Source organism: Antennarius striatus, chromosome 6 (assembly GCF_040054535.1).
Source record: "Antennarius striatus isolate MH-2024 chromosome 6, ASM4005453v1, whole genome shotgun sequence".
Lineage (NCBI taxonomy): Eukaryota > Metazoa > Chordata > Actinopteri > Lophiiformes > Antennariidae > Antennarius > Antennarius striatus.
The window spans coordinates 11,941,463-11,995,992 of NC_090781.1; the positions used below are offsets into that span (position 1 = coordinate 11,941,463).

The 54,530-nt window shown below is 41.6% G+C and overlaps 5 protein-coding genes across 12 annotated transcripts; all 5 read right to left on the reverse strand.

Annotated features, from left to right (window-relative positions):
• Positions 1 to 212: 212 nt before the first annotated feature.
• Positions 213 to 6,334, reverse strand: camkk1b (calcium/calmodulin-dependent protein kinase kinase 1, alpha b). 3 transcript variants are annotated; one of them, XM_068317624.1, is made up of 17 exons: positions 6,235 to 6,334; positions 5,268 to 5,596; positions 5,121 to 5,168; positions 4,985 to 5,038; positions 4,854 to 4,905; positions 4,622 to 4,755; positions 4,256 to 4,292; positions 4,141 to 4,162; positions 3,937 to 4,025; positions 3,486 to 3,685; positions 3,275 to 3,328; positions 3,119 to 3,192; positions 2,669 to 2,756; positions 2,445 to 2,573; positions 2,068 to 2,171; positions 934 to 984; positions 213 to 598 (listed from the first exon to the last, which is right to left on the reverse strand). In XM_068317624.1, the coding sequence occupies exons 2-17, from the start codon at positions 5,520 to 5,522 to the stop codon at positions 526 to 528; spliced, it is 1,464 nt and encodes a 487-aa protein (XP_068173725.1). In that variant the 5' UTR covers positions 5,523 to 5,596; positions 6,235 to 6,334; the 3' UTR covers positions 213 to 525. The 3 variants fall into 3 exon arrangements, with proteins under 3 accessions (XP_068173725.1, XP_068173726.1, XP_068173727.1); XM_068317625.1 differs by having other exon boundaries at positions 6,221 to 6,314; XM_068317626.1 differs by lacking the exon at positions 934 to 984.
• A 1,033-nt stretch (positions 6,335 to 7,367) lies between these two features.
• LOC137596700 (dicarboxylate carrier UCP2-like) lies at positions 7,368 to 11,816 on the reverse strand. Its single transcript, XM_068317409.1, has 6 exons — positions 11,339 to 11,816; positions 10,487 to 10,685; positions 9,525 to 9,728; positions 7,958 to 8,059; positions 7,707 to 7,887; positions 7,368 to 7,635 (listed from the first exon to the last, which is right to left on the reverse strand). The coding sequence occupies exons 1-6, from the start codon at positions 11,462 to 11,464 to the stop codon at positions 7,539 to 7,541; spliced, it is 909 nt and encodes a 302-aa protein (XP_068173510.1). The 5' UTR covers positions 11,465 to 11,816; the 3' UTR covers positions 7,368 to 7,538.
• Positions 11,817 to 12,206: 390 nt separating this feature from the next.
• On the reverse strand, positions 12,207 to 30,907 carry c2cd3 (C2 domain containing 3 centriole elongation regulator). Of its 3 annotated transcripts, none has more exons than XM_068317534.1 (33): positions 30,518 to 30,907; positions 28,435 to 28,704; positions 28,208 to 28,365; positions 27,879 to 28,042; positions 27,152 to 27,297; positions 26,939 to 27,071; positions 26,707 to 26,856; positions 26,475 to 26,619; positions 25,837 to 25,937; positions 25,434 to 25,634; positions 25,231 to 25,337; positions 24,990 to 25,108; positions 24,602 to 24,733; positions 24,048 to 24,503; positions 23,801 to 23,952; positions 22,991 to 23,234; positions 22,619 to 22,802; positions 22,349 to 22,532; positions 22,066 to 22,238; positions 21,857 to 21,992; positions 21,123 to 21,391; positions 20,882 to 20,962; positions 19,960 to 20,568; positions 19,406 to 19,879; positions 19,185 to 19,323; positions 19,043 to 19,107; positions 18,751 to 18,956; positions 18,527 to 18,660; positions 18,285 to 18,434; positions 18,019 to 18,197; positions 14,362 to 15,106; positions 13,887 to 13,980; positions 12,207 to 12,465 (listed from the first exon to the last, which is right to left on the reverse strand). In XM_068317534.1, the coding sequence occupies exons 1-33, from the start codon at positions 30,567 to 30,569 to the stop codon at positions 12,340 to 12,342; spliced, it is 6,678 nt and encodes a 2,225-aa protein (XP_068173635.1). In that variant the 5' UTR covers positions 30,570 to 30,907; the 3' UTR covers positions 12,207 to 12,339. The 3 variants fall into 3 exon arrangements, with proteins under 3 accessions (XP_068173635.1, XP_068173634.1, XP_068173636.1); XM_068317533.1 differs by having other exon boundaries at positions 13,872 to 13,980; positions 30,518 to 30,903; XM_068317535.1 differs by lacking the exons at positions 27,152 to 27,297; positions 27,879 to 28,042; positions 28,208 to 28,365; positions 28,435 to 28,704; positions 30,518 to 30,907 and having other exon boundaries at positions 13,872 to 13,980; positions 26,924 to 27,060.
• Positions 30,908 to 33,057: 2,150 nt separating this feature from the next.
• p4ha3 (prolyl 4-hydroxylase, alpha polypeptide III) lies at positions 33,058 to 47,450 on the reverse strand. 4 transcript variants are annotated; one of them, XM_068318283.1, is made up of 13 exons: positions 47,040 to 47,450; positions 45,363 to 45,517; positions 45,020 to 45,243; positions 42,441 to 42,590; positions 42,318 to 42,369; positions 42,014 to 42,177; positions 41,657 to 41,833; positions 35,661 to 35,725; positions 35,362 to 35,521; positions 35,193 to 35,255; positions 34,757 to 34,825; positions 34,021 to 34,117; positions 33,058 to 33,522 (listed from the first exon to the last, which is right to left on the reverse strand). In XM_068318283.1, exons 1-13 carry the CDS (start codon positions 47,225 to 47,227, stop codon positions 33,452 to 33,454), a joined length of 1,635 nt encoding a protein of 544 aa, XP_068174384.1. In that variant the 5' UTR covers positions 47,228 to 47,450; the 3' UTR covers positions 33,058 to 33,451. The 4 variants fall into 4 exon arrangements, 3 of the variants coding, with proteins under 3 accessions (XP_068174384.1, XP_068174383.1, XP_068174385.1); XM_068318282.1 differs by having other exon boundaries at positions 41,657 to 41,836; XM_068318284.1 differs by lacking the exon at positions 47,040 to 47,450 and adding an exon at positions 46,862 to 46,963 and having other exon boundaries at positions 41,657 to 41,836.
• A 5,303-nt stretch (positions 47,451 to 52,753) lies between these two features.
• On the reverse strand, positions 52,754 to 53,698 carry or95a1 (odorant receptor, family 95, subfamily A, member 1). The gene has a single exon (XM_068318156.1). The coding sequence runs from the start codon at positions 53,696 to 53,698 to the stop codon at positions 52,754 to 52,756; it is 945 nt and encodes a 314-aa protein (XP_068174257.1).
• Positions 53,699 to 54,530: the final 832 nt, after the last annotated feature.

Below are 54,530 nucleotides of genomic sequence, written 5' to 3' on the forward strand. Positions count from 1 at the left end.
GGGTGCATTTATGTATTAAATGTCAATTTGTCTTAATTACATGAAACGAAATGCTGGAGAAAAGAGAGTGACATGAGAGACAGCAGCAGAATTGTTGTCACATGGATGCCATCTAGTGTTTCCCCATCAACACAGCAAAAGTCCTGTTGTAAATCATTAAATCATTCAATCGTATTCTTTAAAATAACAATGTTTATTATACTCAGCAGCTGTAGGAAAATGTAAAAATATTTAAAAGAAAATACGTCACATTAGATTATCAATCATCTTCTAACTATAACTAACAACTTGACAGAACAGTAAAAAGAATAAAATCTAATTTTGTCTTGGTTTGTGAAGTAGATAATGAACCATCCATCCTTTTGAATTTCAGTATAACAAGAATTGTTACAGTTCTATGCACAAACATGATAAAAGCACATCATGCAGGGGGAAAAAATTAGATTAGAAAAGAATCAAAGTCATAGAGGAGATATAGGTAAGATAGTCGTCTGCACCTTCTCTTCTTTTTACATCTGTGTTAGTTTATTCTGTGTACTCTGTAAAAGCATCATCTTCATACAAGTCCTCCAGCTCTCCATCTCTGCTCCCCTCTTTCCTGTGGGTGATAAATGTTGGATTACGTTGCAGAAGTTACTCAATGAGGAGTGAAGGGGGTTGGTGGGGTGAGTTAGATGCCATAGAGTAAGCTTTTTGCCCTCCACAGCAGCTCATCACTTTTTATTCATGTTAACCTCAAGAACTCTCAAGAGAGACGAGATAAACACAGAGTCAACACAAAGACTGTCCATTTATTTTGGGTACAGCTTGTTGTTGGGAGCTTTGTCTTGTCATGTCTCTCTTAAATCCTCTTAAGGCTGAACAAACAACCGATGAGCTGTGCTGTGTATGAAGCACATGAGCTTAACCTCTGAATGCTTCTACAAAATTTACCTCAAGGAAGGATGAAGCAGAGGCGAAGACCCCAGTAAGCCCCAACAACCACTGCAAGAAGAAGATGTAATAGAACAGGCAAGGATTTGTGCCAATTTGCAAAACACAATAAACACAGAATTTATTGTAGTAGGAAGTTAAATCAGATTCATCAAACAGTTTGGAAAATAAAAGTTTTTTCAAATCTTCTAAAGCAATTGTAGAATTATTGAGTGCAAAATATCAGTTTCTTTAAAACTTTTGCGATGAAATCTGACATTTTTACATGGATTTTTTTTTTATGCTCATGATAACATGACTTCATTAAAAAACTGGATGAAATAACGTTTGATAATAATTAGATACATTTTGATTAATTATAAAAGTACATTGTCGTTGTTCAATTAAGAATTGTATCTGGGGGTGTTTTTTTTTCAAAATTATTTATTCTGTATTATAATTATTTTTAAAAATATTTTATTACTGGAAAATCTCCAGCTTTAATTACATCAGACAAGCGATAAATATTTTAATATTAAAAACAACCTTTAAATATTAAAATGCTGGAAGATTCTGTAACACGATGCCATGATGCATCATCCCTCCAAGAAGATCAATTTAAAACATGATGATCTTCTTTAAAACTCAGCAGTCAAACTATACCTGTCAAACTGCAAAACAGTTACCGATAATTAAAGCATCTCATCTAAGCCAGTCTTTATTACTTTAGTGGCCAAATACGTCCAATGTTGTCTGACATTTCTCCGTTTTCATTTCACATGTATAGAAATCTGCGCATCACTGTGCAGGACTGGTGTGTTTGGTTGGGTGTGTGGGGGTGAATGTGCTGCAGCTCCACTGCTCCTCACATGGGGGTGTAATTAGGACTGGCTTGTTACTGGAAAAGAAAAGCAGCACAGCTATCACTGCTGCTACAGTGGAATCCAGTTAGCTTCTCAGGAGAGAACAACTGCTTTTATGTGAGTATGCTGCATGAATGCAACATCACACACACACACACACACACACACACAGAGAGAGAGAGACCTAATGCACCTGTAGAGAAAAGTTATTTGTACCCAAGCATCTGCTCTGTTGTTTTTGTTGGAGGCCTAATCACAAAGCTGGCATTTTGGCCTCAGGGTGGGTACTTACGTAAGAAGACCTCCAGGGGCAGACATGGACCTCTCCGCCCGCCGGCCCTGACACTCAAAGGGATTACTGAAGGATCGCTTCCTCAGCATGGACTTCACCAGAATCTGCAGCACACATCAGAGACAATGACAACACATTTACATGTCGTAAGAGAAGGATTTACCCCAAGCATTCTGCCATTATAAAATTTGCATTTTTTAAATATGACGTATACAGTATTTATTTATTGAAAATTCAGTCCAAATTGAAAACCGCTTTATCTCTGAAGAAATATGGGAAATATGGAAACTGAGGTATTTCACTGATAATAAACAACAATATCTGTAGTTCTTGAAAGTAATAAATATGGATCAAAGTAGGAACGGTGTGGGACTCACCACAGTGGAAAGGCTGGTGATGAGTTTGACGCTATTCTGAACCTCCTCCTCACTGACCTCCACCGCCGTGCAGTGATCCTCCTCCAGAGGAAGAGGATTCGAGCCATTCTCTGTCACCCACGGATTGAGCTGCATCAACACAAACACCCAAAGTGGTTATGAACAAAAACAGACTGATATTGAATGTAGCTTTCATATCAATCAGACGCAGTCGTTTACACCACCTTGATTTCAGGGATGGTGATTCTTGTTACAGGGTTTTTATCCAGCATCCTCTGAATGAGCTCCCTCAAGTCATTTCTTATTGGAGGTCTGTGAACAAAAATACAGAAAATTAGAGCCCTGTCTTTCAAAATTAGGTTTTTTTGCAGCAAAATAGAAGGAACACATCTGTTTGTGAAGGAAATGCGATGTGATTTTAATGTAATGTGAAAAAAAAGAGTCAAAAATGTTCATTTTACTGCAATACATTGATGCTTCTCTCCTCTAAACTAAATTATGTATTTGTCTAAAACTACCCACAGGTCAAAGTGTTTAATCATCACACTTGAAATTCATAGTTGTATTATAATATTTACACATACTGTAACACCTTTACTAGTGTGCCTACAGCCTGCATCTTGTTAATTTCACCATTATTTAATTATGTTTATGAACATAATATTAATTCCTACATCTCTGGAAACTCCACAGGTTTGCTCTTGATCTTGTTGTGTAGAGAGACGATGTATTCGTCATAAAAAGGACACTGGAAAAGGACACACAATTATAAATATTCAAAATGCTGCTGTTTCCTGATTCTTTGTGTGTTTTGCTCTCCACTTCATTACCTTGCCAAAGACAAAGCAGTAGAGTGTGACTCCCATCGCCCACACATCCAACGCCTGGTGAGCAAACAGTCATTAAAAGTCTTATTAGAGAAGCTCTCTGCAGGAATTCGAACATAATTTCTCATAATTACGTTCCATTGATTATAATGAGTCACAACAAAACACGCTGTATGTACATGGGGGATTCTTCTTGTCTGGCTTCCAGTCTCACCTTTCCCGTGAAGCTCTGCTCGTGTTCCGTTATCATCTCGGGGGCCATGAACGCTGGCGTCCCTGCCGTGCTCGACAGGTGGGCGTCCGTCCCCTCAAACTCGTTGCTCACTCCAAAGTCGGCGATCTTAACGTGACCGTCATCACCCAGCAGCAGGTTGGAGGGCTTGATGTCCCTGTGGATGATCTTGTGGTAGTGCACTGGAAAACGTAAAGGGTACACAGACATTCATGTGTGTCCTGCACAATAACATCATAGTGATTTTAAGGTGGAACAACTGGGGGGATTCCTGGTAACTATGGATGTAATTGCAATAGCTGAGGACAGAGTTCTCTATTTAAAAAAATATCTTTATAATATCTTCCACTGACAGTACAGTACATGTAATGACTGTGGGCTCATTTCTACAATGAGTCCTAATAATGACACATTGGCTAAGAACCTGACTTACAGTACTCTATTCCCAGGATGACATCTATAAAGTAAAAGCGAGCCTGCTCCTCTATGAAAGGCTCATCTGTTGGAACCTCCATCACCGGGCTGCGCAGCATGAAGAGAGGAAAGTAAATTTCATATTCAACACATCTCATATCCAACAGTCCAGATCAATCCAGTCTGTGAATGTGGCAGAATGCATGAATGCACAAAGCCTTACCCTTTTGGCATCAGTTCGAAGACTGGAGGACAGACAATCACAGGTCAGTAGTGACTCCCTCACTCACCGACACATGTTGAACTCAGATACTACAAAGAGATGAACGAGCTCCTACCCATATGGAGTCCATCTTCATCAGGATCATCAAGCACCTGCAAGACAACCGAGATCTCATGTCCAGCAATCAGGTGAAGTCCAGTTAGGAATTACTGCAGAATTATCCCTACCTCTCTCTTATTCACAGATTTCCATTGTTATTTCTGTTTCGGTTGATTGTATTTTATTTATTTTCTATTCATATCGTCCAGATCATTTTTATGTTATCAATTGTTATAAATCACCAAATCATAGCAACAGCTATCAGTTTAACTTCCTGGGATTGTTAGAGACCACGTCAGACTAGAGACCCAGCCGTCCCACATGCACACCGTGTGTTTCCGTGATCGTGTGATCAGGGTGAGGACTGAATCATTGGACTGACCTCAATTAGTTTAACAACATTATGGTGGTCCAGTTTCTTCAGGATGGCAATCTCCTTGTAAACTTTGTCCAGGGGCAACACGGCTTTCGGGAACGGATCCTGCTGCACGTTTGAACCTTGAGGAGATGGGCGTCCTAAAAAAATCCCATTAGAACACACAAAACAAAACGCATCACCTAACAAATAACAAAAAAACTCTCTGGATATTTGGACTTTCTTTTTTATAACTTACGTAGAAATCCACACTGTCTCATCAGCTTCTTCTTTGAAACGACTTTCATTGCCTGCATGTAGAGAAAGTACACAATGCAGTGTCATGTAAACACTCTAACATGGAAATACTTTTTCTAGGCTCTGACTCACATAGTACTGCTCTGAGTCTTCATTATAAGCTAGTCGCACCACTCCATAGGAACCCTGTCATGTAGAAAGAGAAGGTTAGCTTCATAAATACATCACGTCTTCTTCAGACCTATCATGATCAGTACTGATTGATCACCTTTCCAATTTCTTTGTTCAGCTTGTACTGGTTGAGCTGCACACAATCCTGCACAGAATAAAAACAGACATTAGTCTTAAACCAATTAAAACTGTAATGAATTCAATCACAAGTCCAACACCGTGAATCACTTGTGCAGCTTCTCACATCAGCGTCTGTGATGGACACGCGTTTGGTTTCGATGGTGGGCTGTCGAGCGATTCGGCTCCCTCTCTCCTGCAAGGACAGCTTCCTGTCAGACAGTTTGGCTCTGTTAGAGGCCGTGGTCCTCGTGGGACAGCACCTGTAGCCATTGGGTGGCGTTATGCGGTTCACGGCCACGTTCATGGCCGCCACCAAGTCGGCCAGTTCGCTGTGACCCTCTGGGTCCAGCTCCGGCCTGCAGACGGTGTCTGTGGTCATGATGGGTTTGGTCGAGGTTTGCTCACAGGTGGACGCTGAGGCCTGGCACAGGCAGCAGAGGACGCATCGCTGAGCTGTGAGGCAGATGATGTGTGAATGATTGTGGAAATTAATCAATTCACATTCTGATTAGAGGTTCAGCTTTCATCTTGCAGATGTAAATGATGTGGTGGGTTAGCGCTGTAATGAATGAATCAGTTTGAACCAGTCTCCTCTAACAATGCATTATTAGAAGTTTCTACACTAGCATCCTGGATATTTTACAAAATTAAGGTCTTTTGCTTCCAGGCGGCTGCTGGAAACCAGAAAGGAGACAAACAACTATTTTCTGGTTTGATTCAACAGATGGTGAAAATCTCAGATGGGATTATGGGTAAGATTAGAGGCAAAAAAAACAGAAAACAGTCCAACATCAAGTCCTGAGACTCACTGCTGCCTAAAATAAAGTGAACGTGAAACCTTCTTATGTAACAAAGCTGATAGATTAATAATAGCTCACCACTACAAAAGATTTTACTTCAGAAACACATATTAAAAATTATGTAAAACAATTAAAACATGTTTACTGAGAAATAAACAAGACCTTCTAAGAAGAAACTCTTGCAGTCATCTGATGCCCCTTTAACATACAAGACTGATAAGATACTGAGTCGGATTAAAAATGAAGGCATCATGTACAATAAAAATGTGGTTCTTACAGTTATTTACTCACACAGTGGTGGTGTCCCGTGTCAGGTTTGGGTTCCAGTTACATCTGCACACTATCATCTGTTCTCAACAGGAAAGTCCTCTGTGTCTCACTGCAGCACTTTCACTAACGACAGGCAGCTCCGCCCGTCTTAAGGATTAACTGGAGCTACATATAGAGTCAGAGTTATTCTGAGGATAGTCCCAGCGATCACCTGCAGGGAAGGCTGCAGGAGATGTAACCCCAGACTCACCTCACAGTGACAGAACCCATCAGGTAGTCTGAGTGGAACCATGTAACCCCTCAATAAGGGCCACTGTTTTCCCGATTTTACCATACACTATCCTGTGGCTGTTATGTAACAATATACCAATGTAATCTGCTTAAATTGATCTTTTTTTTTAACTCATTTTTTATTTCTGTTGTTGTTGTTTTTTGTTTTCTGTTTGTTTGTATTTTTGTTTTGTTTTTGCTGTTGTTGTATGTGTATCTGTGTTTATGATTAGGATTATGACTCAAGCCACCAATCTTCCAATATGTGGACAACATTTTGTGACCTGACCCACACCACAGCTCCTGAGGTTCAGAAATCATTAAAAAAAAGGGGAAAAAAGTTTTTAATAATATAATGACTATAATATATGGGGGTGTCGTAGTGTAGTAGTTGGCACTGTTGCCGCAACGTGAAGGTTGAGGGTTGAAATCCATCTGATGCCTCCATGTATGGAGTTTACATGTGTGCATGGGTTCACTCCAGTGCTCAGGACTCCCTCCCAGTACAAAAACATGCAAAACATATGCAAAGGTATTTTCCTATTACCTGAAGTTATGGGTGTTCCATGTTTACTCAAATGCTTAGATTCTTAATCATAATGTAAATAATTTCAAAGGATTTAAAAAATATCTGAGATGTTTAATTTCCCCAAATGAAGTTTAACTATTTCAGCAAGAGCTGAAGTTACTTTTTCTTAGAAATCACTTTGACTTGTGTTTTAAATGTTAAGTTAGGGAATCATTAGGAGCATGAACCACAAAATACCACCTTCAGACCACGACCCTGAACCTGATGCAGCTAAAGGGAACTCAGCTTTAATGTTTCTCATCTCTTCCTGATCCGACATATGAGAGGGTTTTCCATAAACGCACTTTAAAAACATTTCAATAATATGCAGAAGTCAGCAGAGTTTCATCAGTAATCATCCCTGCCGTTTTTATTTTGGAAGCAGCCTCTTGAATGAGAAGGGCATGAATTTTCCTCCCTGTGGAGGAAAGTCAGTCTTAACACTGAAGCATGTGCTGCACCCAACATCAGTCCCAGTCCAGACGGATCAGCTCTGAAGATACACCACAGCTCTCTTGATCTGCTCGTAGCTTACAAACATCACAATGTTCCAGGATCCAAGGCGAAGAAATGAGGGCATAAACCTAAAAATATAAAAGAATAAATCAAGAAATGTCAAATGCCACATTTTGAATTTGATAAGGACGGTACGTACCCCTTGTAAAAAGATGTGGGTCCCTCATTAACCAGCATGGTGATGGCACAGTTCATACCACCGCTGTACTGCCCGGGCACGGAGTTCATGTAGCGTGTTTTTACCACATCCACCGGAGACGCTACAAGCGTGGTGCAGAACCCCGCCGCAAACCCTGCTGTGAAGTGACAGGGCATGTTGTCTGTGGGGAGCAGAGGGTCGTCAGTAACGGACACAAAAACCAGCAGCGGCCAATGTGCAGTGATGTTTACCCGTCATCAGGTTGTGCTTCAGAATGAACTCTTTGATGATGTCATAGGTCACCAACTCAGAGCAATTCACAATGCAGTTCCGAGCAATGTTTGGAAGACAGCCTGAAAGACCATTCAACATTTTAAATCTTGAAGGAGCACTGGAAAAAGGTCAACCAACGAGATCATCAGTGGAGGAGTAGGTGACAGTTAGACAGCTTTTATCCAACGCAACAAACATGACTCCATGGGACCAGAGGGGGGCTGGTTCAACACCCACATGAACTAAAGGGTTTGCAGTGTGAACTGAGGTGCCCTTGAGCAAGGCACCGCCCCCCCCTCACAAGTTGCCCATTGGGGCGCCCCCTGAGGGAGCTACCCATTGAAAAATACTTTCCCCTACTGGGGTCTAATAAAGGGATCTGTAATCTTTAATGGTTTGTGATCCAGCCTGCATTCAGAGTTTACATCCCTCACCATCTGTCCACAGAAGAACTTCTACATGCAGCTCCTACACCTGCAGCCTGTCGTTACCTTTAGCCTACATACTGCGCTCGGTTATAGCAGGCTGATAGCTGTTCAGCCACAGGCGAGCCGCATTTGAGTCATCTGCTACTAAAACTAACCACACCCACTGGTAAATGCTTTAAACAGATTTGCTGCAGGGTTCGCCAAAATTGGACGAAAGTTAAACAAAGTGATGGGACTATTGATAGTTGTCATGGCAAAACTATTTTCGTTTTATGTCTGTATTGTTTTTATGTGGAACCTTTAAAAACCCATTTGGTGAATTTTTGTGTCTTATTCATCTTGTTAACTATTATGTCTCATATTGAGTGAGAACTTTGTCCTTAATGGTACAAAACAATTATTGTTTGACTTTGACAGTCATGTGAACAAAGGCGGGTTGCAGCAGGAACCCAACACAATAGGTGTGATGTAAAAATAGTATCAGGTGACCATTATCAGACAAGAGCCGTGGTGAGCTCTCTTAGGTGTTTCTTTCATGTTCTATTATTAAGATTTACATAAGAGCAAAGGGAGAAACAAACCTCTCACTGACGTCTTACTGTGACGAATACAAACCGTGTCTAAATGACTTCAAATGAGTGAAATTTACTCATTCTGAACATTCAATTCTCTCAGTGAAATCTAGATTCAATATCCATTAGTCTCCCTAGGTAGGAAAGGTAGTAGGAAAAAGTCAGTGTCATATTTTGTCCAAGAGGTTTTGGATTGAAAAGATTCTCACTGAATAATCCTAACTGAAAGTTTATTTTCCTCCTTGGAAATGATTCACCATGATTTATTGTGGCGTAACTAAAGTGTGTTTGGCGTCTTCACCTGACAAACCTGAATTTCATTCAGTAGTGTGTTCTCTCTATTGTCAAGAGGAGATCTGGATGGTTGTGGTTCTACCAGATAAAACCTTCTGGTTGATTTGACTCGACAGGCTTCCACGCAACTGGACAAAACTTCAGCCAACACCAATACACAATCATCTGGATTATGTCTGTGAGTTACAAATAATTTAATCCAACAAAAGGTTTTCAGAGCAACATGTAGACCGCCACTGTCATCTGTTTACCTTTCCAGAGTCCTCTGACGCCTTCATCCCTGGCAATGGTCCTGTAGGCGTCAAACGTGCTGCTGTACCTCGTCACAGACGAGCTCTGAGGCCGGCGGACCTGAGCCTGAAACCTCACCTTCACAACGTCAGTGGGCTGAGCGAAGGACACAGCCATGGCTCCCGTGGTGCAGCCCGCCAGCAGCCGTGTTCCGATCCCTACATCTGTGGCAAAACAACAAATAATTAAATATGAGACGTTTGTTTTTGCTCTCATGCTGAAAGGTTTCAGCTGCATAAAGACAATGCAACGAGCAGGAGATACTATTAAGGAGCAAAACACAATCATTACATCTTTGGTTGTCCTTTGACAACTACTGAGAATAAATCATAGTAGTGGTACATGCATGCTGCTAGTTTAACAATGATGATGGTCATTGAGAAGTGGACTTAAGCAAGGTGTAGATCAAGTTGCCCTTTACACATCCGTCAGGCCTCCACTCTCAAACACTGATATGTTTTGAACAAAGAATGTATTCTTTTCTGAACATGCTTGGAGCTTTTTTTTTTTTTTTTTTCTTGAGGAAAAACCTGTTCAGATCTGTGTAGTTTCGGCAAAACTAAACCTGTCTGCTTCCTAGCTACTCGACCATAAGTCTTTCACAGTTATTTTTGAAGAGTCCATAACTTCCTGCTGATTAACGGATTGGTCGATTAGGAGATTCATTAGTAACTATTTCAATAATTGTTTAGATTATTTATTCTATGTTTGAAATAATCGGAATCAAAAATTAAAACAAATAAAAATTCATCCAAGCTTTCTTATCTTTTATGATGTTGAACTGAATATGAATAGTTTCTCACGTTTTATATCTAAATCAGCCGATCATGAGATAATCTTGAGCTGCAGTCTGGACAACGAACATTATCCTATGCTTGTACAGATGTTCGGACTAAATATTGACATGGCTGTGGTGACGTACTGTCTGACCCCCTGGTGTACAGCTGCTTCATGGTGTCGTACAGGCCGATGCGGACGGAGGCAAAGCTCATCTGCCTGTGCAGGCCCGCCACTAGGCCGCTGTACAGACTCCTGGGGCCCTCGGTCTTCACCATGGTGAAGATGGTCCCAAACACACCTCTGTATCTTGTTCCATCCAAAGGTTTGGTCTCACCTTGAATCTAAACGTGCATGAATGCAAACCAAATGTGTTTAAATCAATATTTTTGATGTATAATATAAAAAGATCAGCCCTTGAAACTGTATGTCTATTTTTAGTTTCTCTTTTTTTGTCACAAGTGTCAGATTTCTGGATCGGTATGCAGCGACATGTACGTGATGGGGTTTTATCCTCTCGAAGAATGCTACAATCTGTAAAAACAATGACGGCTCCCAACCCAGGTCTAGTTCCTGGTGGCACTCAACATTAGCACATGAACAACACACGGTGTACGGCTGAAGCCTCCATGCTTTATTCATATATTTGTGTTAAGGTGAAGGTGAAATGTTTTTTAATACCCACAGTTCTATCTGTGGATATAAATAAGGATATTTTGTTATAAACCATCACATTTTAGTTTTATTAGTCAAAATATGTTGGATTACAAAAAGCTCTGCAATTAATTGGGGACTTGAACATACCCTGACCTGTCCAAAGTCAGCTGTGATAGGTTCCAGCCCCCCCGGGAGCCCACACAGGACAGGCGTATACAGAACATGAATGTATGAATGAAACAGATTCATTCATTAATATGTCACGAGGGCATGTTTGGTTGCATTAATTGCAGTAACAACCATTAATCCTCACCAGTGATTTACCTTAGATGATCCTCACCTGCAGTCTGACTTTGGCTGTGTCCAGTGGGAAAGTGACCAAGTCAGCTACACAACCAGCTGATCCAGCTGAGAAGACTTTGACAGCAGCTGACGGCTCCAGGGCTTCAGTTCTTCCATCAGCCATGATCACTGATCGAGGATCAACTAAGTGTTCCCGGCAAAAATACAGACCATTAATTATACTGTCCCAAAGATGCTTCTGTTCCTGGTCTGTATATAAAGATTAAAGATCACAATTTTCATAGCAGAGCCAACTAATTGCATGTCCCTTCATAACACATGAAGCCAAACTCAGAGTTCAGGTACTGAAAAACAAAACTGTCTTTTGAAAGTTAGGTCCTCTTGTGCCATCCTGTTATACAAAAGCACAAAGTAGCTCAGAACTGTTGTTCCACTTGTGAGAAAAACAAAAGGTTAAAACATTCGATCTTCTTGAGCAACTGCTGAGCCACATAGTCTGTAGCTGACAGAGTGAGCTCAGCCTCTCCTACGTAGTTGTTTACTCGTGTAAAGGAAGCTGCAGGGCATTGCATGAAAACCAGACAGCACATGCCAGGAAGTCTTTCACGACTCACAATTCACCTGCTTTTAAATTTAAAAACGAGCTCACCTTGGTCACCTCTTCAGCATTAGACTATGAGAAATATGATCACGATCTGGCCGATTGTGAGAAACATTGTATAATGACCATAAACATGATTTTGCAGAAAATAAATCAGAAAAAAAAACAAAACGACAAACAAAAAGAAAAGGATGTTTTGACCACCAAAATCCAATCAGCTTGTCATAAAATCCAGGTGTTTCTCTCAGAATTTGAGGATATTCCATTTGAGAAATTTTCGTAAAAAAACAAGCACACAGCCATCCAAAGTTAAAAACAGTAAATATTTATTCATAAAGATAAAAAACAATTCATTTTATTTACAAAGTATTTTTATGGTCTTTAGCCTCTGAGTAGTTCACTGGTCATAATCTACTGCTTCCATCTGGCAGTCCACACTATGAATCTTCATCAAAGCGAGCAGCAAATATTTTAGCTATTCTTTCCGTCTCTTTCCTCACGGATGACGGGGACATGTTGCGTCGCTGTCGAGGACCTCTGTGATGACCTGGGGAGCGTCGCTTCTGGAACACATCAACACAGAAACACACCAGCAGTGAGTCACAGACAGACAGGATGATTTTCTAGTGCAGCCACTTCAAATATGACTTTCTTTGAGCCATAGAAGGCGTGGCTCAAAGGAAACCTGCTATTTAATCAAATTATATTTTATATTTGAGGTGTGTCGTGTGTGTAACCACTCACTGTCTGTCCTGTTTTACCATCGCTCACGTTAACGATTCTTAAAAGGACAGTCTGAACTCTCTACAATTAGTGAGTAAGGAGCCCAAACCGGTTCTTCATAGCGCTCCATTCCTTTTATTCACTCCTCCACACACACACACACACTCCTGCACCTACAGTACATGTGTTCGCATCACGCCCTTCCTGAAACCTGATCCACTGACATGGTGTGATGCAGGAATTCTCTTCCATGTGCGACACTGACTGGCAGTGCAGAGTAATCCCACTCCTTTATTTCACTTGATGGATTACTTGTGTACATAATCTAGTTTGTAGAATATCAACAATTGACAGCCTTTGTTAACAATGCCATAAGGCTCTTAATGTTTATTGTGTTTGCGCTTATTGTTACTTGAACTTTCATGATTCAGCTATTAGGCTAAAGCTAACAGATGAATCAGCGTTTGCAGTAAATCTAGGTAACTGGTTCATGACACTGAGGTGGTCATGAAAGACTAAATATTTGCTAAATACATGTTGAAATTAACATCACAAAAACACTTGAAGGCATTATTTATAGCCATGTTAGACCTTTAAACAAACTCCACACACACTTCAGCATAAAGCCTTAAAGTCTTGTGGGGAAAACCATTTACAGATGTGATAATCAGTTTGGAAATCTAATTTTCTAAACCCTCCTATCCTTTTGACATTATAAATGCTTTGTGAAGTTGAGGTCACCTATGTCATAGTTTTAGATCATAAAAGATCTATAAAACACCAAGTATATACTCTCCAGGTAAAGTGCAGAGATTGCGGTATTTAAAGTCCACTTGCTTCTGTCTCTAAACTTTAAATTACATCAAATTTACTTTTACACAAACTGACAGAAGGAATCAAACAAAGAGAATATGCTGAATGGACAAATTATTTTACTTTGTTTCTTCCTTTGTCGATGCTTCTTAAATAACAGAATGTGAGTTCAAGCTAACCGCAGGGTGTATAATTGATGTACTATATATTACAATCTACAGGTATAGGGATAAAAGTACTCAGGTCGGACAGAAGTACACTAAACTACATCATGAAGCAACACAAGAGATCTTAAAACCATTCAAAGTCATTTATCATCTCCTTTTGAGACTGACACACACACACACACACACACACACACACACACACACACACACACACACACACACACACACACACACACAGAGACAGAGGTTGAGTAACAAATACCCACCTGACCAGTGGTTACCTGGGAGAAACAGGGAGATAATCGTATTGCTCTCATAGTTTCCTCCAGTTGGTGAGAGGGGAGGAAGAAATTGGGGACATCCACAGGCACAGAGCTTCGTATATGAATGTTAAGAATAAATACGGCATATCATGTTCTGCCTGAACATACATGTACCACTTCTACATGGATCATTTGAGTCCTGATGCCAAACTGTTGGCATTACAACAGGGAAGAAACAGAAACCAGGCATATGCAAAGACTAATGCTGCATATTTATGAAGCACCTTTTAAGACCGGATGTCACAATGTGCTTTATGAAAGAAATTTGTATTTTAGTGCATAAAATCCATGCAGCAATAAACTACAGGTGAGGAAAGAGTCACTCATCATCACAAAATGAACTTGTCATGAAACTGACCAAATATTGTCAAAAAGCAAATAACAGCAACAACCAATCTGACAACCAAAGAGACCGGAGTGAGTAGAAGGATACAGCTGCTGTTGACTGTCCTGATTGGTTGGGGAGGATGAGGCATCGTGGGTACCTGCATCATCCTGTGTGGTGGGTGATGAACGTTCATCACTTGACCCTTCATCGTGACTCTCAGCTTGTTTTGCTCGTCTCTCATCACAACCTTTCAGCGTCTTTTTGTCGTCTCCATCTGTGTCTGAAGATTCTCTTGCCGATCCACTAAAACCGTCCCTTTCTTTTTGTTTACTGTGTTTCTGTTCACTTGAAGTCTGAACCTCATCCTCACCTTGACTCAGATTTGGTTCCTGTGATGAATCCAGACTCTCAGAGGAACCCACCTCCAGGTCTGATAAGATACTGGTCCAAGGACTGGTTTTGTCTGTTAAAGAGGTCACGTCATTCAGAGGCCTCGGCTTCACAAGGACTTCTTCAAAATCTCCGTCATCATCATTATCAGCGTCCTTGTCTTGTCTGGAACATGTACTGTCCTCTTCTCTGTCTGCTTCATCCTCATTTTCATCTGCAGACTCACTAATTTTGTAGTTTTGTCTGTCCTTACTTTCCTGCGGCTCAGAGTCAGTGTGGTCTTCACAGACCTCCTGCAGCAGTGAGGGCAGACAAAGCACTTCATCCTGACAAACATTTACATCTCTATCTGCGCTGGAGCTCTCAGGGATCATTTGAAGGTTGTTGTCTCCTAGCAGGGATGTTGCTGAGCTGCTCTGGACAGCGGAGGGAATCGTTCCAAGTTGTTGTTCTTGTAGACCTGAGTGAAGAGGACCGCAAGGTTCTTTAGCAACACTGCTCTTAAGAAACTGTCATTATTATTATTAAGAACAACTTTTTCATATTTAAAACCACCATTAGTGTTTGTTTGGGGTTTAAACATTCTTTTCAAAACTATGTTGCCTGATTGACAATGATTTAAGGCAGCTGTAACTATTCGGTTAACTAATTGAACATAAATCATCAATCATTTGATGATCAATACAACAATTTTGTCATCAAAATAGGAGTGTTCTTTTCATCATGTGTGACACAAATTTAACATTTGTGTCATGCTAAAGAAACCATAATCGTATCATGATGGAGAGGTTTGTGTGCCCTAAGGATCCCGGGAGCTATGTTGTCAGGAGTCTTGTACTCCTGGTAGGGTCACCCCAAGGCAAAGAGGTCTCAGGTGAAGGGCCAGACAAAGAATGGTTCAGAAGATCTCATGAAAAAACAAAACAATGACCCTGCCCAGAGGAGGCCCGGGGCCCACGTCTGGAGCCAGGCCTGAACCGGGGGCCCGTCAGCGAGCACCTGGTGGCCAGGTCTGCCACGTTGCCTTTTCGGGCTGAGCCTGAAAAGGCAATGGAATGGTCAACACTTAGGATGCTCACTTAGGATGGTACACTTAGGGTGCTCATAAGTGTACCTGGTACCAGAGCACCCTGGGTCGGAGGTCGAAGATGACTGACCTTATGATCGTATCATCTGACCTTCAATTATATGTTTGGACACTCAGGTGAAGAGCAGAGCTGTCAACTGATCACCACCTGGTAGTGAGTTGGGTTCGTTGGCGGAGGAAACCTTTGGATAGACCTGGTAAGCCCAAACGAGTACAGTAGCGCAGATGAACTAGGAATGTCTGGGGGAGGACTCTGTCCGCGAGGCCTTCAATTCACACCTCCGAGGGAGCTTCTCTTACATCCCTGCGGAGGTAGGAGACATTGAACCAGAATGGTCAATGTTCAAAGCTTTCATTGCTAAAGCGGCAGCTGAGAGCTGTGGTCTCAAAGTCTTGGGTGCCTCAAGGGGCGGTAACCCTCTAACACCATGGTAGACCCCAATGGTCCGACTGAAGGAGGCTTTCAGGGGCATGTTGTCCCTGGAGACTCCTAAAGCAGTTGCAGGGAACCGACAGGCCAAGAGGACTGCAGCCTTGGCTGTGATGGAGGCAAAACAGAGGGTGTGGGAGGAATTCTGACAGGCCATGTAGAAAGACTATCGGACAGCACCAAAGCTGTTCTGGAGGACTGTCCCGACACTTCTGGAGGGGGAAATGGGGGACCATCCAAGCTGTTGTGCCAAGGGTGGGACACTGCTGACCTTGAGCGAGGAGGTTGTCGGTATGTGGAAGGAACACTTTGAGGAAGTCCTGAATCCAACTACCCCAACTGACCCGTCCTCTGTTGCAGAGGCAGAGCTGGAGGATGATGGGGGCTTCGAGTCAATCTCTCTGGGTGAAGTCACCGAGGTAGTTAAACAACTTCACGGTGGCAAAGCCCCGGGTGTTGATGAGATTCGCCTGGAAATGCTGAAGACTCTGGGTATTGAGGGGCTATCATGGATAACATGTCTCTTTAACATTGCGTGGAAGTCCAGGACAGTGCTGAAAGAGTGGCAGACTGGGGGGGTGGTTCCTCTTTTCAAAAAGTGGAACCAGCAGAGGGTGTGTGCCAACTACAGGGGTATCACACTCCTCAGCCTCCCTGGGAAAGTTTATTCCAAGGTGCTGGAAAGGAGGGTCCGGCCGATTGTCAAACCTCAGATTGTGGAGGAAAAATGTGGGTTGGAACAACGGACCAGCTCTTTACTCTCGCAGGGATCCTAGAGGGGGCTTGGGAGTATGCCCATCCAGTCGACATGTGTTTTGCGGACTTGGAGAAGGCGTACGATTGGGTCCCCAGGGATATACTGTGGGAGGTACTGCGGGAGTATGGGGTGAGGGGGCCTCTCCTCAGGGCCATCTAATCCTTGTACGCCCATGACTGAGAGCTGCGTCTGGGTTCTCGGCAGTAAGTCGGACTTGGTCTTAGTGGCTGTTGGTCTTTGCCAGGGCTGCGCTTTATCACCAATTCAGTTCGTGATTTTCATGGACAGGATATCGAGGTGTAGTTGTGGTGAGGAGGGTTAGCAGTTTAGTGGCCTGAGAACAGCATCGCCGCTTTTTGCAGATGTGGTCCTGTTTACGTCATCGGCCTGTGACCTGCAGCACTCATCTGGTTTGCAACCGTGTGTGAAGCGGAGGGGTTGAGAATCAGCACCTCCAAATCTGAGGCCATGGTCCTTAGCAGGAAGCCAGTGGACTGCCATCTCCAAGTGGGGAATGAGGTCCTTCCACAAGTGAAGGAGTTTAAGTATCTCGGGGTCCTGTTCACGAGTGAGGGAACAATGGAATGTGAGATTGGATGGAGAATTTGGCCAGCAGGAGCGGTATGGCAGTCGCTTTTCCGCACTGTTGCCACAAAGAGGAAGTTAAGCCTTTGCGTGGAAAGGAGTCAGCTGAGGTGGTTTGGGCATCTGGTGCGGATGCCTCTGGGGCTCCTCCCTAGGGAGGTATTTCTGGCACGTCCAGCTGGGATGTGCCAGAAACCTCGGGGCAGACCCAGGACCAGGTGGAGGGATTATATCTCAACATCGGCCTGGGAACGCCTCGGGGCAGATCCAGGACCGGGTGGAGGGATTATATCTCAACACTGGCCTGGGAACGCTTTGATATCCCCCAGTCAGAGCTCGTGGATGTGGCCAGGGAAAAGGAAGTTTGGGGCTCCCTGTTGAAACTGCTGCCCCCATGACCCGACTATATGAATAAGTGGAAGATGGGTGGATGGATAATTACACATTTACAGAAGACTTAACTAGTATTTGCTGTTTATTGTCTCACGACTTTAAAAGACAAGATAGTCTCACCACTGAGAATACTGTTGACTTTTCCAACTAGCTGTTCAGACCTGAACAGAAGCGGATGTTTGTTACTCTGCTCCTCAGCTTTGGCATGACAGCCTGGATCTCCCATGGAAGGGAACGTTGGAGTCAAGAGCTTACCGCTGAAGTATCTCTGCATGTTGTCGAGCTCATGTAATTTTTTCCTATTATAACACAGAGATTTAATTCAAACTATAGCTGTGTTAACGACAAAGAGAAGCATTGATGGTGGACTGTCTGAGGAACAATACCTGAGTGTTGACAACAGGAAGGAACTGGATGGACTGATGTCACCAGTGTTGCTGCTACAGACAGAATTACATGCAGTTTGCTCCTGAAGACTCTGATGATAAAGACGTACTTTGTCCATGTGCTCATTATGACGATCACTTTCACCGACCCTGAGCAGTTGGAAAGAAGTTTAATAAATACGGAAAAGCTTTTTTTCCCCAATATGTGAGGATTTTAAATGTGAAAAGGTGGGATTGTTCACCCCCTTCCAGAGAACAGCCTGTCTGTGCGGTCGGGCGACGAGATCTTTTGCTCTGGGTATCGGCTGATGTGAGCCGGGAAGCTGCTGTACGTGGCGGTGGTGTGGTAGCTGAGAGAAGGCGGTGGCACTGGAGTCTGTTCATAAACACACTCCTGGTGTAAGTCAATAAGAATCTTTGAAAATAAACAGAAAGGAACCCTTCATTTAAGTAAAAATACACTCACTGGTGGATAGGCAGCTGTTTCTTCATTCACAGTTTTCCTTTGCTCTCTGAGGTCTCCGACTCCCCTCAGTGGAGTGATGGACACTTTCAGCTGGCCGTGACACTGACCACTGAAGTCTGTGATGTTGTACCAGCCACACACTGACTGGAACCCACACAGTAGAGGGGACAGGTCTACAGAGGCAAACCCAATCACCCTCTCCATTTCTAAGGAAACAAATCAATCCAACACTGAATCAATGCATCACCCAGATCAATGTGGTACAAATCATGACGTGAAACTACTCCTGTACCTCCTTTGTGCCAAACTTTGAACACAAGTGATTGTTGTGGATCGACCAGCAGCTGCTTTGAAAGTCTAAATTTGGAACAAATCATCAGCCTGATATTGGATGAACTGTCAAACGTTTCATTCTGTCATTGTTTTAACTCAACCTGCTCTCCAGCTGGTGGTTCCACACAGGAGAGTCACTGATGGCTACGACAGTCGTGGACACTGGTTCAGAAGAGTCGGCGGTGACGTATGAAACACAGCAGCACGGGGAAACTTTACTCTGCTGTGCCAGAGGACAACCTGTTATGAACACACACAAGGTTATGAAATGCATGTTGATAAATGGTTGAGAAAAAGAAAGATTTCATCTTATAAATTTCACCTTTCAGATTGAGGTGCATTGCCTGGTCCACTGCAATAGAAACAGGGAATGAGTCCTCCATGCTCACTCCTCTGTGCTTCATGGTTGTGATGTCTGGAGTTTGGTGCGTGATTGGTGGGTTTTTTAGTCTTAGGGATGAAGGTGCTGCATCCACCTCTTCTGCAAAGAGCTCTCCCTGGCTGTCCAAGTCCACCTGGGTATCTGCTTCAGCAGAATCCTCCACACTCACTCCTGTGTGCTGCACGGATGTGATGTCTGGAGTTTTGAGTGTGATTTGTGGGTTTTCTATTGTAGGGGTTGAAGGTGCTGCATCCACCTCTTCTGAAAGGAGCTCCTCCTGGTCATCCAAGCCCACCTGGGCATCTGTTTCAGCAGAATCCTCCACAGGGATCGAACCTGCTGTCAGGGTGATGTGCACACGGAGAGCTGCACCTCGCAGATTTACTGCTGAGCGTCTGAACAAAGGATACACTCCTGTAAAACAACACAGAATTCCACTAAGAACGACAGCTCCTGTTAGTGGTCAAATAATCACACAATGACACCTTTCTCACCACTGAGAGCATGTTTCTGCTTGGACGTCTTTGCAAATGAAGAAAGATCCAAAAAAGCTGAGCCCACCAGTCGGTCTGTGTCATGTGGCCTTAGGCCTTTGTCTTTTTTAAAGGCAACCCACACCTGAACTTCCAGCTTCTCTTCCTGTAGATACCAAATTAAGGGCTGGGAGCTCCTCAGCTCCACTGTTCTACTTCCTTGAAAAGTCACCGTGGCCTGCTCTTCTTCCCCATCTTCCTCAACAGAGGGGTGTGTCATCTGGGAGCAGAAGGCATCCTCATCATAGAACTTGTACCTGAGGTAGCAGTAGGTGGAGCGCTGAAGCTCAGTGTGGTCTGGCAGAAGCAGACAGTGGACAGGTAACCATGCTCTCGGCATAGAAAAAGTCAAAGACATATTTCTAGAGCTGTCTCTCCAGGCATCTTCATCATCCTGCACTTCATTCTTGGGTACTTCCCAGCCCACATCCAGAGCTGCTTTAATGACTCTTTCCCTGTCGGAATGGTGGGTGAAGTTGAGGGAGATCTGGAGGCCTCCGACTAAGATGTGTTGCAGCTGAGCGGAACTTTTATCCTGAGGCAAATACACTCCAAACCAGCCTGAAATACCTTTATGTTTAGAAGAAGTCATAGTCAGCACATTTTATTGATCATGAAGTACTTTTCATCAAAGCATTTAAAGTGCTGTACATTAAAACCAGAAGTCTTGACAGTGCATCTACACAAAAAATTAAATATACAAATACAGTCCATGTACTAGTCTGTACATAAAACTGATGCACAGAGAAAGGCTTCAAAGCAATAACATCACTGTATAAAGTGAGACTTTAGGCACTAAAGCTTCAAAAGACCATTGCTGTCAAAACATGACTAGTGTGCGTTCATCAGAAAATCTGATAAACAGGATGTTAACACAGTATACCTGTTCTTTTGTGGAGGAGATCAACCAGTGGTATCTTCAGTGTGCCAAGCAATACATCTTCGGGGTTATGAATAAGCATATCTGCAAGAAATACAACAAAACCAATTACTAACTTGCATTTAATTTTTGCTAAGATTCGACATGTGCAGAAAGACAAATTTAAAAAAACCAACTAAATATCAAATATTACTTTCAAAGTAGTAATGGACAAATATTTTAACGTAAATATCTAATCCTAAACCTTTTTGACTGTTTCTGTGCCAGACAGTGAACACAGCACAGGCCTCCTCAAGCGTCTCAGCCAGGCTGCAGATTTCTCCACTGCTCCCCTGAAACAGCAGATCACACGACACCTCCGTGTGGTGGTCGAACTCTGGGCAGAAGGTCCTGGCAGTGATCCGTGTGCTCCTCCTCTCACTCTCAGGGAGGAACGACAGCTGGAGTGTGACGTACGTGTCCACTCCCACACTGGCATAGTAGTTGAAGCTTTCATCACTTTCAGATACAAGTCTGAAGAAGACAGAAGCACTGAAACTCAAATCAACAGAATGTGACTAATATATATATATATATATATATATATATATATATATATATATTTTATTTTATTTTATTTTTTGGTAGAATGGAAATAATCTTTCTCAATAATACACAGATGCTGTGATGCTACAAAAAACAAAATGGAAAATGGATATAATTCATTTCTAATTTGGTTGGTGGCAGAAGAGGCTTAGCTCTGAGAGGGCTGTAAACTAACTTAAAAAACATTAGAAGCAGTTTGAATATCAGTTTTCTTGACGCTGAGGTTTTGACAATAAATGAATGCATCCCTTTTTATGTATATTAATTAAAAATAAAATGTAGTTATACTGACACATGTATAACTTGACTGTGTGCATTCCTTTTATTTCCTTTTATAGTCACATGAAGGGCATGTTGATGCATGTATGAAGTATAGTGATGGTGGTGATGTACCTTGCTGCAGCCTGCAGACCTGATGCTCTGTGAACTTGAACCCTGAGCGTCACGATTGGAGAGGCAGCTCCTTCACCGCTCTGCCCTTCAGGTCTCACTGGTCGGTGTTTGTACCGAATGCAGACATCCAGAAGCCCTGAGAAACACACGGACCCACATTTTAAATACGAAATTGTACAGTGAGGCATTGTGCTGAGGTGACTGTCTACCCGAGGGCTGAGGCTGTCGTCCTGTGGAACTGTCCGTCCTGGGAATCAGGGGTAGGGAGAACATCTCAACCTCATCTGGATGCTTTTTCTGCAAGGTGATCATGGCACACAGTTTGGACAACGGTAGCATTCCTTTGGCCACAAGCTGGTCTCGAACGTTCGGATAATAATATCTGCAGAGATAAAAATCCTTCGCTTTACCTGATCACAAAAACACACCTGTGTCTCGTTTAACCAAACAGGAAACAAGTTTTTCTTCTCTTTAGACAAGATAGCCACAAACCTGCACCACACTTCAAACTGGATACCCCCTCCACTGCTTAGACCCTGACATGAGAGACAGCTGAGCAGCAGCTTCTGAACAGGCACTCCTTCAGGAGCCAGAAGCACATGAGTCTCAGTGTGGCCAAACATCGGATCGGGAACACAGAGAGTTGTGGTGGTACGAAATGACTTCAAGTTGACGCCTATTGGTGAGGAAACAGGTCACAATAAAGAGAACATTGTGGAAAGCGTCAGTAAAGTTTTAAATTGTATTAAAAAAAGGTCTTACTGGTCTCTATCAGATTTTGGTCCATGTTTGCACCAGGGTCACCCTCCTGACTGGGGAAACTGTACTGGATATAGCAGTCAGTTTCACCCCATACTGTGGACTGCAGAGGTGTCAGCCCGTTGACTTTGTCCACCTTTATAACAAACAGGTGCTCTCTCATCGTTTTGTTTTGAACTGCGACCATCTAAGGCAGAAAGACACGGGTGAAAAAGAGGTCAAACGTCAACAGGTTGTCGGCACACTGTTTATGCAGATTTAATTTTTAATCCTAATGAAAAATATGTATCTGGTTAAATGAAAGAGGACATTCAACAGTCTGTAAATGTGCACAAACAAAGTCTCTGGCATAATGGAGCTGAAAACAATGCTGACCTTTTTTTGTGAGTATGGCTGATGATCAAGAAGATGAACTGGTCTCACAAAATGAGCTAAGGTGTCATATTCTTCATTCCTCATGCGCTGCATGGAAGCTATCTGCTCTGATGAGCCCATAGCCAAAACAACTCGGAGGCTTCCTTTAAAACTGCCTGAAAACACATCAATAACAGGCATGTAGCAGTCAACCCCCAAAACAGGGTACTGGGACTGGAGAAGCAGGTGGGTGATCTTGGGATCCCTGGATGGGAGAAAAAGAGGTGAGAGTCGGATATATTTTAGTTCTCATGTGTGGAAAATTCAGTTTCAATCGGAGCATTCAGGAAGTTTAAGGGATTTATGTTAATGCCAATGTGTGATGAAAGACTGGCATTCTATTTGGAGGTGTCCTAAAAGACGGGTAAAGTAAAAAAGGGTGTAAATTGTCCTCATGACTTTTCGCTTTAAGTTTTCCTTAGAACAAAAAGATCCCACTTGTGTGTCAGAGTGTAAATAATCAATCAGTCAATATCATTATTATGGTAATAATTAATTCATTCCTTATTTTCTATATTAATATAAATTTTCTGATAACAATTTCTCTCCAACAAACAAAAACCAGAGTTATTCAATTCACAATCAGAGAACGACCAAAACCAAGAAATATTTACAAGTAAAATGAAATTGGTGAACCTTCTGAGCTTTCACATAATCAGTCTTGTGATTTTAAATGACAATATTTAAACTAATAGACAATTAGCTATCTGTCCTAACTGTACTTTCACTGCATCAGCAGCATTAAAAAATGTTTGTTTGTTCTCAACTTGCCTAAACGACATGTAGAACTGGTGAAGAGGTAATTTAACCAGACCAAAGAGTCGATCCTGCCCTGAACAGCCTGTCTTCTGCCACATCTCTACGACCATCACATTATTCTTCATCCGCTCCAGCAGCATATTTGATAAGGTCACAGGAGTCACCTGAGACAGAAGAGTGAGAATGAGCTCAGTGAGTAAGCAGGATCCTGGATAGAAGTTAAACGTATTGTTAGAAGACATGATCTCCGTGGCCTAACCTGAGCAAAGTTGAAAACAGGATTAGCCTGACCCCAACTGACCACAGATCTCGCCATCTCATCGGACCAAAAGAGTTTACAGTTCAAGTATACATTTGGACCCTGCGTGGGCTGACAGCTGAAGTTCTTTCCATCTGGCACCATTAGTAAAGTGTGCAGCAGCACCTCAGGGTTCTCTTCCATCTGTTGATCTGATTCATGACGTGTCTGGAGGAAGGGACGTGAACAGGGTTCCCTTGAGGTTTCTTTCTGAAGGCTCAAATCATCAAGTCTGGAACCTTCAAAGGAGACAGATGGCAATTCCTGCCTGCTGACGTCAACATGTAGGTCGTTGGAGCTGGTGTCTCTTCGTGGATCGAGTTCAGTTTGTGTCGTTAACGCATCTCTGTGAGTCAGTTTCCCTTTACTCTTGCCAGAGGATAAACCACTGTCGTGTGTAGCAAGCTTTAATGACACCTGAAAATAAATACTTCTATGACTGAGACTTAAATGAAAAATAACAGATTTGCAAAAATTCATTCTTGGGTAAAAACACAACAACCCAAAACCATTACCTTGAGAGATCCAACCTCCTGAGCTTCATTGTTTCCTTTTGTGGTCAGTACGGGTAAGACAACGGTCTGACTCAGCTGTTTGCTCTGGAGCAAACAGCGCAATGGGTGAACTGCCTGACCGATTAGAACAGGCTGCAACAACAAGACTGCTTTAGTTGGACTGAAAAGTGTTGTGAAAGTAAATGATTAGTAGAATGTACAACAAATTTCCTTCTACACTTCAATTCAAGAATAGCAGAAGCTTTTTCAACATAAAACTTAAAGAGTAAAAACAGATAAAAACCTTTCTCGAGTCCTTATATTAAACATAACCTTTTATCGTTATACATGTTTTGGGTATAATGCTCAATTCTTCGACTGGAGGAACATTGACCCTAGGACTACTTACTTTTTTTTGATCACTGTTTCGTGAGTAAATCTTGAAAATCAGATCAGTTCCCCACCACTGATTAATGGCTGCCGTGCTGAGACGTACAGGAAACACAGATTGATGGTGGAAATTCACCACTAAAACAAACACAAAAAAAGAACATTGTATGTTGGATACAGTCAAAAACTGACGGCTGGCAGAAGATGTCTTTATTTCTCGGGAAAGAATTCATAAAATCAAATATTCTAGCCATTGGCACCTCTGTCGGTGGCTTTACGTGTAACAGCTCTGGCCAACTCTCCATCTCCTGCTTTACGTCGAACGGAAGTGGAAGCCAGAGGGAACAAGTATTCAACAAAATATGTTCTAATTAAAAAAGAAAGGATAGTCATTTGATGCTCAGTGTTAGAACATGTTGTTTTAAATGAGTTTATCCAAACAATACTCAATATTCTTGCCAACCTCTTGTTGCTATTTAATGCTCGAGGAGGTCTCCCTTTAATCAAGGTCTTCCCCAGTGCAGTGTTTGTACTGCCTGAAGGTATGCTCAGGGAGATGACGGTCACTCTAGCAAGCCGGATCAAGCTCAGTGAAGCCATCTCGTCTTCACTCAGACCAGGACTAACACCAGTGTCTACACACTGCAGAGGCTCTGAAATCAAACTGGGTACAACCAAAATACAGAGAATGATTGTCTTAAATGCACACAAGTCTTCTATGCATAACAATATCAATGCAATCTTTTCTTTGCAGAAGAAAGATATGACATGACCTGCTTCTACACAACCCTCAGACAAGCTTTTAAAAGGAGGATTTTGAAGTTTCATCTGTCAGCATAGACTAAGGTGCTTATAGAGGTCTTTACCCTTCATTAATCTGGCATTCAGACTCCATGAATTGTTTTTCACTGGGGGACACTGTTTTTTGCTGTCCCCCCACAGCGTCATTTGGTTTGATATCTGGGATCTGAAACAAAGACTTCAATTAGTAAAAAGGAAGTGAGAGATTGCAACATCCCACGACTTACCCTGACCTACTTCTAGGGTAGGTCAGGGTAAGGTAGGTACCCTGAAAGTAGTACCTGACATAGCTTTGACCTTTCAGGGTAGGTCAAAGCTATGCACTAGCTTTGACCATAGATCAAAGTTAGTGCATAGGTAGATCATAGCACTAGCTTTGATCTATGATCTTACTTGCACAGGCCTTCTTTCGATCTTATCCAGTTCCTGAGTATACAAAAGTTGAAATTTGACCTTGGTCAAGGTCATTATCTCATTTCCATCCCCTTTGCAGCCCGAGTAATGTGCTTTTTGTTTCATCTTTCTATCTGCAATGTTTGCGAAGATATTTGGTGGACAAACATATGGACGATCACACGAACACTGACAATTACATACATCACCGCTTTGACGTGGGATGTAAAAATACAGATATATGAATTAAAGTACAGTACATAAAATACATGTGATTTTCCATGAAATCAAAAGGAATGTATCTTCTTACTGGGGTTTTGTAGAATAAATTTTCCAGTAAGCTCAGATCATATTGTGGATCATTGAGTTCACTATCCCCACACACACTGCTACATCCAGACAGAGATTCATATAAGAGCTTCTCTTCATCCCAGAGAGGCAAAGATGTGTCTATGCTGTAGTTGAAAAAAAAAAAAAGTTAAAAAGCATGAGGAAAACATTATTATTTGACCGTTTCTGTAAACTTTTGAAGTGTACATTACCTGCCGAGTAATAGATTCACAGCTCTACTGTTTACATCAGTAAGATGCTCTACTCCACTGTCTAGGGCTGCAGCAGCATCTTCAGAGTGCTTAAGAGTATCATCATTAAGAATATTCTGAAGAAACATCCCAGAGGTAGAAGCTGAAGGCCTGCAGACACAGCAATAAAGTATTTCAAAGTCTGCAATATACTACGGTGCAACATATTTTTACTAACCTTTATAACACTAACTTAGAATTCTGCAGGGTGTTATCCTTTGGAAGAGGCAGCGGGGTTTCTTTCAGAGCAGAGGCCGAATCCACATCACCTTTCAAGGCTGAAAGCACCATAGCATTTCTGAGCCGGTTTCCGCGCTCTAGAACAACTGAGATAAGAGATGGTGGACACTGGTTACAAAAAAATCTGATTTTTTTGGTTTCTGCGTATATGATATATTCGACTAACCTGAGAGAATATCATTTCTCTTTTGGCCACAGGGCTCATGGCTTGAAGAATTAATACTCATTTTGCTGATTGTACTCGGTATCTGATTTTCCATCGGCTCCTCTTTGTTTTTCACTGTATTTTTGAAATACAAGTGATCTTTTCCTCTGAAAATGTAACAGAAATACATATAAAATAAAATTACTATCAGAGCTTTGAACCAGAATTTTTTGCCATTGATTCGTTCCAAATAGAAACAGAATTACTGTATAACGTTTCCGGTTTTATGTTCTACCCAAAAATAGACATACCTGAACCGGTTAAAACAAAAAAATATAGTTCCCAAACCAGTTAGTAACATTCCTTGTAAATATAAATAGGTAGGTGGCTTTAGGACTTTTAAATTGGCAGTTAAAGCAATTAGTTTACATACTGTAGATATGTTCCTACAGTAAGCAGGACAATAGCACTGATCCAATTATGGAACAGAGAATGCAGAATCAGAAGGAAATGTAAAAGTTACGGCAGCTTATGATGCAACAAAGTTTTAAAGCTTCAAAGTTTCAAAGCAGAGTCCAGGAACTATGCTCTGAAAATGGCTGCAGCCAGTGAGCAGACTGCAGCGTTTACCTGTTATGAATATAGTCTAGAAGATTATTTTTGTTCCATGATACGGTTCACAGCCTTGAATACTAGGCCAGGAGTTATGACCACTAATAATTGATTATTAAGAGTAAAAACAGCAGACCTTGGTGTGTTTCCACTGCTGCTAGCTGCTGATTCTTGCTCATTGCCAGCAGAAAGTGATCTTGCCCTTAAGGTTGCCTGCAGTCCATCTTTGCTCACGTCGGTGGTGGGACGTGGGCTGTTACTGTCAAAAGCTTCAGGCAAAGCCTCCAGACAAAGACAGACCTGAAGAAGGAAGAAAATAGAAAGATCTGGACTGTATCCTTCAACACAACTAGTGAAGGTAATGAATTCCTCTGACTGTTTAAGTGTTTTATTACTGTAATTTAAGGTGTTTATGAATTGCTGCAATCCACCTTACCATCAGTCATTGTTTTTTTTTTTACCCACCTGTAACTCTCCCAGCTTCTCAGACGTTGGAGATACAAGGGTATAAAATCCACTCACTGGGTTTGTCAGGGAGAGGCAGGAAATGCCTGAAACCTGAGCCCGTGCAATGGGCAAATGGTCTGGTTTTGACATAACTTCCAGCACCACAGCCCCCATATCTGTTCAACACAGACAGGTTAATGAAAGGTATAAAACACACTCAAATATAACAAAGTTTTCTTAGTTACCTGTAAGATATGAGGTGAACTGCTTTGGCCCACAGCGGATGGGGAAGAGAGCTGTGGTCTTGATTGTCTTCTGAGAAAGCTTTGATCCATCCCTTGGAAAAAAGTGTGTGCCATTGGACGACTCTCCCCACCAGCGCAGCCGGACAAATGTTTCAGACGTTGGTTTGTGAAGCGTCCATAACAACCGGCTTATTGTCACCCTCAGAAAGCATCTCAGCTGGCCCTCGACCAGAGGAGGGAGGCTGGTGGAGGGGGACACATCGCTTGGGACTGCAAGGGATTATTTTGTTACACAACAAAGTCAAGACATTAACAATACATATCCTGGAGTACGTGAATACTATTAGCAACAGTCAACAAAGGAAAGGCAAAAGCAGTGTTTTCTCTAAATTGAAACTAAATCTAATATACTGAATTGTCAGTATTCGAAACTCTGGCAGGTACTTCAATAGTTACTCATAGTTAGAGCCGAAACAAATTATTAAATTCTTTATTAAAAATATCCCCCAATGTCATTAAGTTATTTACTGTACGTCAGCCTTAAGGTTTCACCTTTTCTTTCCAGTCTTTGGTTCACAAACAACATCCCAGAATTTAATCACTAAAAGCAAAAAAGAAGAACCATGCACAGGACTTTAATTCTTTCTCACTGTGGTGTCAAAATATGCCATCAGCGAATTATATTTGTTATTTTGTCTGCATCTTCCAACCTCTGTAATGCAGTCCTTCAAAGAGGAACTTTTTTGTATATATTGGGAATTTCGATTAAATTATACTTTATCTTCAGCTCCACTACAATTCAGACAGAAATAATGGCCTTCTAATCTATCATCTCATGCCCATACTTCCCTCTCCCCAGACACCTCCTCCAGCTCCTCCGGGGGGAGCCAGAGGCGTTCCCAGGCCAGCCGAGAGACATAGTCCCTCCAGCGTATCCTAGGTCTTCTTCGAGGTCTCCTCCTGGTAGGACATGCTCGGAACACCTCCCCAGGGACGTGTCCAGGAGGCATCCGGAAAAGATGCCCGAGCCACCTCAACTGGCTCCGCTCGAGGCGGAGGAGCAGCAGCTCTACTCCCAGCTCCTCCTCCTCCCAGCTCAGGTCTGGGAAGAGTTTGGGGAGGCCATGGAGGAAGACTATCGGTCAGCCTCGAAGAAATTCTGGCAAACCATTCGGCGCCTCACGAGGGGAAGGCGGTGCACAGCCAACACTGTTTACAGTAGAGGTAGAGAACTGCTGACCTCGACTGGGGATATTGTCAGGAGGTGGAAAGAATACTTTGAGGATGTCCTCAATCCCGCTGCCATGTCTTACACAGAGGAAGCAGAGGCTGAGGTCTCAGAGGTGGACTCGTCCATCACCCAAGCTGAAGTCACCCATTTAGATAAAAAACAATATTCCAGAATATTTTACGGAACATTTATTGAGCATTACTGTCTTCCTTTTGGTAAAAAAATAGTCTGTAATCTTGTAACTGAGGCTCTTCTCTGCCCTACTGTTAGCACCATCTCTGCAGGTGTTGAAGGAGGCGGGGCAGAGACTCACCTGCACAATGGAAACACCTGAGTCATCAGAAAACCCTGACTAGCTGTTCCTTTATCAACCACCTCCAGCTCAGTTTGGCGCTGTCGCTACTGCGCCATTCAACACAGCATCCCGCACTCCTCCATCCATTTATTCAACTTCACTGTCATCTTACCGTTCACATACATTCCATATTACTGTATGCCTTTGTCATAGGGCTCGCTGATGTGTATTTCACTGCGCTGTGACGGTCATGCTTTCTGGTTTATGACACTCATTTAAAAAAACAAACTTTTATTCCACCTGTGGCTTTGCTATTCATTTAAATCACCGCTCTATCTACTACTAGCTAAAAGTTAATTAAGTAGCGTTAACTGAGACATTCACGACAGCAACAACACATGCTAAGATAACCCAAAGCTATCAGAAAGCATGACATTATAGATCAATAAACAGCGACAATTAAAGCTAATATAACGGTCAAGTGGGAGACTGACAGCTGAAGCTAACAGCTAGCAACGCTACATTGCTAGCACTTAGTTAAGTTTATAACATTTTACCTTTTCTTTTGCTGCTGCCAGCTTTAACAGGTCTTTGTTTTCCGCTCTTCATCTCTCAGCTCAGTACATACAGATGGTGGTTGATAGCCTGACCACAGCAGCGGCCATAATGCTAATCATGCGACTGCTAACAATAATAATCCGTTTAACACAGCTACGCACACACAGACTGGAGCGCGCAAAACTGTCTCTGGGCAACAAATATCCCGCTTCCGCTACCGCTGATTTGCTCAAAGGCATTGTGGGAAAGTGAGTTTAATTTGTAGCAGAGGTCTGACTGCCCTGTTGTTCATAGATAAATTGTAGTGTGCACTCCACAGGCACATTTATGAAGTATTATTGTAGTCCAATATTATTATCTTGGTGAAATAAGAAAAATAGAATGCTGCTCACCGTTACCACTACACAATATTATCACCTTAAATACCGCAAGATTACATTTTTAGACATCGGATAGGGAATAATACAGAGCTGTGCCCGTTTGTGGTTTGATATGGCTCAAATAAATTCAGGTTCCACAGATTTACTTACTGCATGTCTTCAGGGAGGAAGCCTGGCATGTAAATTATCCTCTCAAAAATAAAATAAAATATAAGAATAAAATACAAGAGAAAATATCTGTAATGCATCCGAAATGTATTTTTAAAAAATGAAACGATTGCCAATTGTGACTCAAATTAGAATAACTGACAAATATTTAAAATATGAAATATTTACTGAAAATATTTAATTTTGGTAAACATGGTAGTTTTTTTTTTATTACCAGCAGATGGCAGCACTGATCTTTTGTCATTGTTGCATTTCCCCTTACTTGCAAATCGGCATAAAGTGGCACATAAACGTATGTGTATATGCATATGTTTCATAAACTCTGTGGGATAAAACTAAGAGCAACTGAACAAATATTTCAAAAACCATTGTAATTGTGTTCCATGACTGATCAAAGACATTACCCATATTCTTCATATTCACATTATTTTCTACCCATTAGAAATCAAGTCAAATTTCCACTGATCATATGGGGTCTAGCTAATTCTGGACTGCGTTTCAGCTGTGCACGTTTACATATACTTTAAAAAGTGTATATTAAAACTAGACCTGGTTCTCAAAAGGGCCCAAAGTGTGAAAACCCCCCTCAAAGTGCTAAATTATTGTATATACTGTGCAGTGTACTGAGGTAGCCCTGTGGGTCAAGTATCCTTAAAGTTGTGTGAACTGTGCTTATGCATAGCAACAAGTCCCTCCTGAGTCATGTTTGTTGTGGTGATCATAATAACAGTGAGGACCGCTGAGGGTATGTAGAGTGAGCACCAAGCAAGACCTGACAGTTCTAGGAAGTTTGGCCTCAAGCATATGACATGGATCAGTGAAAAGACTACTTAAAACTACTGCCTATGCTCCTGGATTATTGGATTGATTGTGCTGACTGATTGTAATATAAGGACCTCTAACTCATCTCACTTCTGCTGCCTCAATCAGATTTAAAATATAAATCATCTGACTTGTAGCAACAATATATGTCTATACTCACATGACCAAAACAGCTGCAAACATTTTGTTGGCAATGCTGTGTCTCTATTAAATCAAACAAACATGTGGTCTTAGATACATCCATCTGCAGTCTAAAGATAGCTAGTACATAATTTCATATGAATACTTGCCATGAAACACTTCAGACATAGCTTTGGAGAAGGAGGGCTCCCCATTCCACCAGCTTCAAGCAAAAAAAGATAATGACTTGCTATTTAGTGTGCAGACAGGAATGTTCAATGTACATCCGAATGGGATATACCTCTTTTTTTTAAAGCTGTGTCTGTGTCTGCCTGGGTAGCGCTCCGAGGATTAATCACTCTGAAAAAAGTATTAATCTGTCAGCTAACTATATGTTAGTCTTAGACATCTTAGACATCCAATCTTCATAATCACACCGTAAAAGTCACATAGAAATCCTCCTCAGATCCATCTAAGACCCACAGTGAATTTTAATATTGCATCACCCTGTTTTACGGTGGCCTATGACTCACTTTGACGCAGATACCTGAGAGATCTGAGTGGTATGCAGACAGTAGTTGTGTCGGAACATGAAATCTGGAATGGAGAGGGTCTCATAATTTGGTGCTCAGATCATGATTAATGACCAACCAGCCCCTGAAGCCCAATGAGAGGTTAACAATTCATGTGTTCCATTGGACAATCACTTACTTCAGACCTAACTAAAAACTTCTCCAACAGGCAGTGATGACCGCATTGCTCAGTCTGCTGGTAAAAAGCAGGGGCACTCATTATGACTCATTTCTTTGACTCAGCATCAGACAGGCCCAAAGTCCTGGTGGTCTGAAATGATCCATTACAGAAGAACTCTATGGAATCTCTTCAGCAGTGTGGAAACATGCAGAAGACACCTTAAACTTTCCACTTTTAACCTCATGAACTATCATTTAAGTCATCAAAAGTGTTTCTACTCCGCACAACAATGCTACATGCAGTGTATGTTCCTTGTGTCCAACAATTCATACAAAGTAGTATCCCATTTCAATGACTTCAACATTCCAAAATCAGCCATTTATTTTCTGGTGCAATATTACATCACACAAAAATTCTAGATACCCTGCAGATTGTGTGATAGGCAGTCTGCCGACATCTTTGTAAATCCCTCAGGCCTCTCTCCATCTGTAGGAGAACATTTGGCGCCTGAGTTGAGAGCTCTGGGAACCACACCTCTCGGCTTTGGTCAAATCATATCCACTGCAGCAGTCTAATGTGTGCTTGTGGCTCCCTGGAGCCCAGGGCTCCAATCACAGCACAGGCTCTCACCATCCCCTGCCAGTGTGCTCACTTTTCTGGCTCTCTCCTTCTTACTGCCTGCAAATGTGCCTCTCTGTTGTAGAGGCTGGCTGTTGTGCTCCTGGGGCTGAGCTATCACTGGAACCCCTCTCACTCTTCAGGGTTCAGACTGCAGCGATGCTGGAACTCTTGGCCATATTCATGGATCCATTTGTTTGCCACTGGAACATACAGGAAGACTCAAACAGTTAATAATTTTAAGATAAACATTTTCTTGCCTGATCACCTTTGGATGAGCATGGTTAAAAAAATATCACTTTCATTAATCGATATCTCATAATGTTGCTGGAAACAACACAAGCACATAATGCTTCTGCAGCTGCTCCCTTATGATTTATATCCCTCTGTTTATTTAAACTGGTTCCTTAATATGTTTCAGCATTGGGATTTATATGGTCTGGGCCAACTGGCAGCATATTAATCTTTCAAGATGAGCCCTCAGTTTCTGGACTGCACTCAGTAACATCTTTAAATGCAGACCAGATGTGGAGTACCTCTCATACATTAGCTCCACCAGCAAAAGCGGTGAACATTGAATGACTGTTGTGAAGCACAGACCGCAATAGTGATGCAGAAAAAGTCTAATAACTTGCCGTGAATTAATTTTCACTATATTTGTTTCTGGCTGTTGCAGACAGCATTGTCAATCTGATTATTACCCCATTTGTCCCCAATGAGCACTGGGCAGCCAGCATGAAGGGTGTCTACATCTCCTTGACCGTTTCTATGGAGATTCCACCAAAACAGGGCAGCTTTCTGGGAAACGAAAATACAACAAAAATCACTTTCAATAGGTACAAAAAGCAGCTGGATCAAAACTTATCTTATAACTTGATCACCAGTTAACATGATTGATTAAAATGATGTCTTCATGTCAAAAAAAGTGAAAAACGTCCCAAGCTGATTTAATTAGAAATCAGCTTGTCATGTTTGACAGGTTCACAGTTAAAACATGTAAACACAATGAACTTGCTCGAACACGATGCACACAAAAGTACTGTAGTCAAATTATTTAATTCATTGAAAAGTAGGTTGCAGTTTGACCTCTACAGTTACACTTGTTATTGGTAATTTTTCATCTATTTACAAACTTTGTGAACCTGTTTTCTGTATCTACAAAAAGTAAAATTTAAGGAAAATGAAAGGTGAAAGGTTAAACCTCAGTGGTGGCCTGCTAAGTGTTCAACTACTGCTCATTTATCAACCACAACACAGCTTCCACTAAACGTCACTACACAATAGTAGTTTTGTGTTCAAGTACCCCATGGCTGTCTCTGCTGGAACCTCACTTTTTTAGCATTTTAACAGCTGTCTCAGTGAAAGTGAGTTAGGTGAAAATGACATGGAGACAAAAGAGACTGCTTTTAGCTCCAGTTGGAGGTTCACAGTGTTTACCTCAATGACAGGAACGCTGAAGTTAGCGTAGATGAAGGCTGTGGTTCCACCTGCCTCGACAGAGCTGAGCTGTGGAGAAAGACATTCCGACATGTGTCTTGTGTTTGCTGCTGTTATGAGAAGCCTCGCCGTCTGCTGCAGTTTTTAAAGTCTGGCCAAAAGAAATATTTAAATTTATATTTTACTAGATCTGTAATCATAATAATAACATAATAAAACATATATACATATTATTTTTATCATTTGTAGAAGGCGTGGTAGAATTTGTATTAGAATTATTATTGTATTTGGCAATCAGACTTAGTGCAAGTTACAACATTCATGGGTAAAGGCCTCACATCTGCTATGGAAAAGCAGGAAAAGAAGAAGAAGAACCTCCAGCTGCTAGCTGATTCACACATGTTAATAAAATCTTTTAGAATAAGTTTTCACTTACATATATCATGAAGGTTGCCACTCGGTTACCAGTTTTCAGCTGGAATACAGGACTTGAAGGTGACTAAAATATGAAACAGTTGATGAATTGTTCTTTAGCTCCAGACAGAACATGTACAGTAAATGTACAGTGTTATAATCTCTTTAGAAAAATCTAATAATAAACTTACTGTAGCATGGTCAAAGTGAGGCTCATAATGCCCACCAATCCCATAATTCACCACTTGCAGGTACTCTCCATATGGATGCGTCACATTCAGACCTGTGAGTGTGGAGATCTTCTGGTCCAGCCTCCCTACAGTGGACTGTTCTGAGCCCTTCAGCCATGCACTAGAAATAGTTCACAAATAAACAATTTTATTTATGCTATTGACTGTTTAAATCTGATGATGTAATACTGTACAGTTCAAGAATTATATTAAATTAATCATGTGTATAAACAGGCTGCCATAAACAAAGGAATATGCACCTCTTGCTTATGCGATACTCAGCTGTTGCTTGTTTTTCTCCTGTTGCCACCACAGATCGCCTCAACTTCAGAGAAATGAAAGAAAACATTTTATATTTGGGACTGTTAACAGCAGCCAGGCTTTGTCCAGCTGCAAAGACGTGGCAAATGGTTTGCAATGAAAAAACACTCCAAGCACATGTCTAAAATTGACAAAAGGAACAAGTGAGAGCAGGATAGGGAAATTCCGAAATTTAAATTCATTATCATAATGTCACAATGTAAAGATGTCATAATAATGAACTTCCAGTACTCACCAGTTAGTATTTTTAACATCTTATTGGTGTGACCACAAATTATCCAGAATTCCTTACTTTTCCTAGAAGTAAGTCCAGAACTTTTCTACTTATTTCAGTCGGAAAGTAGTGCTAGCATTAAACTAGATTAATATGCAGTGCATAAAACTGGCAATGCAACGTTTCTGATTAATTTTACAGACGACCTCATGATTATTTCCTAATAGCCACCATTCGCCAACCATTTCGAAAGAGGGGAAAATGATTAAAGCAGCTTGCCAACTTATTATTCACACACAAATTAGTCACCAACAAGCCAATGCGATGACAGACCTGTTAATTCCAAACTAATGCCATACCCTGGGCCGGCTTTCAATGAAGCCACAAGCTGACATTATGATGACATAGGTGGAAGGGTTTCCATCTAAGCGAAGGATGGAAACATGTTGAGCTGTGCCCAAACCTCACAGAAACTATAGGGCACTGATTCAGTTAGCCCACTAAATATCACCTTAAGTAACTGAATCAGCTAAATGTAGGAAGTGGACAGTGTGCTTCAGCTCTTCCATTAAATGAGAACTAGATACTATGGCTCAATGATACTAGGCAGATTATTTTCCAGCTGAGCCCAGTAAGGTAAATTGGACAGTTTGAGGAGCTCAGCCAAGTTTTCACAGCAATGTATCCCTCATTCCTTTAGCCCTGGCTAAATGTCTGGAAGCAGCCCAACTCATCCTTCACAAGGGCTTTCCATGTAGAAAAAAAGGCTCAGTTGGCTTAGACCCCAGCAGAAACCCACAGCGGAGCAGGGTAATGTATGTGCATCTACACATGGGTACTGTTTGTACAAAAAGGATTTTAATTCATTCAAGCTTATTAAAGCTCAAATGAAATAAGGAATGACTTAGCTTGGTTGCACCACTTCCTCTGCAGCTCATCTGCACTGGTAGGCAGGCGAGCTGCAGAGGAAGTGGTGCAACCAAGCTAATTATTTTAATATCTAAATGTGCTCAAAAATTCATAAAAATATAAAAAAAATATTTGATTAACTGCAAATGTCATGTTTAATTATCACCCTGTCATTTACTTCAAGTGGAGACAAATTTCTTTCTGCACTGTTTGCCAGCTGACATTCCTGGATGCAGGGGAAACAAACGGATTGGGTTTTGTAATGAAAAAGTGATATGGGGAAAAACCCTGGTCTAGCAAATCCTCCAAAGAATGTAGTGAGGAAATATGACCCTGAATACATTAACTCTGGAATCACAGTGGCAGGCAGGATGCTGAGCCAAAAGCTGAGAATGCTGAATGTGGTGACATCATGCCATCAACAAGTTGTAACCTAGTTACATCCCGTAAAGTGGTGATGTATTGTAATTGTCAATGTTTGTGTGTCCGTCCGTCCACGAAATATCTTCACAACCGTTGCAGATAGAAAGATTAAACAAAAAGCACATTACTCGGGCTGCAAAAGGGATGAAAATGAGATGATGACCTTGACCTTGAGAAAACTAGGTTAAGGTCAAGTCTGGACGTTGTGACTCGGTGGGGAGAATACTTCGAAGACCTCCTCAATTCCACCGACACACCTTCCTGTGAGGAAGCACGATTAGTCTGGGTTCTCTGAGACGGGCTCTCCTATCTCTGGGGTTGAGGTCACAGAGGTGATTAAAAAGCTCCTCGGTGGCAGGGCCCCAGGGGTGGATGAGATCCGCCCGGAGTTCTTAAAGACTCTGGATGTTGTGGGTCTGTCCTGGTTGACACACCTCTACAACATCGCGTGGACATCAGGGACAGTGCCTCTGGATTGGCAGACTGGGGTGGTGGTCCCCCTTTTTAAGAAGGGGGACCGGAGGGTGTGTTCCAACTACAGGGGGATCACACTCCTCAGCCTCCCTGGCAAGGTCTATTCAGGGGTTCTGGAGAGGAGGGTCCGTCGGGAAGTCGAATCTCGGATTCAGGAGGAGCAGGGTCCTTGAGGGGGCATGGTAGTTCGCCCAACCAGTCTACATGTGTTTTGTGTGAGAAGGCTTTCGACCGTGTTCCGTGGGGGGTGCTTTGGGAGTATGGGGTACCGAATCCCTTGATAAGGGCTGTTTGGTCCCTCTACAAACAATGTCAGAGTTTGGTCCGCATTGCCGGCAGTAAGTCGGATTCGTTTCCAGTGAGGGTTCGACTCGGCCAAGGCTGCCCTTTGTCACCGATTCTGTTCATAACATTTATGGACAGAATTTCTAGGTGCAGCCAAGGCGTTGAGGGTGTCCAGTTAAGTGGCCTCAGTACTGCGTCTCTGCTTTTTGCAGATGATGTGGTGCTGTTGGCTTCATCAAGCCGTGATCTCCAACTCTCACTGGAGCAGTTCACGGCTGAGTGTGAAGCGGTTGGGATGAGAATCAGCACCTCCAAATCTGAGAAATAGTCCTCAGTCGGAAAAGGGTGGAGTGCCCTCTCCGGGTTGGGGATGAGATCCTGCCCCAAGTGGAGGAGTTCAAGTATCTTGGGGTCTCATTCACGAGTGAGTGTACGGTGGAACGGGATATCAACAGGCGGATCGGTGCAGCGTCTGCAGTGATGCGGACTCTGTATCAGTCCGTCGTGGTGAAGAAGGAGCTGAGCCAAGAGGCAAAGTTCTCGATTTACCGGTCGATCTACGTTCCTGCCCTCACCTATGGTCACGAGCTGTTGGTCGTGACCGAAAGAACGAGATCCCGGATACAAGTGGCCAAAATGAGTTTCCTCCGCAGGGTATCCCTTAGAGATCAGGTGAGAAGTTCGGTCATCCGGGAGCGACTCAGAGTCGAGCCGCTGCTCCTCCGCATCGAGAGGAGCCAGATGAGGTGGCTCGGGCATCTGGTTAGGATGCCTTCTGGACGCCTCCCTGGTGAGGTGTTCCGGGCACGTCCTACCGGGAAGAGGCCCCGGGGACGAACCAGGACACACTGGAGAGACTATGTCTCCCGGCTGGCCTGGGAATGCCTGGGATTCTCCCGGAGGAGCTGGACGAAGTGGCTAGGGAGAGGAAGTCTGGGCTTCCCTGCTTAAGCTGCTGCCCCCGCGACCCGACCCCGGATAAGAGGAAGAAGATAATTGGATGGATGGATGGATGGATCTCTCCTCTGGACATGTCCAAACCATGTCAGCCTGGCCTCTCTGACCTTATCTCCAAAACCTCTAACATGTGCTGTCCCTCTGATGTACTCATTCCTGATCCTATCCTTCCTGGTCACTCCCAAAGAGAACCTCAGCTTCTTCATCTCTGCTACCTCCAGCTCTGTCTCCTTTCTTTTCCTCAGTGACACTGTCTCTAGACCAAACAACATTGCTGGTCTCACCACAGTTTTGTACACTTTTCCTTTCATTTTAGCTGAAACTCTTCTATCACACCTGATACTTTTCTCCATCCATTCCATCCTGCCTGTACATGCTTCTTCACCTCTTTTCCAGACTCTCCATTGTTCTGGACTGTTGACCCCAAGTACTTTAAATCCTTCAACTTCTTGATCTCTTCTCTCTGCAACCTCACTCCTCCACTTGGATCCCTCTCATTCACACACATCTACTCTGTCTTACTGTGGCTAACCTTCATTCCTCTCCTTTCCAGGACAAACCTCCACCTCTCTAGCTTCTCTTCCACCTGTTCCCTGCTCTTACTGGAGATCACAATGGCATCTGCAAACATCATAGTCCATGGAGATTCTTGTCTAACCTCGTCTGTCAACCTGTCCCCATAGCGAACAAGAAGGGGTTATGATCCCTGATGCAGTCCCACCTCCACCTTGAACTCCTCTGTCACACCTACAGCACACCTCACCACTGTCTTACAGTCCTCATACATGTCCTGCACCGCTCTAACATACTTCTCTGCCACTCTAGACTTCCTCATACAATACCACAGTTCCTCTCTGGGCACCTCCAGATCTACAAAGACACAGTGCAGCCCCGACTGGCCTTCTCTGTACTTCTCTATCAACATCCTAAAAGCAAATATTGCATCTGTAGTACTCTTTTTTGGCATGAAACCATACTGCTGCTCACAAATGCTCACGTCTAGCTTCAACTACTCTTTCCCATAACTTCATTGTATGGCTCATCAGCTTTATTCCTCTGTAGTTGCCACAACTCTGCACATCTCCCTATCTAAGATCCTGTTGAACAACCCAATCAGAAACTCTACTGCCTAGACACTTCCAAACCTCTACAGGTATATCATCAGGACCGACTGCCTTTCCACTCTTCATCCCCTTCAATGCCCTCCTCACTTCATCCTGACTAATCTTTGCTACTTCCTGGTCCACAACAGTCACCTCTTCTAGTCTTTGTTCCCTCTCATTTTCCACTTTCATCAACTCTTCAAAGTACTCTTTCCATCTTCCCATCACACTACTGGCACCTGTCAATAGACTTCCATCCCTATCCTTAATCACCCTAACCTGCTGCACGTCCTTCTCATCTCTGTCTCTCTGTCTTGCCAACCGGTATAGATCAGTCTCTCCCTCCTTACTGTCCAACCTAGCATACAAGTCATCATAAGCCCCTTGTTTGGCCTTTGCTACCTCTACCTTCACCTTACGCTGCATCTCCCTGTACTCCTGTCGACTCTCCTCAGTCCTCTCAGGGTCCCACTTCTTCTTAGCTAACCTTTTCTCTGTATACACTCCTGTACCTCCTCATTCCACCACCAAGTCTCTTTCCTTCCAGATGACAGTACTCTCCTACCTGTCTCCCTGATCACATTAGCTGTAGTTGTCCAGTCATCTGGAAGTACCTAATGACTAGAGGTAAGATCGGGCCTAAAAAATCCAGCCCAACCCGAACCGAGCCCGAGGGCATTAAAGCCCGACCCGAACCAAGCCCGAGGGCATTAAAGCCCGACCCGGCCAGAGCCCAAGGGTATTAAAGCCCAACCCGACCCGACTCGAACGTAATTATTGACATTTTGAGCCCGACCCAGCCCGAATTCCGGGCTTGGATTCGGGCTTAAGATCTTACCTCTACTTTCAGTATGTATACGATCGGAAAGGTAAAGTGACAGGAGAAAATACAGCTGACGCACGGAGAGAGCTGAGCAGGTATTGTAGATGGATGTTTCTCATACAGCGCCTCTATGTTTTACCTCAATTATTTATTTTATAAGGGTATAGATCGTTCGAGATACATAATATATATTATATATAACAAAATTCAACGTCCCTACTCTCAGTCCTATACTCTTGGAGTTCCTCTTCTCTCTCTTCCTACGGGCACACTTTCCTCCTCTCCTTCTTCGACCAACAGTAGTCCAATTTCCATCGGCACCCCGTAGGTCAACAGCACCGATGGTGGTCATTGTTAACCCGGGCCTCGACTGATCCGGTATGGAAGTCGTAGGTTTGATTCGCATGTTTGATTTGGCAAAAGTTTTATGTCGGATGCCCTTCCTGACACAACCCTCTGTATTTATCCGGGCTTGGGACCGGCATAATAAGACATTGGCTTGTGTCCTCTTGCGGCGACATTGACAAACTATTTATCTTATTATTAACGGTAATTTAAACGTTTATGACCCTCCCCATTCTGATATTAAACCACCTTCTATCTGTATTACCTATCTATGCGCGTACGATATCACGTGACTGCCTATCAAAAATCCGCAATTGAGTTGAGTCGTGACCGTTGATATCAGAATGTGCTAGGGCACGCTGTACAGATAGAATGAGTTTGATTCGCTGTGCAGGAACTTACTCCCAGTTGGGCAAGTGCCTTGATTTCCTGGGCCTCAGTGTCGGTGATGAAGTCATGGTACAGAACCACGTATGGATGCAGGCTCAAAACTTCACGTCTCACCGGCAGCAGCAGCAGCCTGGGATCATCATTGGTGAAGTTGTCGCAGAAAAGTCTAGGGTTGTCAGAATGCGCTGGCTGCTGAGAGGAACAGATGAATTCTATTAACAAGCTTAAAACAAGACATTCTCCCAATCTAAAAAAATAATAATATAGTATTGTTTTCTGCACATGTTCAGAGAGCTCCAAAGCAAAAATGCTATTTGACGATTATAATGTTTATCTGTGAGAGAATTATTATGAAATCACTTGGATTACCTGAGATCCGTGGCTTTGGCAGAGTCTCTCATAAGCGTTCCTGGTCCTCAGATAAGTGGAGCTGGGTCTCTTCAGCCCACCACCCCTCAGAGATTTGGGGGGACTGGACACCAGCATTTTCTCATATTTCTCAATGTTCTTTAAAACTCTTACATTCAACGGATCTGAAAAGAAACATTTAAAACAGTATATAAAAATGAAAGGGCATGCTTCTGATTTAAAACATGGCTTCTATATGAAGATTCAGGCCACAACATTCACAAAACAGCACGTTCCAGGGGCTAAATTAAAAATAAAGATTTACCATAATGGAGCAGCTCTTGAGAAAGACTGAGAGCGTAGGAGACGTTTCCTGTCTGAAAGTGAGAGAAATTACAGCTACACAATCCATCATCGCTCGTCACTGTGGGTTTGGCTTTGTACCTACTTTAAAGTGAGAGAAGGCCAGGTGGTCCAGGGCGTCTTCAAGAGTCCCTTCATTCTCGGGGCTCCATTTGCCTCCTCTTCCCCTGAACAGACGCACCGACTCCTCCAACCACTGCACGGAGTGGTAGTAGTCTTCCTGCTCATAAGCCACCTGTGAAAACATTTGGATTACTCATAATGATTCATATTTGACAATTTTAATAGCTCTTGTCTCTTATTGTCAGCAATGATTGGAGGACTCTGACAGTGGACTGGCCGGTTCTGGTACAGTAACATGTATGTGGATCAGTTTCTGGGTTGTGGATTGTGGTTAGACAATTTTAGCTGTGAATCCCATCACGTTAGCAGCTGACAGTCAGGAAAGTGAAAAGAATAATAAAAGGCATGGTGTGAAATACGGTGAACAATCAACTCAATCTGAGAGCTGAAAAGCAGTTGGATGACTTTAACGTTTCTGTTTGTTGCTCTGCTTTGTGTATCAACTTATGTCTGTTTGTATTTAATTTACTTACAAGAGATCTTAATTATCTGAGCTGAATGAGATTGCTCTGTTGAATGAATTATCCAATACTGCTTGATACTTTTCATGCTGTGATATAACAGTCACTTATACAGTAATATCTTTGTCATTGTTGATTTGATTGTGCCCTGCAATGCACTGGCGAAGTATAGGGGGTTTACCCCGTCGTCCGTGGCCAGCTGGCTCCAACAACACCCGTTGACCCATGAGGTGGAAGGCGATGAGACGATTACGGTTGTCCCGTCTTCAAGAAAATGGATGCATGGATAGATTTGATTATTCCTTTAGCATCTCAAACTGTATTTTCTCTGCAGCAGGTTAATTTAAAGAATTTCACCTGTGTGACTTCTCAAGCAAGGACATCGATTTAACTTCACGTCTGGTTTTGAAACAACTCCTTGAACTTTATGTTTACAGAAAGCCATGAACACTGGCTGCAGTATCTCTAGTTTCAAACACTTTTAAGAAGCTGACTTGACTTGATGGAGTAGGTGTTGATGACAGCACCCCCCAACAGGCTGATATGTGGCTCCCAGCATCACACATTATATCCAACAGCTCTCCACAGAGCACACAAAGATTCCAGTGTAAAACCCCAAAAAACACAGACACCAACTGATTACCCCGCCCATACCCCCACCCCCATGAGTTCACAACCAGTTCACATCATCAAAGCTTGCAATCAGCAGGAAAGACGGGGATTGAGAAAATTTCTTTGATTTTCTTTTTTACAGTTCTTTAGTATCAGATGGTAATACATAAGAAATATGTACATACTGTTTTTTGATAAGATATTCAAAGTTTTTTCAGATATACCCCATAAAAAGTTGTCTGAGAAAAATTAAAAGCCTAAATTTAAGTTGTAACTCTAGAAATTGAAAATCGCATTTCACTAATATTAAAAAAACACATTTTATGTCAATGTTGTATGTGCAAATCTTTGTTGAAAAATATTCAACTTTTTAAAAAATGTTTTCCAGAATCTTAACAAACCACTAGATAAAGGTTTAAGTTCAACTTGTTACCATGGATACCGGAACAACTAAGGATGCCCAATGTCCCTAAATAAGTAAAATATGGCACCACTGTGTGTTATAATTGATGTGTATGATTTTGACTTATTCTATGGAAACAAGACATAAGACAACAGATGGATGTTAAAATTAATGAGAATAAATGCTTCAAATCTGCCTTATCGGCTGATTTTAGTGCCTGGATCTTCAACTAAACTCCAATTCAAATAGCATTAAAAGTTCTCTATATGTAACTGAGAAGCTGTGAACCTCAGTTCACAAACCCTGCTGGTTTTGTGGATCATTTTAACAAGCAACAGGCAGCTGTTTTACTGGCAACACCCTAATCTGAGTGTCCGTGTTTACAGACGGCCTCAGATCATCACAGCCTCAGTGCAAGTGAGGGCAAGTTCAGATTTCAGCCCCAAACCCTTTTACTATGTGAGAAAATGTCTTTTCCATACAAGACAATGTCTCTCCCATATTGTGCCCTTCCCTTGCACATCCCTACCGTAAATGCAGTGGATTCCCAGGCATGCTTTAGCAGGAATTCCCCCTTTTTAAGGGTTAATTGTCTACAGTTCCACTATAAACTGACTGACATGTTTGGACTAAAACCATTTTGTCGACATTTACAGAGGCATGTTGGTCAAGGAAAGACACTTTCACAGCACCGAATACAAAATATATCTCCATGTCCTTACTGTGTTTGAGGACTTTCATCTGATTCAGAGGGATGAACATTTCTTTAATCACACCTTCATCACATTCCCTTGCTAGATTTTTTAGAATTGCAGAGGAGAAAATATCTGCAGTGATGAAAAGCAACAAAGTCAATGTATCTTTGACGGTACTACTACTACTAAGTATTAAATACTACTCTGAAAGTATGGAACCAACTCCCGAAAGACTACTTTTAAGTTTGCCACTTCAGTGATGACAACCCAATAATCCATCAACTAAATGAGATTGATGGTACTTCTACAATGCTGTTTTAAGACTTTCAATTTCATTTAGAACTTGACATTAAAGAAACACATTTTGCACCTTTCCAACCAGGAAGCAGTCATCACCGGACAGAGGGACAGACACCACAGGGAGGTAAATATCACTGGGCTCGCCATCTGTCACTCTCTGGAAGCGACCTCTGACAAGGCTGGCCACTTGGAGCGCATATACATCCTGGAGCCTCATCAGCCCCTTAGCGGCTCCCTGGAGGTCTTCCAGCTTGGGTAGATCTGCCTCTTCCTCCTCGTAACTGGACCTGAAGGCTGGAGAGCAGAGGGCCAAAAGGTGAACTGGGCGGAATGCTGGTGGTGACAGTGGAGTGCAGGCAGGCGATTGGTGTGATCACAAACAGATGTGTCTGCAGAGATGGCCAAGAGCCAACCTTGTGTGTTTTCCAGGGCTTCATTGCTGTAGACGACGTTCATCCACTCTGAATGCAGCCGCTTGATCAGAGTGAAAGCCACTAAAGGGTTTGACATTGCAGTTGCTGGGCCCTTGTAAAGTTCAGCGTGCAGGTTGGACACTTTGGCATAAAAACTATGGGAAAGAACATTTTCTGTGGTTACCAGAAGAAAGTTTCGCATGAAACACGTGAGCCCTGGAAATAAAATGTTCTTCTAGAAGTGCAGCAATTTATTGAGTGGTTTAAGAAAAACTTTAACAAGTTCCACCCTGCTGCTTCACGGAGGTGGAACTAAAAAAAAAGGAAAAAAGATCTAAGAAGGTATTTTATAGCCAATAATCTGACAGTAAACGTTAATGACCAAGACACAAAGAGAAAACAGTCATCATGAATACAAAAAGAAACAGTAATACAAATCCTATCACCCCATAATATTAGTATATAGATTCTATAAGAACATAGGGTATTCAGGAGATGTTTTAGATGTACAGATGTTTTGCATCTTCTACAGAGTTTAAAAAGCTGCTGCTACTGCAGCTCCTACTATCTTGATGCAGTTCACCTCACACCACAATCAAGCTAAAGTCTATTTTTTCTAACTGGAAATACAGCTAATAAATCTGATGATTAATCGTCTTGAAGCACTGATGTTGGGCAAACTCTGTCTATTGGAAATGCACAAAAAACAGAAACACAGCATTGCCGCACACGAAAATGAAAACAGATCAATAGCATAACATGATGTAAAAAGTTTAGTATTACGAAAGGAACAAACTTAGAAGTTATAACAAACAGCATTTAATATTATAAGCTCTTATGGTTTACATGTACAATATTTGATGCCATTAAAAATGTCTTGTAATCTGTACAAATTGAGGAGAAAAAAATCATTATGAAAATGTTATAATTTTTACAAGAATAAGACTATAATTTTATGAACATTAAATCTCCTAATATCTAATTAATATTTGTAAATCCTCATTTTGGACTTTTATTAGGGAATATACTTAATAAAGAAGTGTTTCCTACCTCAAAATGAGGGATTGAGAAACTTGTCAGCTCTAATTTAGTACAGGTAACATACATTCTTGAATTGATTCATTAGGCTGATCACTGACCGTCAAACTGCTGTTTCTGTTGTGAAGGAGATGGAAGGCCATCAAATGCAAAGACCTAATAGTTCATGATTCCCTCATAAAATATGAGGCATTTTTTCCAGATTTACACGTTTATTCTTCTAATATTACAACCTCACTGTATCCTGAGTGCCCCCCCCCCCCCAATAAATTCACTTGGTTTCAGTAACATTTTATCAGTAGTTTAGTTTAGTTGAAGGGGACCATGCAATTTTCATCTGTAGTCCCCTGGTACATACATTAGTTCCTGTATTACCACCTTGGTTTCAAAATACCACAATTTCTTTGTGGATGTGGCCCAAACATCTCTGTTGTAACCCCCAGATGTGGGTGCGCTCTCACCATCATGAGAACTGTCACCGGATGACGTCACCACATTCCCACATCTTTACTACCCAGACTTGTATCTTTTACGCGGATTTGTCCTTTAACCATTTCTTTTACGCTGGAAAAAAATGTAAAGAATCTCAGTTCTAACATGCAATTGGAATCATCTCCAGTATGTCACCATGTCACTCACCGTTTGACGTCCTGAAGTCTCTCTAACTCATCGTCAATATAAGTTCTCAAGTAATCGATCAATTTCCTTTCAACACTGATCGCCTGCTTTACGTTCAGCAGCGACGTGTACATTTCACCCACGGACACGTGGATCACAGCGACAGTCGTGAGAGCCCAACCATAGTAAACACACACAGGACACTTCATGTTGAGGCGGACTCTTCCTCCGCGGGCTGCGCTCCTTCACGTCGTCCTCAAATCTGCACGATTTTCAAACGTGACTCTGAAGGTCACGCGTGGATCTCCCGCATGTGCTCTCAGATCAGCTTGCCCCATCATTCACTAGACAGACAGGACTTTTGACATCGCAGAAACTCCACAAGAATATTTTCAGTTCTACATCAGGAAAAGAGTAGTTGCGTTTTATGGAGTCTGGCGCCAATGTCTATTTATAGAGTGTGATTAAAGGGTCTGCCATTGGAATTTGAGCTTGCGCGCAATTAAATCATCAAAATGTTCGATACCGTGATATGTGATATTTTCAGCAATGTTAGTATTATAATTTTCGGTCTCTTTCTTTTTTATACTGCTTTGAATTATTTGTTCGCTTTCAATAGATTTACATACAGGTGTTGAGTTTGGAGCGACTGCGACATCTGCTGGTCAGTTCTACGTATAACAGCACAAAGACAAATAATCCCACTACTACACAGTAACATATCACATACAGACTTCAAATCTTTTATTGTTTTTTAATGTGTTCAAAGTTTCAAAAAATTCAATCATCGGGGCATTTTCTCAGTAAATGAGTGCACTTCATTCAACCAAAACCATATCATTTGTAACTGAAGTTTTCTGCTTCTAAAAAGACCCTGAAAACCTCACACAAATTCACAGAACTAGACAACCCCCCAACCCCCCAAAAAAGGATATAAGTTATTAAGTGATATAATACTGTACACAAAGAGGGGTCAGGGATCCAGGATGAGCCCCAATAGGCAGCTTTTCTTTTAGAAAGTTCAGTAGTTTGTGGTGTTCGTGTCATGGTTATTTTCTTTTGTATGCTCGGCAGGTCTGTTTTTGTGTTAATTTATAACATAAAAAAAAATATATAAACTATTTTTCTTCTGAGAGGTCAAGTGTGGCTCTTAGCAGCTGACAAGGCACACCAGTTCTCACTGTGCTCTTCAGCCTCGGCTCAAAAGGCCTGGCCTTCTCTTAGGAGAGTACCAGATATAGTAATTCCGTCCTGTTCCAGTGATGCGAGTGTTCTTAGTTCTCTCTCAGCTGCCAGTTCTTTTCCATATTTGTGGACTTTTTGTCATTTTTGCTCTGCTGCTTTTGGTTATCTTAGCTCACTTGTGTTTTTCAGCCTGAGCAATAAAATTGTAAATTTTTTCATTTTAATTAGTCCAGACACAAACAACCTTAACAGTGCAGTAGATACCAGCTCAAACCCCTGATTCATGCAAATGACAGAAAAATATTATTCTGGAAGTTTAAAATGTGCAGCAAATCAAAAAAATTTTTGATAAAACTCAATGACAAAATAACAGCACTTCTCTATCTCCAGTCCACATAAATCAGCCTGGTGAAGAGGCTTCCAGTAACACCCTGGCAGGTCAGGAGCTGGTCCTCAGAGCTGAGGAGATGCTCTGGGACCACCGTATTAGTCCGAATATAAGACGACCGTGATTATAAGATGACCCCCTCATTTTCAGGATTCAAGTTTGAAAAAAGATTTTTTGGACACCAAATTTAATTTTTATACAGAAAATAATTACAGTACATCTGAAACAAATGATAACAATATATTCGAGAGAAAAAGCATGTTATTTTGCCTCATTCAAGTCATGCAAAAACTGTCTATCACATCTTAATATCTGAACATTTAAATATGTAAACTAAAGTGCAATCACATTTGTAAATGAATGGTGAGTGGCACCAACCTTGCTACCATCCGAGAACCGACCCACTTTTCTCCAGATTGCCGCTATGTTTCTCCATTTTCTCTTATCTCTTCTCTTATTTTCTTCTCTTTTCTTTCTTACCGCTATTTTTATTTTTCTTCTTCGTGACAGGGGTTAACTTCGGCCTGGGGAATTAAGTTCAGTATTCGCTTTAGATATCTGGCGCCATCTAGCGTTGTGAATGGGTATAATGTCTAGACCCCGAATGTTAGACGACCCGACCTTTTCAGTCTTATTTCAATGCAAAAAACACCGTCTTATATTCGGACCAATACGGTACTTCCAGACCACAGACTGGGATGTTATTGTGGACTCACATAGGGAGGATGTTGAGGGTCTGCTCAGTGTTTAACGGACAACATGAATGTCTGTGTGTCCCTGTCAGGACAGTCAAGTAATACCCAAACAAAAAAGCCTGGGTAACCAAGAAGGTCAAGGCTGTCCTGAATAGAAAGAAGCAGGCATTCAGGAGAGGGAACAAAGATGAGAAGAGGAAGGCTTAAAAAGATGCAACACTCTGCCTTAGTGAGGCCAAGGGGGCACACAGGAGGAAGCTGGAGAACCCGCTGGGGGGCCATCAGGTGTGGGAGGTCTGGGGCGGCATGAGGACCATCACTGGACACGGCAAAGGGTGCAGTTCAGTAAAGGGGAAATAAGGAGAAAGCAGATAAACTGAACAGCTTGCATGCAAATTGGGAGAGGATGATGGTAAAGAGGCGGCAGCCACACTGTGCCCAACGAGTAACCCCTGGGCACTGTTCAAGGGCACTGGAGGTGAGCTGTCACCTCTTCAACCACCGGTTCAACCTCCATACCACTGGTCCACACTGGTATTGAGCCAGCCACGCCTCCGGACGTAGTGCACTGAGATACTGCCACCCCCTTTTAATTACAGTATTGCTGTCATTGACAGTTGTTTCTACATCATCAATACATGTTCATTCTAATGTAACTGTATTACTTAAACATATATCACATTTGTATGTAATGTGGTGTCAGGTATGGCAAAACAAACAAGTACAGGTGATTTACTGTTTACTGCAGTATTTTCCAAACATTTTCCATTTATGAACACCCACACAAATGAACAAAAATACACAGCAAACAAAATTATGTGGCCTAACAGATATATTCAACATGGTCCCTTATGGAAAGTGTGTAATATAAAATCAACACACAAATGTGCAGGGGCCTGATTAATTGATTGAATTGATTAATTTTGAGTCACATACATACATTCAAGTTTTACACTCTGAATGAAACACCAATCAGCACATTTTGAGTATCTCATCAGGAAGAAAGGTTTGACAGACACATCTATTTTTTATTTTTTTTGCATGTAAGACTTGTGTAATATAGTTTCATCACAGATGACTGCAGGAAGCCAAAATCAGTCACTTGCCTCATGCAACCCAGTCACACAGTTAATCATAAATCCTGCAAAATCAACACCAAATGTTTGAGAGAATGCCAGATGTTTTGTAGGATACCTTAAAACTCATTTAACCCAACGTCCTCATTTGAGGACAGCATAAAAAAATATCAAAATAATGACAAGGATTGGTCATAGAACATTATGAAGTGAGGGTAATAACATATTGATTCATCGATATATGATGCGAAAGTCTCATTTACATAATATAAAGCACAAGAAAGACTCCATGGAAATTTGACAAAAATACACTTCTGGAGATCGATGAAGATGATTACCAATATTTTCTTTAATTTTGATCTGAGTATACTCCTATTCAGAGACTAGTTTCCAGAAGGCTTTCTTTCCTATTTTTGAAATAGGCTTGTAATTATAGGCTATAGAACAGCGTAAACTTTGCTGTCCTCAAATGAGGACACTGGACATTACATAAGCAATATGCTTTGGAAGAAGCGCTGCCTCAATTGGAAGAAACAAGCTAAAACCATAAGGAGTTTCATTCTTCTAATATGAAATAATATCCATATATCGTTCTAAACAAGTTTCGCACTGCAAGGCGGGAAAAAGCTTGAACGTAACAAGTTTGAAACTTGTAAAGTGACTAACATACGTGAGAGCTGTACGTGCTGCTGAGCATTCATTGACTGGAGTTTTTTTTATGTACAGAAGAGATTGCAAGGTAAGATCGAAGTGTACCACAGTTAGGAATTACTGTATGAATATCCAAGTCACTCCATGAATTAGTGAAGATATGTGTTTACATGTTTTATTACCACAGTTGGTATATCCATTTTTTGCCATTCAGTTTACTCTGAGAATCTAAGTCAATAGGAAATGTCCCTCAACCAAAGAACATATTGTAAAAGTTGTACTATAACTTTAGGTGTTGAATGTTTTGTTCCATATCATTCTAAGGAATGAGCTGCTTCTGAACATGTTAAATTATGTGTTTTTTGTTCATTTGTCAGTTTTTATTAAGTAGAAAGTGTTTATATTTATTGTCTTTTGAAAATGGAAATATTCTTTATTTGGCCGGAATGTATACATATCAACCCAGTGTCCTCGTTTGAGGACACCCTGTATTTCTTTTCTTTCTTGATATAAATGAGCTTTTGAAGTTCCAACATGTTTATATTCTCATTTTATGCAAATGTTCTCAAAAAATCATTACAAAAATCAAAAAATTGTTTACTTGGGTTAAAATGGGTTAAATGTACTCTTAACTCAGAAGTCTTTATTCATGACTCTGAAATATGGTTCACTGTTCAGTCAACATTTAACTGCATTGCATCCATTAAGCAAACAGCAGCAGAACTTTAATCGATTCAGGATTCATTCTTTTAAAGAGGTTAGACTTAACTATTCTGATTGTGTTACTGGGATTTTAACAGTGTGTTTTCATTGGTCACTCCATATATATGAATGAAAATGAATCTGCAGTGCTCTATAAGTAGCTTCTCAAACCATTTTTAAACAAAACGAAAAAAATATGACAAAAAGCAAGTTAGTACTTCTTTCTTATTTGCAGGATGGAAATCTAGTGAAGATATAGATAAAAAATATTTTTCTCATGTAATGATTTCCAGAACATAAGAATAATTTCTAATAATTAAGTGAGACATAAAGCATGGAAATAATTCATTGATTGTATTTTTTTCTAAGAACACAAGAATGATTTGTAATAATTAAGTGACACATAAAGCATGGAAATAATTCATTGATTAAGGTTTGCCACTTGAAGGAGCCTTCTCTATGCAGAAGGTGTCCGTTTACCATAGGTCTGGTGTTGGCTGAAATCTCACAAAACAGGACAGATCAGTTTTCTGCATGAAAAAGATAGATAGATAGATAGATAGATAGATAGATAGATAGATAGATAGATAGATAGATAGATAGATAGATAGATAGATAGATAGATAGATAGATAGATAGATAGATAGATAGATAGATAGATAGATAGATAGATAGATAGATAGATAGATAGATACTTTATTAATCCCGGAGGAAATTGCATATATCCACTGACAAAGACATTTACAAATCCCCTTACAAAGACATATATATATACATATACATATACATATATATATATATATATATATATATATATATATATATATATATATATATATATATATATATTTATCCACTGACAAAGACATTTAAAAAAAAAAATCACAAGTACTTTGTAGCCTTCAATGTCTCACCAAGGCCTGCAATAACATACACAAATCTGTTATTACCATCTACAGCAAAAACAAATCAATTGTATTTCTATTGATATTTTCCTGACTTTTTTAAACGGTTCTGTTACATGGCAGAATAGTTGACCTACAGTTTGCTTCTGACAAAGGGTTTTATTTTATTTGAACAACAGAAGACGGTCTTTCCCATGTAGTGCCTGAGACTCTGATCTCTAAGGCCGTAGATAAGCGGGCTGAGAAAGCGTGGAATTAGGATGAAACAGAAGTAATTAAAAAAAGCAATGTCTTCTGGAAGCCAGTTGGGATGAAGCACGGTCAGAGTTTCAGTGATGGGGCTGGTGAAGGCCAACATGCACAACAGCAGCTGAAAGCCATGTAGCAGCACAGTGTGCATGGCTTTGCTCAGAGACGCCTTATCTTGTCTCATCTTCCTGGTTTCCAGCAGGATTCTCACATATGTAAATAAGATGATAACAGCCACAACAGCAAAGAAGAGAACACTTACAGCAGCTCTGAACACTGCCTGGATTGGAGAGGAGTTGACAACAGTTGCTTTGCAAAGTATAGGAGTAGAGAGAGCATCCACAGCAGGGTCATATTTCGTCATTGAGTGGTTAATAAAAGGGGAAACACAGCTGACAAGCCACAGAGATAGAATGATAATCCAAATTCGGTCTGAGCTCCATGCAGCTGGGCGTTGCAGGGGGTAGAGGATGGCGATATAACGCTCCAGTGACATGGTGGCCAAAATTAAAGGCGTGTTCTGGAAAGTGGCAGTGGAAATAAACAGCAGAGGAATGCAGAAGACAAGAGCTAATTTCACCTGACCCATGACAAAAAGAAAGAGCAGAACAGAGGACAAAAGCTGTAGGGTGTCATTGATCAGCATGTAGGCAAACAGGATGTAACGGGAGGTTTCCAAGAACTGCCTGTGCCATGCAAATATGTGCAGCATGACTGCAATACAGCAGAGGAAGACCCAGAAGAAGGGGATAACAACACATACCTTAATGATCACAGACAGACTTTTGTTAGATGTTGCATTACCTGGAAATGCAGTTAGGTTGTCCATTTTACAAATATGAAAGGGAATGAACCTGTTATGATAAAGTTCAGTTAAAGCTCCATGCATGCATTAAAGTACAACCTGAGAAAGACACAACAACAATTTAAACAGTGTTAGAGTAACATTAGCCATTAAATGTATTCTATGATACAACACATACTTTACATAAATTGCTGATAAGTGAGTGAAGAACAGTAATCCACATACTACTGCATTTGCAGTCTAATATAACGCAGATTCAAAATTTACAACACAAGAGCACAGGGCACTCCTTCCACCAAGAGTGCATTCATCAGCCAGAAAAATGAATCAATCATTAGGTTTCTGTTCTGTTTTTCTTATTTTGGAGTGTGTCTTCATCTCCTGGAGCTCCATCATCTGAGGTGCTCGGCTTCAGTCAGCTTAGTTTGACTCAAGTCTCCAGTGATAGATTATTTGCATACACCATTGTGTTTCTCATTAACACAAGATTACATTGCAGTGATTGGCTGATGGTTTGGTATCTAATGAATAACAAAATATATATTTTACACATTTTTTTACTCTATATGACCCATCATTCTGTCTAGTATTGTCCATGTTTCTGACGTTTAATATTACACAAGAAGGTCTGGTGAAAAAGTACATTCACTTAAGCGCAGTAATGTAAAATAAGCTACATGCACCCTTTTAATAATTTTTGATACCTTTATTTATCGTGGTTTATAATTCTACATCAATCATTTTAACTACGGGAACAGTCTGCAAAGAGTTTACATTATGAAGACATGGATGTAATAACCTTTTATGGATGAACATGAAAGCCACTGAGGTCAGGGCAAATATTTTTGAGGTTGCA

Bases quoted from the DNA above. Each gene is read 5' to 3' on its own strand.
- camkk1b (XM_068317624.1), bottom strand. From the start codon at position 5,522: ATGACCACAGACACCGTCTGCAGGCCGGAGCTGGACCCAGAGGGTCAC. The intron at 2,574-2,668 runs GTGGTGTAAACG...GTGTTGATGCAG, and splicing joins TCACCATCCCTGAAATCAAG to CTCAATCCGTGGGTGACAGA. The intron at 2,172-2,444 runs GTGAGTCCCACA...TGTGTGCTGCAG, and splicing joins TCACCAGCCTTTCCACTGTG to ATTCTGGTGAAGTCCATGCT.
- LOC137596700 (XM_068317409.1), bottom strand. From the start codon at position 11,464: ATGGCTGATGGAAGAACTGAAGCCCTGGAGCCGTCAGCTGCTGTCAAA. The intron at 10,686-11,338 runs GTGAGGATCATC...ATGCACGTTTAG, and splicing joins CAGCCAAAGTCAGACTGCAG to ATTCAAGGTGAGACCAAACC. The intron at 9,729-10,486 runs GTACGTCACCAC...GTTTTGCCACAG, and splicing joins GTACACCAGGGGGTCAGACA to ATGTAGGGATCGGAACACGG.
- c2cd3 (XM_068317533.1), bottom strand. From the start codon at position 30,569: ATGAAGAGCGGAAAACAAAGACCTGTTAAAGCTGGCAGCAGCAAAAGA. The intron at 28,043-28,207 runs GTGGGTAAAAAA...TTCCTTCTTCAG, and splicing joins AGAAGCTGGGAGAGTTACAG to GTCTGTCTTTGTCTGGAGGC. The intron at 25,109-25,230 runs GTGCCAATGGCT...TGTTTGTTTTAG, and splicing joins ACGTAAAGCCACCGACAGAG to TGGTGAATTTCCACCATCAA.
- p4ha3 (XM_068318282.1), bottom strand. From the start codon at position 47,227: ATGAAGTGTCCTGTGTGTGTTTACTATGGTTGGGCTCTCACGACTGTC. The intron at 45,244-45,362 runs GTTGGCTCTTGG...TCTGCTCTCCAG, and splicing joins AGCCCTGGAAAACACACAAG to CCTTCAGGTCCAGTTACGAG. The intron at 41,837-42,013 runs GTAATCCAAGTG...TGTTCCTCTCAG, and splicing joins GCCAAAGCCACGGATCTCAG to CAGCCAGCGCATTCTGACAA.
- or95a1 (XM_068318156.1), bottom strand. From the start codon at position 53,698: ATGGACAACCTAACTGCATTTCCAGGTAATGCAACATCTAACAAAAGT.